This window comes from Neopsephotus bourkii, unplaced genomic scaffold, assembly GCF_033783945.1.
Source record: "Neopsephotus bourkii isolate Nb327-2 ecotype Australia unplaced genomic scaffold, CSIRO-AGI_Nbou_v1 NB_745, whole genome shotgun sequence".
Taxonomy (NCBI): domain Eukaryota; kingdom Metazoa; phylum Chordata; class Aves; order Psittaciformes; family Psittacidae; genus Neopsephotus; species Neopsephotus bourkii.
In genome coordinates this window covers 187,880-259,968 of record NW_026901243.1, presented here as the reverse complement: position 1 = coordinate 259,968, position 72,089 = coordinate 187,880, and the positions used below count along the sequence as shown (strand labels likewise).

General features: G+C 42.1%; 1 long non-coding RNA gene across 1 annotated transcript; it reads left to right on the top strand.

Moving 5' to 3' along the window:
* The first annotated feature begins 35,636 nt into the window (after positions 1-35,636).
* LOC133212895 (uncharacterized) lies at positions 35,637-37,977 on the top strand. The gene is made up of 3 exons (XR_009725639.1): positions 35,637-35,851; positions 36,165-36,263; positions 37,787-37,977. It is a non-coding gene; the product is annotated as an uncharacterized LOC133212895 (long non-coding RNA).
* The last annotated feature ends 34,112 nt before the right edge of the window (positions 37,978-72,089 follow it).

Below are 72,089 nucleotides of genomic sequence, written 5' to 3'. Positions count from 1 at the left end.
CACCTGGGATGGCATTTCCTTTTAAAGGGAGGTGGGAATAACTAACATGAAGGATTAGTATTTTTCTTTTTTGTTTGTTTGTTTGTTTCTTTTTTTTTTCTTTCCAATGTCTTATGGGAGCCTAAGTTATTTTTCTCTACCTCATATGTACAGCTTGTAGGTATAAATCTGATTCTGAGTGACTGTTGAGAATGTATTTAAGTTATTTAACATCTTTGTATAACAAAAAAGCCAGAACAAATGAAACAATAAATGTATTTTAAATTATACTTGACATGTGCTCTTCTTTCTTTGCATCTGGAAGAACTTCTACATTCAGTGGTTGTGGAAGTCCCTGTACTTCCCTCAGCACTAGTCTGGACCTCTGGTGCCAGAGCTAGCCTCTCTCTCCTCTGGGACTGGGGTGGGGGGAAGAAGAAGTGCAAGTGAGTGAGTGGCCAAGTGGTTCTGAGTTACCGGCTGGGCTTAAACCATGACACTAATGTAACCCCCAAAGACTTTTGAGCAGTATAATGTTAAACAGGCTCAGGAGGCTGATGGACTCCATCAGCTTTTCATGGGATTACATTAGTCATCATTCTTTGCTGGAGAAGTCATGATACATTGGCAGAATGTCACTCTCATGATGTGACTGCAAAGGTACTCCGATCAAATAACTGGCTGGAACTCAAAATAGGGAGGATGCAGCCAAATTTAGTCTGGCTGAATGACAACAATTAAAAAAACTGTCATTATCCTGGGGTATGTGTTGTCTTGCTTGATCAAATGTCTTTTTCTTCACAATGGCCCCCTGAAGATATTTGCTACCTAAAATTCATTTCAGCTGAGCTTTAAATAACCAGAGAGTGTTGCTGTTCATCTTACAATTTAATAATGACTCAAACATGGGTGATTGGGGTTTGCAAAGCCTCTGGGAAATAACACGGTGCCCCATATGTGGATGCACGCAATGAGGTGCTGCTTCTCAGGACCACAGTTGTGGGATGGTTCACAGATACTGCTCTTTGAGGAGAAAGTTTAGAGATTAGCCTGAGGTCCAACTGCTCAAGCCGTTCAAAACAAAGAAAGAAACAATCCCACTGAAACCCTAGCCCTGGGGCATACAAAACTTGTGGCAGAGAAGATCATACTGAGATAGCAGGTGGTGGACTATAAGTAAGGGGCTGTTTAGATTAGTAGGCTACTGTCTTTTGAGGCAGGCAAGCAGGCACAATCATCCTATCGTCTCCTCAGTGGTCACCATGTTAACATAAAACATCATCCTGGGGAGGGAGAAGAAAAATCACATGACCAAAATGGTAGTTCATCTGACAGAAAGTAACTTCCTACCCTGCACTTATTTACTGGCTGTCACTCATATGTCCAGGTTCTCCTTCTCAATAGTTTGGCACCCTGTCAAGGCAGCAGGTCCAAATGATTCAAACAATCTGCCAGCCAAGAAAAGCTGCTTGTCAGGCTGACTGGGCATGTGATAGAAGAACCAAACTTAGAATGAGCTTTAGCCACAGTTGTCCTTTCACTGTATACCTTTGGCAGACTTCTGTACATCCCACGTTAGACTATTAAACAAGGGTTACTGTGTTCTTGATGGTGTGCTGGAGGACTTTGAAAATTCTGGCATATATCTCCAAAGTGCTTCACAAAGTCAGAGGTGGCTATCCAATTCTCTCCTTCCCATGCATGTGAAACTCTTTCATTTATTTTACCTTCTGATCTCATTTTCTGTTATGGTGCATGAATTGCATCCAGGCATTTAACTAACCCCTTAAGAGGTGGCTCCTCTGTACTTTACACAGAATCAGCAGCGTTCATCTTCAAACAGATGTGCTGATACCTTTGTCCAGTATCATGCTAATGTTGGTATCATATCCCACTGTTGTACTCCTCACAGCTTATTATCTGTATCACCCACCCAAGGAAATTGTTACTAAATCAGTGAGAACCTTGCTCAACCAATGCACCTTCTGTTTTTGTTTTGCTTTGACCCTTCTGTGATAAGAAATTTCAGCACAAAGCTCTGAGGAGCCAGGCAGCTACTTTGGTGAATATTTGGTCTAGGTAGTTTAATGCAAGAATAGTGATGATTGGAGATGATGGGGTTGGAGATGGGGATCCAAGGAGCTACCTCTGCTCTACATCCTGTCAAACCCTGCTGCATACCTCCTCCTCTTCTTCAGTTTACCAACTGACCTTGGCCTACACTTCCTGGCAGTTGGGTAGTGATAAATCGCAGGCTTGAAACCTCACAGCCAGCCTCCGCCAGACCCTTAAAGAGCTGCTAATGTGAGTCGTAAAGCCGCAGTAGCCTAGGATGTAACAGCGTTTTGACAGCTGTTCCCACAGAGGAAGTGGGTGAAGCTAGAATGTGTATTGTAAGAATTTGGGATTAAAAAAAAAAAAAGTAAAATAGAGAGCATCAAATGAGAAACTTCATCTCCAGAAAAATAAAATAGGTTTCCTTCCCTCTTCTCTCCCATTGCTTTCCCCAGGGCTGCTGCTACGTCTCTTTTGCAAGAAGGTGGTTTCAACATCTGTGGGTGTGCTGAGCAGCAGTGGAGTGTGAGAACTAGGTAATGTCCAACAAAAAAATAGAGGTGCTTTTAGCTTAGAAAGAAGAAAGGACTTGCCTGCATATCTTACAAGCTTCTAAGTACATCTCTGAGAAATATTCTTTGTGTGAAACTGTCTGTGTAACGCATCTAGGAATGTAGAAGGGCATGCACATTTGTGAACAAAGAAACCCAGAATGAGGAGAGGAAAAATAACAAGGAGACAAATTTTACATAGAACTCTCTCTTAAATAAGCACTAAAGATGAAAATCTGACTGCTACTTGGACAAAAGTAAGTTAACTCCCAAGAGATGAGAAGGGAGAGTCAGGTCCCCCACAACTTCCTACTACTGATTCATCATTAACATAGTTCAAGCTCTGTAGGCACTTTTGGGCATCTCCTTGTATGGGTCCTGAGTTATTTAGGAGACATGCAATACCTATTCTCTTTCAGTCTAAATAGAAGTACAAACTCAGAATCAAAGAGAAAAGAGGGCTAGAAAGATGTGACTTACCCAAACTCATACCTTGGTCACTTTGAGACCTGGGCCTATAACCAGGTAGTGTTAAGTACCCTCAACACTATTTGAGATGTGAGGGTACCACAGGTGACCAGGAAAGAGACGCAAGTCTTGCTACATTTTGGTGTTCATACCCTGTGTTTCTGCAATGGGAAGCAGATGGGATAGCAGCATGATTTGTGTATTTCCCGATGGATTTGCTTCAAAGCTGGCTGGAGATGACTCTAAATATATGACTCCCTCACGTGCTGTTGGCTACAGCACTGGAGGGCTATAGCCAGGATAATAAAGGGTATAGCTGCTGTCAAATGAAAAACTGAACATTTCCTTCAGGACTTGGCATACAGAGATAGTGAGAGAAGATGCTGCCAGTTGCTTGGAAAACAGGAGGAGCCTTTTAACTTCCTACATCCTCTCCCAAGTCATCTCTGCTTCTGCTTGCAAGAGGCACAGTGTCAATATAGGGAGTGGATTAGACTTTGTGGCTACATCTCCAGTCGTTACTGGATCTCATGCTGGTGGCATTAAACAGCCCACACCCTACCTATTAAATACACTTGCCTTCCAGAACAAGGTGTCTCTATGCAAAAGATCTCCTGGGAACAGACCTTGGCCCATGCCAACTTTTGAACCATACCCAGAAATTGTTTGGGAGTATGCTTTTACCTGAGCCAAAAGCACAACAGGGATTTTCTAATATTTTAACAGTATATTTGACCAAGCCCCAGTTCCCAGGAATGTTGCTTGCCCCTCTTTAAATCTGATAAAATAGATGCAGAAGTTCAAGTGCTCTGCAAATAATCCTCACACACTAACCCTGAAGTATTTCTTCATCAGTTCTCTTGTTCTGCTGGTGGGGAAACCAAATCTCAGGGAAGGCTGGCTTTCCTGGTTGGCCAGCACTAAAGCAAGATACAAGTCCATTGCAGATGCTTCATCCCATCAGCCTCTAGGTACCCCTGAAGTGACTTCAGCAGTGGCAACTGTAACTAAAGCTCACAAACCTCACCACTTTATGAATAAGACATAGTCAGACCTTGAAAAAGACCTTATGACAAGACATTCCCAGTTGGGGTAATCTATTTGTGTGCTTATCATTGATTGTAGGCCCTGCATAGCATTCCACTGGTCCATTTAGCATGTTCAAGGACTGAATAGCCACAGCTTCCTTCAATTAACTGCAGTACCTATGTAAGGAATGCAGGTAATGTAACCTCCACCCATAGTTAATGGAGGGCTAATAAATCCTAGATGCTAACAGAGAGGGTAAGTGGTGCTTTTTATATGTCTCCTTCATTGTTCGTACTTTGGATTATCTATATGTATCAGTGCCTGCACTCATATATTTATATCCACATAGCCTATAAGTTTAACAGGCGGCCGCATTCGCTGCAAGAATGCCAAACCCAGTTACTGATACAAATTTTTCAGGAGTCAATAGAAAAACCCTAATGGTTCTGATCAGAGTATGAAATCCCATGTCCGCGTAACTAATATTAAAATATCAGTTATACATTTTAGAATTCAAGTCCATGGCCTGTTTTTCAGTCTATTTTTTGTCTCTTCTCCAGTGATGAACTACCCAAAGTCTCTGACAGTTACCTCAGTTTCCTAACTGCACTCTGTCCAGTGGCTCCTCCCCTGAAGAGCTTGATATTGAATCAGGTAAGACAAAGTGAGGGAAGAGTTTCAAAGCCCTGGTTTCTGAGGCCATGCCACCCATCCCTAAGCTATGCTATCCCTGTTTTCCACCAGCTTCTGCTGATTTTAACAAGAATTTAGACTTAACATCAGAATGACACTTCTGTCCTTGCTATGCTTTCATTTATAGCCTTCTCAGATTCCCCAGGCAGCACTACTTACCAAGGTGCTAATTGCAAGGGCACTTATCATAAATTACCACTCATTTCTCCCTCTAACTTGCACGGAAGAATCCCTCAAGGGATTAGCCTCTGCTGGATGTGGCTTTGAGCAACCTGGTGTAGCAGAAGGTGTCCCTGATTATACTGTTAAAGCAGGACCAGGCTCTCTGTGATGTCCCGGGAGAACTGGGCAGCCTGCTGGGAGGACTGAGGGAATAAAAAGAAAATGATGGTGGCTGGGCACTCAGGTGTAAAATAGAGGGACCTCTAGCCCTAGGGAGTCTCCCAACATCTGCTGGGAAAGTCTACCAGTTAACCCTGCTTGATGATTCACAGGAGCGAAGACTGTGTGCCTGAGATTTCACTGCTTTTTGCAAGGATTAAAGATGAGAAAATGGGGTTAGTTACTTCTATCAAGGTAACACTTAAATTGAAGTGTTAGACATAGATGAAAAAAAGAAAGGCATAAAGAAGACGTTTCAGGAACTAGTGACTGCCCTTTACTTGATTTGGTGTCTTGGTTAATTTTACACTGGCAAAACGTCCCAAGTATCAAGGTCCGTCTGTTATGTTTTCCGTGAGCGATCTCTCTTGTTCTTCTGTTCATTGTCTTCTGAGGCAAAGAAACCTCAACAAAACCAAAGTTTTCTTTTCCTCAGCTGTGAATGAGCTCACTTGTGCCTATGAGCCTTTTTTTATTCCCTGTGACAGGTCACTGGGATGTGTTTCCACCTCAGCAGCACAGCTTGGCTGTACAAGGACATGGTGAGAAAGAGGTATATTTATAACTGAGTTTTGTTTCTGGATTGCATTGGCTATTAACTTTGAATTTATGCTCTTTTATAAAATGCAATTCTACCAGCTGATATTTGGAACAAACATGAAGAAAACATTCTTAGCTTCTTTTTTTTTTTCTGAATGCACTGGGCAGTGCATCTCAAAGCCCGGGGCTGATTGTGATCTTGCTCAAACTATGCTTGGTTGAGTTCTGCATGATTCCCTCTCCCTGCTGGGCTGGCTCATCTCAGCTGCTACACTGCAATGGCAGTGAAATCTTGTTAAGTCATCTACCATCAAGAGAACTGACAGACAGACAAATCGTTTGTTTCCTAATTTTCAGGTCACAGCAAAGCATTCATGGTGGTTGCATACAACACATAACAGTGCACATGATGGGCTTGGCATAAAGATGCTTGTCCTACATTTTTTTCTTTCATGGGTCATTACATTAGAGGCAGTGAAAATCTTCAGTCAAGGAATCCCATGTACTCCAGTGGGTGTCTCGTGCTGTAGATTCCTTCAAGGATAGTGGGGCCTCTGAGTGAAATGAAAATGTTTGTAAATGCTGGGTAAGTGAAAGGAAAGATAGTAAATGTCTGTTTTGTGTGGATTTGATTGGTGTCACTAAGGGAAGTCAGCTGTTGTTTTATTGTGGCAGTAAATTTCATTGCAAATTGAAAGTGCTGCAGTGGAGGGATCTTCAGCATGAGAAGATGAAATTAGGAAAAAGATTATTTGACTGTCATTTCTCTTGATGGTAGATGGGAAGCTGGTGGTATCAAGCAAGCTTTGTGTTACCTATTGAAGGGAAGGTTTCCACTCTCAGTCATGGCTTGAAGCTATAAAGGTGGGGAGGAAAAGGCACACATGAATTTTTCTGAAGCTTCATCAAGGCTTGGTGACAGAAAATAGTCTAGAATGGGTTGTTTCTACAGCATAAATGGGCTACTGGTGGTAGTGACTAAAGCTGATGGGGTAATGCGTTGGTTTTTTTTTTTTTTTAATAACATTCAAAATGCCATTTTTTGTTGGAAAACTGAAAAAAAAATAAATTAGAAAATGAAGTTGTGATGCCTTATGAAAATCAAAGTTCAGTTGCTTCTACTCCCACTCTCCCTTGTAGTCTGGCCTCTTGGTCACACCAGACTCCCCCAGTGAATGCCCTGTTCCCTCTTCAGGCATTCTGGGAGACTAACTGGCCCTGGGAGCTTGGTCTGAATCTCAGAGCAGGGAGAAGAGGTAGCTAGCACAGGGGGAAAAATATATTTTCAGTGGACAGAAGTGCAAAGGAAAGATGGCAGGCAGGAAATTTGATGAAAATAGCAGTATTTTCCATAGAAATCAGAGCATATATTGTGAAAGAAGTAACTCAATTGAAACAAAAATTCTTCACTGAAAGCAAGTATTTAGGGAAATATTCTACCTATGGTTATCTGCAAAAAAAAGAGGATCCTCAGAGAAGATTATTAGCATAATACTGAAGTCTCTTGATTCCATCTCTTGATTCCATCTCTTGGCTCCTATTGCCATGATCCACACAAGGCTACCCTTGCCTACTCCACCTCAGTTTTACTTCTTGCTCACCTGGTGTTGCTTGATATGTGGGAAGTGCTAGAGCACTCTCAGAAGGTGAAGGCTGGTAATGTGTGAAACCATATTTCAGTTTTATTTTGGGTTTTTTTTTTTTATCATTTAATCCTGACAGAAATCTAGAGCCCATTCTATCAAGTTATACTCACTTAAAATGCAAAACAAACAGCTGTGTGGAAAGCCTTATAACTTAAGTGTCCAAGGGTTATAGAACTGAAGATATGTTCCATATTTCAGGAATTATTTATTTTTAACCAGATACCATCTTTGGTATTGTAACATTCTTGCTTTACACAGGGCTCTGAGTTCACTTTTAAAAAGTATCTGTCTGGTACATTTGTTGTAGGAATCAGTAATAGTAAGAAACAGATGCTGTGATATACAGTTAGTCCTAATCACTTCAAGGAAAAGAATCTGCCCTTGTAAAAAGCATCAAATCTCAGTAGAGATCAAAATGCAAACTTTTTCCTAAAACTCCCTCCCTCAATGCTGTATTAAGCCTGCCTTCCACTTGAGCTGTAGTTCAGCTAGAGCTTTGGAATTAATGAGCAATTATGGACTTCATCTTGGTTATTACCAAGAAACTTGTCTGATTCTGGAGTTGGAGGACACAGCTTGGTCTTATACTTCTTTCTTGGGTTGGAAATGCCCTCTATGCTGTCCTTTGCCCCAGGAGAGAGCCAAACACAGATTTCGTGTTACGTTCTTGGTGCTTTGCTGCTGCTCACTTCAGCAACGTGTCCTTCCCAACAGGATCTGCCCTTGTGGGTGGAGGACACCAAACAGCAGTGAACTGCCCTGTAGATCCTGATGGGCAGAGGTTAGATTGCGATATCTGCTTTGCTGGTCTCCATATGGCTTTAGCTTAATATATACTCAGGCCCTTTATGGAATAAGTGGGACTCCAGTGGAATGTAACATTTTTTGAAGTGTCAGCAGCATGGCTTTGTCTCCCCTTTCTTTATACTGTATTGTTTTTATACAGCTTCATCAGTGTTTCTGAATCTGGTGCCAGCTGTCTGTAGCTCCTGTAACTTCCTACACAGGCTTCACTTCTTACACCCTGATGTTTCTTATACCAGTGATCTCAGCTCTTGGCATGTATAAGCCAGTATTACTACTTGTAAGCTAGGGGAAGATCCCTAGAGAATATATACAGCCTTCCTGAGAGTAGTATTTGTAACCAGCTTTGTGTTAGAAGTTGAAGTGTTACATGGTTGGGTCTGTAGCATCTTAATCAGCTATGAGCCAGTCCCAGGACTTTTTGTCAGTTTATGATTTTTGATAATTTTTGGAGTTTAGAGATTAGCTGTTGAATATTTAGAGTAAACCATTGAGACTTTCTAATGATCTCCTCCCCCCCCCCCCCCGGAAAAGTATTCTGTAACATGTTTTAAAAAAACCAAATTTCTAGCATTCAAAACAAGAGCTGTAACTCATTCCTGCTTTTAGGGGAGGGATGCTCTGCATTTGGTCTAAAACTGATGGGATTTGCTTTGCTTTCTTCTCCCTTTCTTCTTAGTTTCTTTCTTTCTTTTTCTCTTTTTGGTTTGCTTTTTCTTTCCTTCCCTCAGAAGGAAACACAGCAAAACCCAGAAGGGTCAATGATGCTGTTGCTGTTCTGATTGTTGTAGCTGGAGACATTTGTGGTAAGGCCAGGCCTGAGCTGTATTTTGGACTCAGAGGTGACCAAATCCTGAGCCTGTCTTGATCAAGATTTTTTTTAACTGACTCATTTAAAAGATCAAGGCTTGTAAAAGTTCTGGACCAACATAGTGTCATCTGAGCACATCTAAAGCTATATCTTATCTTTTCACAACTTATCATTATGGTGCTGATGGAGCTGAAGGTATCTTCACCAGCATGAGTTAACAGTGCAACTTCCACTCCATCATGAGGAGCAAAGCAGGACAGGTGAGACACTCCAGGTCATTTCATGCCTATGTCTGTGCAATTGATTTCAGCCATGGACCTAAATGCCAAGCTAGAAGGTACCACTGCTCTTAACCACAATCCTAGGAGATCCCTGATGGTCTTCTGTGATCTTTGATGGTCAGGAGTGGTTCAGCTCCAAGGCAAATACTGCAGTCAACTGTCAGCTATGCCTGGCTGCCAGCACAAGGCTCCCTTTGCTTTCTTGCTAAGTTCCTTTCCCCAAGCTGTGATCTCCCCACTGTGCTGCACTTATGGTGCACACGTGTAGGGGACTGACTTTACTTACCTATGTAGCGAAGGGCTGTTCCCACCTCATGAGAGGAGGCAAGCCAATACCATGCAGAAGAGCGGGCACTCATGCAAAATGGCAGCAGCAGCAACTGAATCCCAGTCCCTTGGAGCCCAATGCAATGACCAGAGCAATAGCCCGAACATCCTTTTTGCCACCAGGTGGAGCTGGGAGAGAGCTCCTTGGAACGGGCCAGCTGACAGCACCCTGGGAGGATTGCACAACGCCTGTGGCTAACCAAAAAGAGGAATTTTTTGCTTGGTTGGTTGGTTGGTTGGTAGTTCCTCTCCTCCCCCAGCCCAGGAAATTCATGTCTGTCTCACTGAGAAATTCCCCCCCTGAAAATCAAATAAGGGAGAATTGCCTGTTGTTTTGTTTTCAAAGATTTAACTCCTGCCGAGATATAAACCTGCCATTGCAACCATTCCTTGGCATGGTTGTCCGTTGGCTGGGAGGAGCAGCTAATGCCATGCTGTCATTGCTGTTTATCTCATGCGTGACTGCTAGGTTGGCTCCTAACTTCTGCTTGCAGTCACCTTGCAGCTTGGGATTGCCCATCCAAACTTGCTGGGGACAAAGCTGGGTTCAAGCTAGTCTCATGGAGCTTCTACCCTCATTCCTCGGTAGCTGCTTGGGTGATGGCTGCAGCATTCCTGACTGCTTCTGTTATTTCAGCCCTGAGCCAAAGTGCATGGAAATGCTCTGCTGACGCAGTTCTCCCATATATAAGAGGCTCTTAACCACTGAGACAGCTTCTCCCACTTAACAGTTTATAGGAACCACTTGGAGTGCCCTACTGGTCCTCTCTTTCCTTAAGCTGTATATTTTGTTCTCCACCACCACCTACACCACAGTGCTTGTTTCCAGTATGATGGTTACACACATGCCCAATTTACATGAATAAAATCAGATGTGGCCATCTTCTGTTGGCCTCGTGAGCTGCTGCTTTGTGACTTTTACCCTGGTGTTGAGGAACCTTATTGAGACTTAATATTATTACGCAATATCAACAGCAGACATACATTGCACAAAGTTCATCAGGCCTCCACAGATGAAGCTATCTCATATCTGTCTATCCCAGCTGTGAGCTGAAAGGCATTTGAACAGGTAAACATAATGCTGTATATCTGTGCTAACATTTACTGCCTCTGAAAACAGAGCTCATCCCCACAAGATACATATCTGCTGTAGCATGACTATTTGAAGCCCAGAAAGGGCCAAATTCACTTGCAGCAGGTCAGACCATGGGTCCATGGCATTCAGGTAGCAGGTGACCTTAAAGATTATCCAGTTGCAACCCCCTGCCATGGCAGGGACACCTTCCACTAGACCAGGTTGCTCCAAGCCACATCCAACCTGGCCTTGAACACTGCCAGGGAAGGGGCAGCCACAGCTTCTGTGGACAGCCTCTGCCAGGGCCTCACCACCCTCACAGGGAGGAACTTCCTAACATCTAATCTAAATCTACCCTCTAAAAGGTAACACAAAGAAAAATCATTGTCTTGGGACAGACTAAAGGTCAGAAGGTCAGGATCAAATGCGGCTCAGGCAAGACCAGGTACTGAAGAGCTACTTTTCTCTTATCCATGTTCTGCCCAGGCAAGCCTCCATTCCCATCAGAGTAAAACATGGCAAGTTCATCAGCTGCTGGAGAAGTGGTGCACAGACTGTTGCATGGGTCTGGTCTGCAGAGGTCCTGGGTAATTTGATGCCCTTTTCTCAGGCAGGGGTGACCCCACTCTAGCCAAATGACACTTGTCTGACACACAGGGTTGCACAGCTCACTTGCTACTCAGCTGCATCTCCTGCTTTCACTTTGGGCTCAATAGGAAATAACAGTGTAGGTGATTTCTTACCTGAACTGACTCCTGTGTGATCTTTGTTCCAGGAGCAGGCAGACCTTCTATTCCTGCAATACCTGGAGTGAGGCAAGTCATCAGATGGCTTGCTTTTATTTTTTTAAACTGGACTGACTGTTTACTTCGCCTCATATAAGTCATCTTCCTCCATGCTTTCTAAAAAATGTTTTTATTGCAATGGGATTTTCTTTCATTTTGTTACATTTTTTAGTGCTGCTGAACTTTAATATTCAGTTCACAGGCTCTCATTTGCTTTCTTTCAGCTCACAGATGCTGTTAGTGCAAAGAGATGGAGACCTCTAAGGTGGAGCTGGGCTGTAGGAAACAGTTGTTAGGGCTTCTCTGGGCTTTGTTTTTGGGCTGCCAGACCACCAGTTTTCTGGTTTCGGGCATTATGGTCATATCTTGTGCCCATAGCCAAGGGTCCAAATTGTGCCATAATAAAACCACCTGACTTTTGGGGGACTCCTTTGGTTGCATCAAAGGATGGTACTTTGTTCATTAAAAATAACCAGCATATGTCAAGTGAGCAGAGGTGTTCTGTTTCACAATCACAGTGTATTGCAATGTCCTAACCCCCCCCCCCCCCCCCCGATTTTTCTATGCTCACACATCAAGAAGGGCTGATCACCTTCACCCATAAACTGTGCTGGCAGTGCCTGTCACGATTGGTCCAGGAGCAGCAATTGCGTTGCAGACAGAGGTTGATCCTCAGAGAAGCCTCTCTATAAGGGACATTCTCACCCTGCAGGCTGGTCCCACGTCCCTTCCATTAGACATAGATTTAACTAAGATATTAAGAAGTTCTTCCCTGTGAGAGTGGTGAGGCCCTGGCACAGGTTGCCCAGAGAAGCTGTGGCTGCCCCATCCCTGCCAGTGTTTAAGGCCAGGTTCGATGGGGCTTGGAGCAACCTGGTCTAGTGGAAGGTGTCTAGTGGAAGGAAGAAAGTGAAACTGGATGATGTTTAAGGTCCCTTTGAATCCAAACCAACCCGTGATTCTATGATTCTGTGAACCTAGTGGTGTGGTTATCCTGAATGAACCTACATGGTTTGGCAGTACTATCTGGGCACCATCCCATTCTCTTGAACTAACACTGCCTGCACCACAGGTTGTGAACCTGCTCAGATAGTGCCTTCCATGGCAGTGCCAGAAGAGGGTTTTTGCAGCCATACCAGGGCTAAGGGGAAAGTCTGTGGTGATGCTGAGTTACTGTTTGCCTACACCCAGGTAAGAGGGAAAGAAAAAGGGGTCTTAACACCTCCCAGCACCATCACTGTAAGATGAGATTGGTCCAGGAGCAGAAGTTGTGTTGCAGACAGAGGTTGATGCCTCAGAGGACCCTCCCTAGAAGGGATGATCTCACCCTGCAGCCTGGTCCCAGGTTCCTTCTGTTAGACCTAGATTTAGCCAAGATATTAGGAAGTTCTTCCCTGTGAGGAACACTGGCACAGGTTGTCCCATCCCTGGCAGTGTTCAAGGCCAGGCTGGAGGGGGCTTGGAGCAACCTGGCCTAGTGGGAGGTGTCCTTGCCCATGGCAGGGGGTTGGAACTGTATGATCATTAAGGTCCCTTCTAACCCAAATCATTCTATGATTCTATGATTAACACATCTCCTCCATCTGCTAATTGCCCAAGTCTGTGGTGCATGCATTGAGAGGGAGAAGTGAGACGTCTCTTCCCACTGCTGTCTACACCTCCACATCACCAGTTCAGATGACCCTCACTAGTAGGCTGACACTGGGCAGAGGAGAGAAACATTTTTTCTCCAGTGGGTTCACTTGCTCAGTTTTATTTACACCCAACCAGTGTGTTTCTAGCCTGTAATTTTTGCTTCACCCAGCTGTGCCATTCCTTCCTCGAGCTGGTTTATTTCTTTTCCATATGCTCGGCATCCTTCACAGGGCTGCTGGAAAGGCTTTGCAAGCTAGCATGGAGGTATCATAGGTAATAAAATACATGTTACCGAATGCTATGCAAACAACTGAGGTCATGGTGTTTAGTAAATCTGTTTTTCCCCCAACTGAGGCTAAAACCTTGTTCTCTCAGAATGCTGGAAAGTCTAATGCCTTCCTTTTTTTCCCTCTTTCTTCTTTTACTCATTTTTAATTCACTCCCTTGGTTCCCCTTGTGAGTATCCCACCTATTTATCCAATGCTTATTATTGTTGTTAGGTAACTGGCAAAGATCGACATCTTGGTGAGCAGTCTCCCAGCCCACAATACTGCCTTTTTCTCAGCCCCAGCAGAGAAGCTGAGGATCGCTAATACCAGCTTTATTTTCCTTGGCACTTTCCAGAGCTGGAGCCACCCAGTCTTTCCTTGCAGAGTGCTTCTTAATCAATACTAAATGGCTGACAGTGCAATCAACTTCCGTCTGCAAACAATTATGAATCAATGTTGGGGGGCTTTGGTGCCGAAGGTTATGCAATAAGCCTTGAAGATGGGAGTAAATGGGAGGTTGTATGAAAGGCAGAAGTTTTGGCAGAGGGCGTATGTGTTTATGTCAGGTATATGCTGACATGATCTCAACAGCAGAGATGAATGTTGCTCCATGTTGGTACCCAGGACCTGATGTCACTTATGCCGATGTTAAATGGAAAAGATTCCTTCTTCTTTGATTTTTCTGGTGTGCTTTTTGACTGGCAGGTTATTTAGTTGTTTTTATTTTTCCCATTTTTTTGCCTCTTCTGCAGTATTGAAGGCCAGACTTAATTTCAAATTTTGGAGTAGCTGAAGTTGTGTATTGACACTTTCTTTAATATAAGGAACATGTAGGTTCTTAACTGAATAAACATATTTTTAGAAAAGAAAAGTTACTAAAATTTTGAGGAACAAAAAAAGAATTGGCTCTATATAAGCACTGTTTGAATTTTGCCATATGTCCTGTACTTCTCAGTGCATTGATTAAAATATTTTAATTCCTTCAATTTAAAATTAATTCTTCAATTGCACTATAATAATTTTCTATGAAATGCATCATCTGGGAAAGGAATAGTTGGGCAGTTTAAATTCTTGGAGAGCAGAAACAAAAAAACCCACTCTTTCTGACCTTGATACTGCAAAAACCTGTCTGAGAGCCAATGGGAAATTTTCTGAAGGAATGTTTTCCCATTGGAAAAAGCCAATTTGATAAAACTGAAATGGTTTGCAAATGTTAATTCTGATGAACGTTCACTAAAAAAAAAGTTTTGGTTTGCAGTTTGAATGTGTCTTCGTTTCTATTCTTTATTTTATGTGTTGTAGCATATTGGTTGTATAGAACTAACAAACCTCCAACTCAGTGCAAAAATTTGTATTTATTAGCATGTTTATTAGGAAATTTTGAAAATACTTTGCTTTCTTTTGGATCCAGACTGGAAAGATATTTGAAAGCATAGGATTTACCACAGAACGGAAAATTTGACTCCTCTCCAGCTACGGTGTTTGCAGGTAACATGTGCTTTATGGTGTTTTTTAAAAAGAATATGAGAACAGATTGTGGAAAAGGCTTTCCAGGAACGTGGTAGAACCCCCTGTTGTTTGAGGAATGCTAAAGCTGATTTGACAAAGCCCTGGAGAATATGTTCTTGAGGGCAATTTGGAATTGGCAGGCAAGTGGATGGGTTGACTTATGGCATTCTTTATGCTTCCATGAAGGAAGGACAAAATGTTTATTTTGGTTTCAGGGTTTAATAGGTTTGGAGATTTTTCAAGCTACTGGAGGCTTCAAAATTAAAGTATTCAGCCCAGAGACTTCTCCATTTTTTTTTTTTTTTTTCCAGGAGGACCAGGAGTAATCTGGGCAGTAACAAAACTATAGTTACCTACACAATACCTTTCTCGTGTTACACTTAGGGCCACAAATCACTTTTCCACCTAAAGAATGAACTTTTAGAGGGGAATATTTTCTCCCCTCCTCAACCACACTATTGAGTCTCCTTCAATCTTCAGTCAAATTGACATGGGAAAAGTTTGATCAGGGAGAAATAAAATTCCTCAGCTGTTTTCTGCAGTAAGGATAGTGCCTTATGGTTTCCTCTTTCTTGTTTCTGTTAGCTGTTGGCATTTCTGTGGAGCTTTACAAGAAGATGTGTTTTCTTCAGAATGTGAAGACTTCCTTGCCTTTCAATTTTCCAACTGCATGTCAGGAAGCCAAAGTCCTTGGAAATGTCAACTCAAAGGGGAAACAGGTGATGTGAACTCGCCATGAGTAAGGATAGAGGGTAGCTGCAGAAATACGGTGTTCCAAGAGGTTTATATATAAACGCGGATCTGCTGGAGCATGAAATGACCCTGCTGGTACTTTCAATTTTTTTTTTCCCCTCTTTTTTTCCTTTCCCTTCCTTTCCTGCCTCTTTTAATTGTATGTGTCCTTTTCACTGCCTAGTGGGTTGTGTGTTTTGGACGAAGTGGCACCTTCTGCTCTCTCATGTGACAGGATTCAAGGACGGGTCCACCAAAAGCATTAAGAGAGCAGATAAAACCTCGGGAAATCTCTGAATCCAAGTGTGAGTCATCAGAAGAGTTGATTTGAAAGGACAGCTGTACTAACATTGACTAAGATGCCTATTAAAAATATTGGCAGCCAAAGAAGGATCACTCAGTATTTGAGCATCCATTATGGAAATTAGCAAAACAATCCACAGAGATTCAGAATAATATTTTCATGTCAAGATAAGGACATTTCATTTGTTGGGTGTTTTTTTACATTTTATGATTTCCTCCCAGTTTTACTCAGGAAATCATAGAAACACAAGATACTTCTCCTTTGGTGGGACTGATACGTGAAATAAAACCAGAAGCCTAGGTTATGTTTTGTAAGTCTAATTATGATTTTTCCCCCCATGATCAATTATTCTTTTTATTATCCTGTGACAAACTGCCTGAGGGTTCTGGGAAATGAGCAGTTAACTCCACATTCCCTGAGGCTCAGTTTGTGTGTGGTTTAGTGCCTGGGTAATGCTTTTGGACTTTTGGGACAAATTGTATCCTTTCTAGGAAAATTCTCAGTGAAGAAGACTTCTTTCCCATGGTACCTAATGTACACTGCAAGATAAACTCCATTCTGAAAAGCCCCATGTTCAGGTTTGGTTTTGGACCACTTTACAAGATTTGTGACTCTACACGTTGGTCCTAAGCCTGCATGTATTTTTCCCATCGGTAATGGCTTATTAAGTCCAGCAAGGTGCCCATTCATTCAGAGCATTTTTGCAGCTAAGGTGACGGGCAATGTTGAACCTCAAAAACTTGGGAACAGGAGGAACTGGCTGTTTCTCTGAGTTCATACTAGAGTGGGATAAGCCTGGTCCCTCCCATGCCCAAATATGGTTAGAAATGCAAGGCAGAGGATTAGGATGACTCTGGGAAGGAGCAAGGGGGAATGGCTTTAAACTGAAAGAGAGGAGATTTAGATAAGATCTGAGGAAGAAGTTCTTCCCTGTGAGTGTGGTGAGGCCCTGGCACAAGTTGCCCAGAGGAGCTGTGGCTTCCCCGTCTCTGGCAGCGTTCAAGGCCAGGCTGGACAGGGCTTGGAGCAACATGGTCAGGTGGAAGGTGTCCCTGCTCATGGCAGGGGGCTGGAACTGGATGAGCTTTAAGGTTCCTTCCAACCCAAACCAAAATGATTCATTCTATGAAAGCAGAGAATGTGAGCTTTCATGTATTTTTCAAATCAAAGCTGAGATTCCTGAGAACTTGTCACAAAATAACGGAGACATGTAGGCCCATGGCAGAACAGACAAAGACTTGATCCATTTGACAGTGTCCAAGGATATATTGAAATTTTAATTTAGAACCTCACATGTTCAAGATGAGGTGCAGCCCCACACATGACAGCTTGTGGAGGGAAGGTGGCAGTTTGATAGTGCTCCTGCAATGACAGATCAGCCTTAATTTCATCCACCAAGTTATATTCCAAACAGTCCCTCAGCATTTGTATATCAGTGCTATAACATAATGGTCCTGGTAGTGTCCTCCCTGTTTCAGAGGAGAGGAGCAAGGGACAGGAGACATCTGCATCCACTCGTTGCTCTTCCCTGTGCTAACCCTTAAGGAAAGTAATTCTTTCTCCAGAGATGCATTACATTGCTCTGTCTCAAGCCAGGCTTTCAAAACATCTCTCCATCCATGGATTGCAAAAAGCAGGGGATCTTTCTGGCTCTCCAGCCTTTGAGGAAAATGGGGAAAGCTGAATGACTGGTGAAGGAAACCATCAAGAGAAACAGAACTGAATCCTTCCCTAAGATACACCCTCTTACCGAAAGTCATTCTTCCTCTTGCCATCATGGTACCATACGACATTCAGATCTGTGCTACTCTTTTATGAAAATCCATTTTCCCATACTGCTTGTGTTGGCGATCTGCCAGCAAAGATTATTAGATACTATCCATAAAACCTGTGGCACATTGACCTGTCTGAGGGAGTCAAGTGAAAGCCTATCCCCTCCCCAGCCAGAGCCCACCCAGTGAGAAACAAGCTGGTGAGTTGACTAAAATCAGATTATTCTGTCCCAAAAACTACACTCTTAATGGATTAAACATCTCTGCGTTTTGTGGTTGCCGTCATAAGAAAGAAAATCATTATGAGAAGAAATTGTTGAACTGGCATGTATTTTCATCTTTTGATTCAGAGTAATTTTTCTTTCCTTCCTGCCTTCCTCTTTTTCTGCTTTTCTGCATATAGAGAAGTAAATATTGTCTCCGTGATATTTCTTTGGCTGAATATGATTCTGCACCACCAGTGCTCTAAATCAAGGTAATCAATCAAAACAATCATGTTCTTTTAATCCGTCCACCAGTTCCAACCCTGTGTACTACATATATATATATTTTTCCTGAGGTTTGATTCTGACATCACTGAAATACTTCAGAATAATATCAGGAATAATGTCAGGAATAAACCAGCATTGTTAGTTCCTCTTTTCATCCAAAGCCAAACACCTGCAGCTCTCCACAGGCCTCAAAGAAGACCTCGCTGCCTAGAAATGCCCAAATAGGACTCCTTTTCCAATGCTGTGCCATTCCAAGAAGTGGATTTATTAAGGGAAAAAGATCAAGTCACAGATTCCAGGAGAATTGGAAAAAGGAAAAAAATTCCCCCACAAACACAACAGAAATCAAAGAGGAGAAAAGGATCCTCAGTAGATGTCAATCAGGAGAGCTCTGTCAATGTCAGCAGCTGATTTACCCCAGCTGAAGATTGGGCCTGGGGTCTTCGATTTGAAGTTCCCAAAGTTGAAGACCATTGAGGCTATGCAAGGATGTGATGCAAAGATGTGATGCAAGGAGGTGCTTTTTTTTTTCTCATGAAGACCTAAAAATGATTTCTTGGCTTCATTTTCTCCATGTCCACTGAACTCTGCTGATGTGCACCAAGGTCTTCACAGCAGAAAGCAGTGCACTTGCTCTTCTTTCTGCCACCCCACCCAGGCAATGTGTACATTGCTTCCATGGATGGGGATGGTGGTGTTGCTATGGATTTGCCTCTTGAGAGATTGAGAGGCTGATAAGAACTATGGGAACTCTACCAGGAAGGTGGGTAATATCAGATATCTGAGACTTTGTTGAGGCCGAAGCAGAATTTTTGCTCTAAATGGGCTATTGGCCGTCTAAGTAGCTTTCTCCTATGGCTTCCTGGAAAGCAGAATTTTTCAGCTCATGTACAATATTTAGTGCCATATTCGTACACTATATTATTTAAAGGACTAAGATGCTATCTCTACATGGTGCCAGACCTGATTATATTAGCTGGAACTAAGTATCATTGCAAGACTCTGCACTGTACTCCATTGCTCAGCCGAAATGTTCCCTAGCTTTAGAGCCTTTTATGTAGAAAAGAAAAAACCTGCTGACCTCCACATGACCACTACAGGTGACTACCACTGCTAAGAATAGAGGCTTTGGTGCCTAAATATCAATATGCAGGAAATTATATACATATATATACATATATATGCATCTAAAAATACATGTAGCTTTTACAAATCTTGTGCATGCTCTTTCTGCATATGTGTACCTTGAGAATATGAGGTCTGGGAATCAGCATGAACAGTTAAATCTCACACCCAGTCTCTGTATGCTGATATCAGGGAGACTGCATCATTTCTTCATTTGAAATGTTGGCTTTGTGAAATCACTAGAAGTTCCTGGGAAGTAACCAACTTGAAATTTCAAGGAATCTCACTGAAAGGCTATGAGTAACAGAAAAAAACAAAGGCCAAAACTGCCGTTCTAGCTAACCATTTATTTTCCCAGAGAAGTTCCTTATTAATTTTTATGGTGTATAAATACCAGAAAGCCAGACACCATTAATTGGTTTTGGTCTTCATACTCAACTCAGCTCAATCCAAACCAAACTGGGATTTTTTAATCTTTTTTTTTTTTTTTTTCATTTTAAGTTTTAGAGAAAAGTACATCTGCAGATAGATTAATTTTGTTGCTTATTTTTCAGAGCCAGTCTGATCTTAATTTAAATAAATGCACTTTTTAAAAATATTATTATTCTAATCACTGGGGCCCTCTCTCTTGAGATGTTAGTCTTCACATCTACCCCTACCCAATGTTTTCTGTTGGCAGGTGACATATGCCACAATGCTTTATGAAAAGATAGAGGATCTTGAAGAATGATGCTCATTTGTTTTGGATCTTGACCAACAATCTATTGGCTCAACAGATGCTCTTGTACTAGCTTCAGTGGGCAACTTTATGGTGGCAAGGAAGAGCCTTTATGTGAAGTGCCTTTCTGGGACAGACACAGTGCTGGGTGTGCAGTCACTTTCAGCCAGCTCTTCTACTCCAAAAGTAGAAAAAGAAATACAAGAGACAACTGATCCACTGCAGATCTCTCCTCCATGTATGGACAAAGGGCTCCAGGAGGAGTAAGCATTTTGGTTGTTTGAGTGGCATCAACACCACATTCCTCCTCCTCCTCCCTGCTGTCAGTTGCTGACAAGTTTCTTCTTCATGTGGAGTTTGTTTTAAGGCTTACATTGTAAGCTCATCCTTTCAAAAAAGCAGATAAATGAACCTAGAATCTGATCTATGAAATTCTTGAACCTGAGAGGATTTGAGTGTGATGAATTATTGGTCATTGGGACTGGTAAAGGATGATATTTCTCTGTGTATTGCCTCTGCCAGTAAATCACATGGAAAATGGAAGTCCAACTTTTAATCTTTTTGAATGTAGAAAGCATGCCTTAGGTATTGTGTTAACCCTTTTGTTGTCAGGCTGTATTTCAGCATTGTCTGTGGGGCTTGTTTTAAAGCACAGCACTAAAGGCTAGAGCTTCCAGGGGTGCACAAGATGCGTAGAAAGAGCATTTATTGTGAGCTCAGTGCCTAAGTCAAGTTCCAAGGAAAAAAGTCAAGCCTAAATATCTAAGTCCAATTTGGTTTGAAAACCTTGGAGGTTGGACTTACTGGCAGGATCACACAATGGTGTATGGTTGTAAAAATAACACACTCAACCCAATGCACTGATATGCTCCTGTGGAGAGCAAGTCTTGGGTTTGTGTCTGGGTCTTTTGCAGGTCCAAACTTTCTGTTTCATTTTCCACAAAGTAAGGGAAAGAAATCCACCTTAAAAGGCATTTTTCTCTATCCTCTACTGTCAAATCTGATGATAGTTTAGATTGGTTACACCTAATGCTTGTTTCATGTGGAAAATTCATTAAAATATCTTCATTCATCAGGAACTGTTTGCTTTATTCATGGAGAAGGTATTGATGGTATGTGACTAGTTCCAGCTGAGAGAAGTTCCCATTAAGCTAGTCATCATGCATACGGTGACTAATGACTAACAAGAGCCAATTTACAAATTCACTTCCAAAATAATTAATTTGTCCTTTTTTTTGATAACTTGAATGTCCTCCTTGGTAGAGCCTCTCTACCTCTATTAGTTAGACACATGTATATGGTTAGGTTGAAGAGGTAGGTAAGGCTAGGGCTGAAAGTTGTGGCTTTTTCACCCACAAAAGGAGGAGATAGAAAAGGGGGAGAGAAACACATTTCCTGCTTTAGTGTGCTGTGGTTTCTTTTATCCCCTTTTCCATTCTCACTCCCAAATGTTGTATAGTAAAACCATCAACCAGTGTTGATCAATCCATCTAGGTAGGTTTAGTTGTTTGGTTTTTATTTTTTTTTTTCAACACTTTGCTTAATGAAATAGCTATTAAAAAGAAGAGCCAATTCCAGAAGCCAGTGTAAATCAGAACATAGAAATGCAGTGGACTGAAAGCATTTTGCCTACAGGCACTGCCAACTCTAGAATGGGACGACAAAGTGAAAATTGGAGATCTGTGTGTTTAGACCGCAGAGCTAGGAAAACGGAGTTGACTGAATGTATGTTGGTGAGAAATGGTGTGAAAATTACATGTCTTCCATACTCAAGCACAGCTGTAGAGCACCCAAGGGTATGCAGTGCTCTGGGTTTCTGCTATTCTTGGCTCTCTTAGTACCTCTGAAGTGGCAGATGACATCTTGAGAGTCTCCATATGTGACATGATCCATGTGCTCTGTAAAAACTCTGTGCAGGATTAGCGTGCTGTTTGCTTAGGAGAAAATCTCAAGGTCTTGGAGAGGCTGAAACTCAGTGTCATTCAGGGGAATTCACTGACAGAAGTTGCCCAATTGGAGCACGCTGGATTTCAGAGCCTTGGGAATGCCTTGTGCATGTTCAGCTTGACCTTATGTACATAGTATGTGTGATATTATACACAGCAGATGAGCAGATTGCTCAAGCAATGCTGTAGGCACTTTTAGTGGGTTGGTTATTACAGGGGGATAAGAGGAGTAAATGGTCTCTCTGGGACAGCCTGCCCTGCTTTTCTGTTACATGCCAGTGATGAATAGTACGTGTGTGGGCATGGAGATGTCTTAAAGAGGCTGGTTTATAGCCAGGTGACTTTACCAGTAATACTGCACTCTTTTTTCAATGTTTGCCTGAAGTCTCTGTTGACATTACGGTTTAACTGAAGACAGACTGGCTTGTGGCTTAGAAGATCTAAGTGCAAGTCCTGAGTGGGTTTCTGGACAAGCCACTTTAACCTCCCCATGCCTTGGCTTTCTTCTCAAAAGAGAAATGTTTTGGTTTTAAACAAAACTTTTGCTCTCCCCCCCCCCCCCCCCCCCCCCCCGAAGATTTTTTGTTCTAGATTCTGTATTTTAGATGGAAAATTTCTAAAATTTGGGAGTTTTTCTTCTTTTTTTTTTTTTTTAGTTCCTATAGGATTTTTTTCCTTTTTTTTTTTTTTTTTAGAAAACATGAGTTTTCCCATAAAGTGTTCTGAACACTGAAAGCGCAATATAAGGTCTATTATTCTTGTGGTACATTTGGGTCAGGATGCATTCATTGGTCACGTAGCTTTTACCCAGTGTGCTCTCCTGGAATGAGAGTGATAATGGGGAAAAACCCTCAAGAACATCGTTTTGGGTTTTGTTGGTCTACTTTTTTTTTTGTTGTTGTTGTTAACATTTCTAACCTCTTCATAAATGCAGGCTTCTGCTCCATTTTTTAAAACTGTTTCCAAAAGGATGAATCCCAAGTCCATTCCTCAAGACATTTTTTTAATATGTGGAAGTACCACACACAGCTCTTATTACCCTCCTTTACCTCTCCCCCTCCCCATGCTTCATCCTCTTCCCCGGATCCCTCCCAAACACTTTGGTTTGGCTCATTCCTGAAGCCCGTTTGGTTTCCCTTCAAGAAGCCTTTCTGCAGCTCTTGTTGCAAACCACACATTAGCAAGGCAATGAGCTTCTCCAACCCTCTTTGCTTTTGTGAATCCAGGAAAAAAAACCAATCTGTCCTCAAGAATAACAAACATGCTTCCACTGTCTGCAGACCTAAGTGAAAAAGATGTTCAGATCCTGAACCAGGAGTTCATCTGCTCAGCATCCCTGAAGTACGTAGTATGATGGTGATTTGCATGGAGCTTCACAACTGAGTGCCACAATGATGAATTCTTTTGCCTGCCCTTTCGTGGATTTGCTGTCTGGTCTGGAGCAGAACCCATGACCTGGGTGGGAACATTTAGTTTAAAAGGGAACCTGGAGTCTAATTGTCCTTTGGTTTTGGCTGTGCTGTAAGCAAAGCCCTGGTGTGTGTTTGGCAGAAAGGAAGCAAACCCAAAACTAGACAGGACTGATTTGCTTTGGTTTATTTTGTTTAATCTGCATGAATGTATACCAAAAGAACTGGTTTAAAAGTGGGGTGTCTGAGCAGAGGAACAAGAACATGATCAAGGAACATGAATAGAGAGTAATTTTACGGAAACTGGCAGTGATTGTTCAGTGTGTGTTTGTACCCAGCTCTCAGATCTCACGCCAGGACCTCTGTTTCCTCACTTGCCATCAGATATGATGGGAAGTCAGGACTCCAAGCAAGATGTGAGGAGCTTTCTTGAGACTGTAGTAATGAAATCTAATTATTAGTTAGATGTCTGGGTTTATAGACGAGTATGTATCAGAGCATTCATCTGCAGAGAGGCAGACTGGAAGGCACACAAAACATGTGGGATCTGAATTTGGCTTTAAAGAAGATTCTGTAATTTAAAAAACACCATAAACTTTACCAAGAAGCAAACCCCTTCCTTATCCTCTCTCCTCCAGATTGGTTGAAAATCATGAATCATTTGACCCTGTATATGTCAGAGAAGGAAATTTTCATCTTAAAGCACTATTTTTTTTCTCTCTTTTTTTTATCAAAATCAATTTATTCCCATGTGATATTTTCATCTATTTTCCTGAAAAATTATATTCCAGAGTAAAGCCTTCTAAAACCTCAGCAGCTATCTGGATCCTAACAAATATTTTGGCACTGTTCCTTGCTTTGTCACTGCTGCTTGTTAAAAAGCTTATATCGACCGAACCATTGTCAGAAGGTATTGTAGTGCCACATTCTGCACCACTGGAAAAGACAAGACTGTGCTGAAGACATTACTGACTCAAGCTCAGATTCTTTGTTTGGAACACACCAAAACCTTGAGATGTTCACAGCTATCAATGTTGACTTTCAAACACAGGTATTATCAAGTGCTGACTTTCTTTCTCTTTTAGTTTTTGTGGCTCATGTTTTACGTTTACTCAGGGTTGCATGTTTCTCCTTTCTCTACCAAAATTCCTTTCCTTCCCACTTTGTGCATGCATAGCAGTACCTTGAAGTAAGACTTACATTTTCTAATTACATTATGTCTCAGACATCTATGGTCTCATGAAATCAGACTATAAATTCCATGCACTATACAAAGAGTGAAATATTTGAGCAAGGAGATCATGAGAACAGAGCTGGCTTGTCCTAGACACTGTCACTCTTTGAGATAGACTGGTGGATTGAGCCTGCTGGCAAAGTAACATGGATAAAGGGAGAGCTTTACCTGTCTTACAGCATTATTAGTCATCCCAGCGGGTAAAAATAGTTCTGGTCACCCCACACCTCATTCAGACGGGAGGATTGTTGAAAGACATAGTGAAGCCCCATTGCTCTCTCCATGCTGTGGGACTTTCCCAACCCACAATACAAAAACATTGCAGTCTACCTCATTTCCAGCTCCAGCCTGGCTCTGGTGGGGACAGCTCTTGCCCTGACCCCACCACCTGGGTGACAAATGTGTGATAACAGTCATGAGCTGACAACTGCTGGGAGAGCATGGCAGGAGATGTGAGTCCAAGGAGAGGAAATGAAATTATCATTTCAGTAAATCACCCGAGAGCCCCTTGCTCTTTGGAAATTTCTGTACATCCCCAGAAAAAATTCACCCAAATCTATTTTGATTCCTCTTTTGTTCTGTCTCTTCACCTCCCCTGCAATGACCCCTGTTTCCTTTGGAATGAATACATTCTGCACAATAAGTGATATTTTCTCTTCTACCCAACCTTTCCTGATTTTTCAGCCTGCCCTGGAATGCAGGATTAGATGTTGTAATGCAGCATTAAGAGCTGTAAGGGTTAATATCCTCCCTTCCAAAGTCACTCTGAAGCTCAAAGGCTTTGCTAATGAAAGAACCTCATGCTCCTTCTCTGATTCCCCCTTCCCTTCCTCCCTCCCTCCCCCCTGAAAAAAAGAGGATTTAGGAAGTGGGTCAGGGTCTTGTCAAGGGTAAGAAAGGGGGAGGGAAATAATAATGATAAATAAATTAGAGACCAAGACCTGTCTTTCCATACACAGGAGTCAGAAGCCCTTTTGCATTTGAGACACCCAGCAATTACTAGCTAATCCATTTGGCAAATGCAAGATGGTGCATAGATCAATTCTTCCCAGCCCAGCTTTTTTGCATGGAGAATGTTTGCTGACTGAATTAAGGAACAAGCAAATACCCTCCTTGTTTCCCTCAAGACAGCAGAGTAGCTGGACAAAGCCACTGGCTCCTTGGGCTGTAGCCTTGGGAGATGGAGGCTGTAGAGCCTCTGGATGTCTGGGAAGGCTGGAGGAATAGTGCGCTTTTGGGTAAAGTCACTGTCTGCACCTTGGCACTGCATAGGCCCCCTCCCTGTAGAGGGAAACTAATCCTCTGTGATTTCATCTGCCACTGGCCACAGTTCAAGGTAGGCTTAAGCAGAAGGCTGGGGGGAGGAAGGAGATAGTGTCATAAAAGAGAAGGGTAGGAAAGCCTGAGATGCCACACTCTTGAAGCCACCTTGCACTGTAACTCAGGAATTTGATTCTGCAGTTCTCTGGACTGGCAGGGATAGGTGTTGACATGGGGAGGTGAGTCTAAGCTGGTGAGGTTTGTTTCCCTGATCCCTGGGTGTCCTGAGAAGGCTAAGTCTCTCCAGAACACCTAGGAGGAAATTGTGGTCTCATGCTTCCCTGTTGCTGCTGCTACAGATTATTGCACCCAGAGTTAGAACAGTTCCTGAGCCTTGCTCTGCTTATTCATCCTCACCTCTTGCCAAGGAGCCCTCTCTTTGGCCTGAGGACCTCAGTTGCATGTTCACTTTGGAAAGTAACCTGCTTCATACTTTTGTCTGAGCCACATGTTAAAATGAAGCAGGTTGAATCTAGAGTTGGCATGCTGGTCTGAACCATAGGAAATACAGGTCTGAGTTCAGTTTTTCCTTCAATAGATGTCAAACAGAAGCTTTCAGTGTTTTTTTGTTTCTTACCAACAAAATTGAGAAATTATATATTTCTTTGTCTAAGGGACTGGTAGCTGAATCTTGCAGGAAGCCAAATAGCTGCCAGGCCAGAAGGTAAGAAAGAGAGGTGGCTATAGAACAAAAATTCTGCTTCATGATAAATTTCACAAATTGATCACTGACTCTGGTTTCCTCATCCAATCTGTTTTCTGAAGCATCAACCTACAGCTAACTTCTTGGGAAGGTTGTCCAGAGTTTGATGGGGTATTTCATCTTGAACCTGACAGTCCTTTACAGCGTCTGTCTGGAAATCAGAGTTTTTCTGTAAAGAAGTGACATTATCCCATTAAAAACAAATAGTCAAGCAGCCCTTTGAAACCAAGAAGTGTCCCACCGGCAAATTCCCAAATAGCCCTGTCTGAGTGTCAGACAGGACAAAGCATTTACAGGTTAATTGAGCAGGATTGTCATGTTCTGTTAAGAAGTTTTAATTCTGCCATCTCTGATTTTTTTTTTTTTTTTTAAGGAGAAAACCTCCAACAAATTATAATATCTCCAAAGCATAATAGTATTGCTGTCTGCTCTGGTTATCTTAATTAGCAATTTCATAAATTAAGAACAGTCTTTACTCTTGCTCTGGACTAGGTAGCCTTTGTGCTTGTTTGATTATTTGAATTCCTATAATAGTCTCAGAAAGATAGGTCTAAATGATCTTTATGTGTTCAAGTATGTCCAATAAAGTGTGAGAATGAAGAATTGTAGGTGTTTGGGTAAAAACCGTACAGTATTTCAGGCTTGTTGCTTGCTCCTTTTCTTGGTTATGGTGTTTTAACATGGAAAATATTTTCTGGAATTATAATCAATACCATTAGCACTGATTTCTAGAGCTGTGTGATAGATAAATTAGCAAGTAAATAAAAATATTTAAACATGCCTGAGATGGTAGCACCGTGTCACACAGACTCTCATCTGTCACTGCCCTGGGTTTTTGTGGAATATGGATGTACATTTCTCCATAAGAATTGGTCCATAGTCACATTTAGTTACACGAGTCCTGCCCCAGCAGGCACTAAGAAGGTTTTACACTAAAGTTAGATTGCCTTGGAATGTTTGAAAGGGTTTTCTTCATTCTCAGATTTCCATAGCCCTCATCAGGCATCTGCTGAAGGCTCTGCTCTGGGCACTAAAAGTAAGTTAGCACCCAGCTCAGAAACTTCAGTAAGCTGCAGTGATCTGGTGGGAGTGACAGCATTTCTCCTACCCAGCCATGGGAAGTGCCATAAAAAGTAGGGAGCATTTGAAATGAAAATCCATGATTGATGGTGCTCCTGAGGGCCGTATACCTAGAATTACTCCAGTGTTCATAAACTTAGGACATTCCACTCAACAGCTCAGAGAAAAGGTGTCCCTTTGACACCTTGGCTGTCCTCCAGCTTAAACTCCAGAAAGACCTCACACAGGGGCACAAAGAAGCCAAATGAACATGAAATAACCTGAGGCTGAGGCCATGGCATGTCAAGACCCAAAGGAATGACGGAATAGTTATTAGTCTGGGAGAATTACTTGTTTCCACGAGTGTTGTGTACAGTGTACATTTGTGAGTTTGATGCTATTTGTGCTGTGAGATTATAGTCATGTATTGAAGGTTTGTAGACCTTAAACCCTTTGATTAGCAACAGGACTATTATACCATAAAAACAGCAAAGGATCTCTCCTCCATCCTCCCCCACTCTGGCTGAGTCCTGCTGCAGAGAGACCAGAATTGCAAGCAAAACCCTATGTTTTTCTTAGTTTGTTCTACTGTTGATTGTCTACATGCATTCCCTCTCAAGTGCACTTAGTCAAATCCTGTCAGGGTTACTAATTCGACTACTAGCAACTAAAAAGTTCCTATTTATCTACAGAGGGCAGTTTTCCCTATATACTTCATTTTTGTAGGCCCTAAGGTGAGCTACAAGAAATCTGGAGAGTGATTTTTTAGAAAGATATGTAGTGGTGGGACAAGGGGGTTTAAACTAACAGAGAGTAGATTTAGACTAGCTATTAGGAAGCAGTTCTTCACTGTGAGGGTGGTGAGGCACTGGCACAGGTTGCCCAGAGAAGCAGTGGCTTCCCCCTCCCTAGTAGTGTTGGACCCTTGGAGCAGCCTGATCTAGTGGAAGGTGTCCTTGCCTATGGCAGGAGGTTGGAACTGGATGATCTTTTAAGGTCCCTTCCAACCCAAACCATTCTGTGACTCTATGATTCATCTATCTAGTCCTGGATTTGATGTAAGACCTGGTGTGGGTCGTTGGGTGGTTTGCTCCTTGGAATTTTCTAGCTCATTTAGCAGGGTCTTCTGAGGACATGTACAAATATTTCCAGCTGTGATGGACCAAGGTGAGTCCTGAAAAGAAGAAAACAGAGTACAGCACGTTTTGTGTTTTCAGCATTTTTTGCAGTGGGTTTGTTTTTGGTTTTTTTTCTGAACATAGCTCATGTATTTTAAGGAGACATTTGTGAATCTGGAATTGATTCTCATAAAACTACAGTATATAGGAATTTTACAGGAGTGTAGAAAAACATAAGAGGTGAATGTGTTAAGGCATTACCAGCACCACGAGATCTTAGAAAATGATCACTTTATGCAGCACATCCTAGTGATGATGGATGTGCTTTGTCTGGGATGATTTTAGGAATGGAATGTTGTTTGACGAGAAATGGTGTGGAGAGATCCTGAATGGAGATGAAAAGGAGGGTCAAAAATTAAGTATGAAAGAATGTGAACAGAAACAACTTACCAGGCATGGCTTCCATCAGGGACCTCTTCTGCTTCTACATTCTCCAGATCAGTTCCAGACTCCATATATCTTTGCTATTACTGCAGTTCCCAAATACAACTGAGTACCTCAGCATACAGAACACAAAGCAATTGAATTAATTTATGATGTTCTCTGATCACTTTATGTGGAACTTGCCACAGGCTTAGCAACACCATTGTGGATAATGGAAAGAGTGAAGTTAAACCTTTGCTTTCATCCTGATTGGTCCCTTCCCATGAAACATGGAATTTAAAAACCAATTCTCAAGAACCAGCTCTAAGTCTATTCTGAACCTTTCGTTTGGATTTGGTATTTTGCTCCTTTGTTACATTTTTGTTACAGCCCACTAGACAATCAAAAAAGATCACCTCTGGGTTTTTTTGCACAGCTCCAGAGGACTGGACCTAGGAGAAATTGGTTTGATCACACACTCAGTAAGTCAGTGAGCCAGTGACCCAGCTGGGATTTCAAAGGTTGGATCTGGCCACCAGGTCAATTCTCTCTAACCTGCTGAATTTGCTTTGGATTGATGGCTGTAAAGGCAATGCATGGAGTCGAGTTTAAATATGTGCTATCACTTGTCTGCATTATAACTGGTCAGAAAGCAAAGGTCAATATTTGCTGTTATCCCATCTGTAGAGCTTCTGAGAAAAGGCCCCAGTGTTGACATGTAACCCATACTAACTAAGAAGCTGGATAGTTGGATTTACTTGTCTTATTGAAAATGTAAAACACCCCTCTCCTATTTCTTCTGGATGGCTAGTTTGAGATTAGTCTATTTTGTCTGTGGTGTTCAAAGGCTCCAGTGTGCTAGTGGTGGGTGATGTGAAATGAATTTGTGGTCTCAGCCCATTTCTTAGTACACTCAGCGGTTGTGTCATCCTTAACAGCTGGCACTAATTGTCAGGGTATTCATCAGAGAAGCCAAATCTTGCTCTGTGTAGCAAGTTAATGGTCTTTGCAAAGGAAGATGCAGTGGTTAGGAAGAGGGAAGAGGTACAACGCTCTGACTCTGATTAAATGTGGATTTGTGGATAAAGTGATCTCCACTTCTCAATCTCTAGGAAAACCAAAGCAAACTAAATAAAACAAAGGGAATCATAGAATCATTTAGGTTGGAAAAGAGTCCAGCTGCTAACCTAACTGTGCCAAGGCACCACTAAGGTCCTGAGGTGCTACATCTACACACACATCTTTTGAATACCTTCAGGGATAGTGACTCTACCATTGGCCTTGGCAGCTTGTTCTGATTCTGGAAAACCTTTTCAGTGAAGAAATATTTCCTAATATCTGGTCTAAACCTCACCTGTTGCAGCTTGAGGTTTTTTCCTCTTGTCTTATCTCTTGTTACTTGGGAGAAGAGATAGACCCCCACATCACTACAACCTCCTTTCAGGTAGTTGTAGAGAGTGATAAGGTCTCTCCTGTGTCTGCTTTTGTCCAGACTAAACAACCCCACTTCCCCTGTCTGCTCCTTGTCAGACTTGTGTTCCAGACCCTTCACCAGATTCACTGTTCTTCTCTGGATACCCTACAGCACCTCAGTGTCTCTCTTGTATTGAGGGGCCCAGAACTAAACACAGGATTTGAAGTGCTGCCTCGCCAGTGCTGAGTAGAGTGGGACAGTTACTTCCCTGGTCCTACTGGCCACGCTATTGTTGATATGGGCCAGGATGCTGTTGGCTTTCTTGGGCACCTGGGCACACCGACAGCTCATATTCAGCTGTTGACCAACATCTGTAAGTCCTTTTCTGCTGAGCAGCTTTCCAGCCTGTAGCTTTGCATGGGGCTGTTGTGGCCCAAATGCAAGACCTGGCACATTGCCTTGTTGACCCTCATACCACTGGCCTCCATCCATCAATCCGGCCTGTCCAGATCCCTCTGCAAAGCCTTCCTATCCTCAGATCAACACTCTCACCGACTTGGTATATTATGCAAACTTCCTGAGGGTGCACGTGATCCCCTTGTCCAGACCATTGATGAAGATATTAAACAGAATTGGCCCCAGTACTGAGCCCTGGGGAACACCATTTGTGACCTGACACCAATTGGGTTTAAAATCCATTCACCATTATTCTTTGAAGTCAGCCAGGTTTTTACTCAGAAAAGAGTATACCCATCCAAGCCATGAGCAGGATTAATCCATCATCCTTGTTTCGTAATATTGTCTGTGACTTCAAAAGATCTTTGCTTTATTGTCCTTAGCAGCTTGCATGGTGTGGCAGAGGGCACAAAGTGCTATAGCACATCAGTACTCCACACTTGATGGTGACAAACATATCTAGCAACTTGGGCAAGGGCACTTAATGACAGCAATTTAGCTGACTCTTGTTCCATCATTTCAGATTTCAGATTTACTAGTTTTATTTTATTATTTATTTATTTTATTTTATTATAAGCCTGCTCCACTGGGTGCCAGAGGCTTCCAGTCAGTCATTTCCAGTGGAAAGGAAGGAGACAGCTTGACTGAGAAGATCAAAAACAAACCTGGGACTCAGTCCAAAATAGAATCATATCTATTTTGAGGATTTGATTCCTAGATTTAATTAAGGAATTCTTTGGATTGTCAAACAGTCCTGTGGCTTTGCAGCAAGTACAGGAGGCTCTTGATTCACGTGTTGGAAATCTGGCCCCCTCCTCTGCGGCATGGTGGTGGGATGAGGATTCTTTCAGAGAGAAGTCATCTGCACATCCCTGGGGGAGCTGGTTTTATGGGCTGGCTCTGACTGCCAGTGGTTCACTTGGGGAAGAAGTGTTTCTTTCATGGTGTCGGGAGGGGGTGGTTGACAAGCCTGTTGTGTTTTGCATGGGGAGAAGAAAATGATTTGTCAGTACTTTAATAGAATGGATAGTTGATAGGAATCCTTTGTGCTGGTTAATACCAGCTGGGCTTTGCCTCAAAAGGGGAGATATTCCACTTGGGAACAGCATTAATAATGTTGTATGACAGTATACACAAATCATCTGCTTCTGGTATGAATGGTCCTGCAACCCTTGACAGCAAGTTACTGCTGTATTTGGAAACAGCCTTACTCATGACTCCGGGATGCAAATGATACAACTGCTGGCTACCCCATCACCCCGGCTCGTTATGCTGAATAGGGCCAGAGGCCAGAGCCATGCTGTGCCACTGCCATGTGATGTTCTAAGTGACAAGCAGAGTGTGAAACGACTGAGGATATGATGTGAGGGTAATAGCATGTGGAAGCAGTGCTGGTGGAGGGAGGCTGAAGCTCTGCAGCAGTGCTGCCGTACCTGTGCCAGCTGTGGCTGCAGTGGATGCACAGGGCAGCCAGCTGTTGCTCTGCTCATGAACCCACCCTCTTTTTCCTCCAGATGTTACTGCTCACCGTCACGGGCAAACCCAGCCTTTATCCTCCAAATGGATCAATATTCCCTAACTCCATTGCTCAGTTCCCAGGGCCCCTTTGCCAGGGTGGCAACTGGGAAATTAGCTGGATAGATGTTTGGTTTAATAATGAAGATATATATGTATAATAATATGATCAGATCTCAAATAATGAGCTCAGTTTTTTCCCCCTTATTCTTGCTTTCCAGGGAATGCTGGCAGGTTTGGCTCTGTGCATCATACCACAAAAATCTCACTCCTCCAGAAGAGGGCTAATACACGAAGGAGCTTTCTACCAGGCTGATGTATCACACATGCTCTATATATCAGCTTGGATTTCTTCAGTCCAGACAAAAGGATCAAAGACATAGGGAGGGGCAGGCGTATGGGGAAGCTTTAATTTTTGCAGGCGTGGAGAGCAGGGCAACATAGCATGGCTAGAAAAGCTAGACATAGCCAAATGTAAGAAACTGTGTGCTCAGAAATTGCCTCTGAAGCTTGCAGAGCAGCTGGTGTCACTTTCAGCTGACATTTGTACACCTGAAACGCATACAGTGCAGCCAAGAGCAGGAAATACAAGTTATGGACAAAGGTTTGTTGGATGCAGGACTAGGAAATAAAATGTTGTGTGGTCCAGGTTGCCTTTTTATGGATTTATATCATATTATCTACATGAAGCTAAGGCAGGTATTAATCCCAAGGCTGAAATATTGCTAGGGATGGGAGTAAATTTAAATGTATTCAGCTAAACTATTTTTCAAAAGGATGCTATTATAAGCTCTGACAGACATGTCCACCTTTCAACAGGCAGACATCTGAGATCCTGCCATTCTTCTCTAGCTCTGAGTGTGTTCTACAGTCACACCCTCAACTTGGAGAAGTTACCTGTGAAGAACAGCAATGGTAGGTATTTAACAGCAAAAGAAAGAAGGATGTCTGTAGGAGGAGCTACTCAATAGTAGTGATTCAAAATTTATTGCAAGTCCCAAATATTTAAGGTTTTTTTCCAAACATGATTTACGAGGTTTCCTGTGCTTACTAAATGCTTGTTAAGAAACTGCATGGTGCCTTGTCTTTGAGTTTTGACTAGGAATCAGTAACACCCACTCAGTAGGGTTTCAAATACAAAGTGCTGGATTTTAAGACAGTTTAATGTACAGGAAAGAACAGACCTTCAGCCTGCTGTCAGCTAATCTGGTGGCAAATGGACTCTATCTAGTGACACACAAGGGGGAATGGCTGTAAACTGACGGAGGGGAGATTTAGATGGGATTTGAGGAAGAAGTTCTTCCCCGTGAGGGTGGTGAGGCCCTGGCAGAGGCTGTCCACAGAAGCTATGGCTGCCCCACCTCTGGCAGTGTTCAAGGCCAGGTTGGATGGGGCAACCTGGTCTAGTGGAAGGTGTCCCTGCCTGTGGCAGGGGTCTTGGAACTAGATGATTTCTCAGGTCCCTTCCAACACAAATCATTCTATTATTCCCATAACTGTCCTCCAGTGAGGAAAATCTTCTGCCTAGCCTCTCAAAAAAACTGAAGAAACAGCTTTTTATGGTGAATTATTGTGTGAGGATGAAAGATTCATCAATGCACTGAGTTTTCCCCAAGCTTGCAATGATGTGACAATGCCAAGAAGGTTTGGAACAAGATGTAGTTCCTTTCAGTGTGGCTGATCAGTAGCATCCCTCTTACCCACAAAGTGGCCCATGGGCTGTTTGATATACGTTTGCATACCTTTGCATAGCAAAGACCTGTATTGCATGGATGCACTAGCTCACTCCTATGTTAGCTCAGGCCTCTCTGGAATGTTTTTTCCTGATTAATATAGGCACCTCTGTCTCCAAAACTGCTAACAAATTGATCATAATGGATGCTCCAAAGGTAAAAAATCTGAGCTGTCATGACCAGCCGTCAGTGGGACCTGTCCTGCTGTATACTGAAAAGTACTGATGCAGAAGGTCACAGGGCTGCTATGGCGGGGGGTGTATTGTGGCTTTCGCTCTCGGGATTTGTCCCTTAGAGCAGTAGTCTCTTTCCATGCCAAATGGTTGCATTCCCCTTTGCTGGGCCACCCTTGATCTAGACAGGATAAGAAATGACAGCGCACATCTGGAAAAATCCTGCAGATCTCTTGACCTTTGGCTGTAGGAATGGCTGCTGGCTCCTGCTGCAGAACTGCCTCCTCCTCCCCCGTCCCCTGACACAACATATATATACACATAGCTTTCGTCTGTGCCAGCTTTTACTGGGGACATGAGGCTCACTGGAACTCAAATGAGACTTGCCAAGTCCAAGAAGACAAAGTCAGACTTGTGTTAGTGTTGTGGAAAGAGGTGCGGGAGGTCCTGTTCCACCTCATCCCCACCAGCCCAACACAAGTTTTACTGTTCCTTGATGATATATTTTCATTGCAGGAATTGCTGGAGAGCACGGCACAAATTTTTGTTCACTCTGCCACTGCCTAGGTTGGCAGGAGGTGTTGCTAAGCAGTCATTGTGAGTGTTTGTATACACTCAGAACCAGGTTACTGTGAAAATTTGGGAAAGACCCACCCTGGAGGTGACATTCTCACCAGCATAAGCCGACTCCCTGAGCAGTTTTCCATGGGTGCAGGGAAATTGTCAGTCTTTGCAAACATTGATCTGATTTTCTGTTACAGAATGCCAGGGTTTTTTTCTGGTTTTACAGCCTCCTGTGTAGTGGCAACCTGATAGGATATCCGCAAGGACTGTGGCAGCCCTGATTGCAGTAAAAGAGGGAAGGAACTGTGCTATTGAATGCTGCAACATTATTACACAAATTCATTTACAGCATCACTCAGGGACAGGGAGTGTGCATGGAGTAACTTTATCCCTAACATTCCATTTGTTTGGAAATTGGTAGTGGATGCAAACATAGCACCTCTTTTGGGTGCTGTCAGGGTAGAAGAAACCAAGCACCCTCTACTCCTCCAAATCTGACTCAACTGTTGCTTTGCAGAGGTTTCTCATCAGATCATGAAAGTCATAATACCACTGCCTTTAGAAGCTTACTGAGGTCTCAACTGGGAGGTGGGAAGGGATGCTTAAAACAGAGGCTCCTGGATCCATGACAGGACTGAGTGTGAGAGCAGTTCAAGGGAAGTCTTAACCAGCGGGAGGCCAGAACAACAGTTCTGGTACTGTATCCTGATCTTGCTTCAGTGGATTTACAGCTGGTTCCTTTCCTGGAATGAAAAGATTAGAATCACTGGAGCTGCGTGTGCGTCTTCCAGCGAGGAGAACTAGGTATGCAGCAGCTGTAAAAATAAAGAGCCCTCTCAGGCCATCATAGTAAAAAGGTTTGGAAACTGTTGAAAGTGGGGTGGGGTGGGAAAATCCTCAAATTTCCTACTTTTTTTTTTTTTTTTTTGTATTATGAATTTCAGCATGTCAATTTTGAACTTGGTTTGAAAGAAAAGGATGAAAATTCCATGAAATTGGGGGGAAGAGTCCTAAGATAAAAAAAAAAAAGGTTTCAAAACTTTCTTGAAAACTCTAAAGAATTCTGTTTGGTTTTGCCTTCTTTGTTCTGTTGCTGCTTTTCCCAAAAGCAGTGCAGATATGGGACAGCCCGGCTGCAAGAAATCAAGGATACCAAACCTGACGAGAGGAACTTCAGAGCAGTTTGACAAGATTAGACTGTGTACTTCATTATGTGGTTAGTTCAGCTTATATTCATGCTTTGGGTATCCAGCCGAAAACCTACAGGAGTCAAGAAGGGAACATGCAGGTATATGCCTGCAGGTGATGAGAGATTTACCTGTGTGAAATTCAGAAATTTAAGTATCAATTTCTGAAGACAACACAGTAGAAGACAAATAAGAAAAATAGTGTATTAACCAAGTCTAGAAAAGACTGGGTTAGGAACTGGAAAGGTGAGTTTCATTTATATCTTCTGATAAAACTTTTTGTAAAATAAATAGAATAAGACATGGCCGTTTTGGTATTTAATGCGTGCTGCAGTGAAATCTCTTACCCACTTTAATAAACTTTTGATCTCATGAAAGCCAAAGTGCAACATAATGCTTCAGTGAAATTAGAATGGCAAAACTATCTTTTGCTCTCTGTTTTCTCTGACTTCACCTGAAGTGTGAGATCTGTTCAGAGGAGCCTTCATCTTACACTGATGGTGTTGGTGAGAGATGGCACTAGAAGCTGTAAGACCCCTTTTTCTTTCCCTCCTACCTGGGTGTAGGCAACCAGTAACTCAGCACCACCACAGATTTTCCTCCTAGCCCTGACATGGCCACAAAAACCCTCTTTTGGTATTGCCATGGGAGGCACTATCTGAGGAGGTTCACAACCCGTGGTGCAGGTAGTGTTAGTTTGAGGGAATGGGATGGTGCCCAGATAGTACTGCCAAGCCATGTAGGTTCATTCAGGATAACCACACCACTAGGTTCACAGAATCACAGAATCACAGGATAGTTTGGATTGGAAGGGACTTTAAACATCATCCAGTTTCACTTTCTTCCTTACTTCCACTAAACAACTTCCATTAGATCAGGTTGCTCCAAACCCCTTTCAACCTGACCTTGAACACTGTCAGGGATGGGGCAGTCACAGCATCTGTGGGCAACCTGTGCCAGGGCCTCACCACCCTCACAGGGAAAACTTCTTCAGATCTCATCTAAATCTCCCCTCTGTCAGTTTAAAGCCATTCCGCCTTGTCCTGTCCTTATCTGCCTTTGTCCAAAGCTCCTCTTCAGCTTTCATTTCTGCCCTTTATGTTCTCGAAGGCTGCTCTAAGGTCTCCCCGGACCCTTCCCTTTTCCAGGCTGAACAAGCCCAGCTCTCTCATCTTGTCTCTGTAAAAGAGGTGCTCCAGCCCGTTGTTCATCTCTGTGGCCTCCTCTGGACTTGCTCCAACTGCTTCACATCCTTCTTATACTGGGGCCTCAGAGCTGGATGCAGGACTGCAGAGAGGATCTCACAAGACTAAATGTTTTTGCTCACTAAACTGGGATTGTTAATTTCAAGCTCACTGGCTCATTTATTCAGTCTCATTTTGAGACCCTTGGACTTCACCTACCTCTTTATTTACCTCTAGGAATGCCCCTTAGTTCAAGTGGCCATGGTCTGTCCTTCCAGCATGGTGTTTTTCAGTTCCACACAGGCAGGAAAGCACTGCAGCATGTTACATATTTGGTTCCTCTCATCTTCATTCTATTTGTTTTCTAGACATGGAGACTGCTATCCTGGATCAAGCTACAGGTCCAGAATCTGTTCTGACTCTTGAGCAGTGGCAAGTGCCATCTGTAAAGAAAAAGCACAAAAGCCTCCTAATAAAAAATTATGGAAAGTTGCCCTTGGAAAGTTTCTTCTTGACATATATTGGCATGAAATCATTTTATTCTGAGAGTTTCCATGCCCTCCCCAGAAATCCTTATTAGTCTTCTTGCAAGGTCATTATTAAGATGTTTTAAGTACGTAAGACAACACTAGGATTTGCAGAAATACTTGTTGATGTTTTTACCTCCTTAATAACTTTTCACAGCCCCTCACAGAATTTGTTGAGCAAGACTGAGACTAGAGTCTGTTTTGGACTTGGTCCTAGAAAACAAGCCAAATGTGATAAATAAAATAAAACATCTGGAGGTCTACCCATCAGAATATCATCAGATATCTACTGATTCTGAGGGAATGTTATGTAGGGAAGGTAATAATCTGAAGTGGTGGGCTTTTCATAAAATACAACTCTGAAAGAATGTAGAACGAGACAAAAAATAATGTTGATCTGAGTTGATTGTCTAAAAAATTTACTATGGAAAATCATGAGGCCTGTAATGAATAGTTGGAACGCTTTAACAAATGTCTGTGCCAGTAAAATCTAAATATATATTTAAAAACCAAAGATAACAAAGTCAATCTTGCTAAGCAGAGATGCAAAGAACAATGCAAAGGATAAACACTGTTGAAAGGGGAAAAAAGCCAAATAAGGTTCTAATTAGTGGGAGGGACTGAACAGATTACACAAAGAAGATAAAAACAAGGAAATGTAATTGGAAACACAGCAATGTAGTATCAAACAATCCAAAGTATGTTATCTACTACAAATGGGTTTTCAGGTCTTTCCACAGCAAGTGGTGAGTAAAAAGGTTGATGCTCTTGAGGTTAGAAGACAGGATGCATGGAGAATAAAAAATATCAGTCATGATTAAAATGCCCAAATTGAGTAATAGGCACATGCAATCCTTCCCCCACGGTAAAGACTACTATTTCACTCTCAGCCCTCATGGAAATACATGAGCATACTGATCTTAAATACGTGTCCAATGTTACATATTCAAAGAGTTGAGTAAAATCCTGCTGGTTTTCCATTCCTTTCAGTGCTGCTGGAAATAGAATCCTAACCACTGCTACCATGTCATCCCTCTGTGGTGGCACATGTAGAAAGAGTATTTGTCTGAATTTGGGTGACCCATTGAAGATGTTAACTGTAGACTTTGTGGTGTAGAAGCAGGAAGCATTGGTGGGTCTTCTCACTCCCGAGCCAGAAAATGATGTGGTAAGTGCTCCTTACAGAGTTAAAATGGTTAGAGAAAGACCTCATGTTTGATTAGGCACAGTGTATATGAATAGACACTTAATCAAGGCCTTTGGTGCTCCTTTGGGGAGTCAAGTCTAAATCCCAATTCAGAGGAAGGATGGACAGCTAACCTTTAGCAGAAAATCACTCTCCTGAGTTTATGGTGTCTGTGTCTACCATATGCGGCTGCACCTGGGGGCTGGAATATGACCATTTGTTCTCCAAGTACAAGCATCCTTATAAAACACAAACAAACAAACAGCAATTCTCAGAGCTGTGTGGAATTACCCTTCTTGGTGTCCTTGTCATAAGCCACAGAATTAACTGCACAAGAAAAGTGGCCCTTTTTTCCTCCAAAACTTTTGTATTTAAAGACAAGGGAAGAGATTAAATCTAGGGAAACACTTCCTGGTTAATAACACATTGGCTGCCCTTCATTGCTTTCTGTCTCCATGGGTTATGATTTTCTCGAGTTGATGTCCCAGCTTTGACTCTCAATACACTGAGATTGAGCACTTCTTAGTGAAAGGTTCAGAAGTCCCTGGGAGTGATCTGCTTTGGTTGGGTACTCAAGTGCCACAGCAGTCGTTTCTGTTCATTGAAGTGACATGTACAGCTTTTGCAAGTTGCTTCATAAAAGGAAGATCACTTTTGCGAATGGCTTTCTTCAGCACTGGCTTGGGTGCTGGGCATTGCTTGACAAATTCACCCCTTGCAGAGAACACAGGCTTCCTTGCTGCAATTGTATAGATTTGGCTGCTCCCTTTCCAACCATCAGTTGGCAGTGCCAACTCCTCTAGAATTTAAAACACAGGCATATTTGTGGTCATTTCTACTTATTTTGTAGGGCTTTGCTCAGCAGTACTTGGAACACGTTGGCCTCAGATTTCTGGCAGAAGACTGCAGTGCTGCTATGCCTCTTATGAACACAGTGTTTGTCTATCTGTTTCTCTCTCTATATATCTGTCTATCCATCTATCAATCTATTCTATCTCTGCTCTAAGCAAGCTCACTTATGCCTGGAGTGGGAAATCTGCCTTTCTTGCTCAGGGATCAGTATGCAAAACCCCAACCCCTATCTTAGAAGCAGCTGTCCTCATTTTCCAGATTTTGCTGTTTATTTTCATAAATTAGACCATGGGACCATTGTTGCTGTTAGTCCCCTTCAACCTGCTGCTATAGATGGCAAAATAACTTCTAGATAGAAGCTGCCTTGCATTTTTGATCTTTAAATAATAAAATATATATAAAAAAATTTAATCAGGCCTTTTCCCTCTTTTGCGCTATTCCTAGCAAAAATGCCACGAATGCACTTTGCCCTTCCCTCCTTTTTTTTCCTAAATGCTGGTAAGTGAGCAGCTGTAAAGAGAAGACAGTTCTACTGTCTTTCCTACTAACTAGTGTTTTTTAAGGGTCAGTGAATAATTAAAACTTGCCAGCACTGGTCCCAACATCCCCCTTGGTGTCTCAAAGAGATTAATAATGTGCAAATGTTGTTTCACAGCCTTGACTGCTTACCCTATAAGCGTGGTGGCAATAAGTGACCCCACCTCCCAAGTACTGACCAAGAGAAAGCAACAGGGCAATGGTGAAATATCTCTCTAAATAAGGACAGGAAAGATGGCTTCAGAAAGTGAGTGCCATCTTGACTTAGCATGTGGTAAACTTTTGGAGTTATTGCCGGTGACCAAATGCAAAAAGGTCTGACATACGTTCTTTTGAGAAATTTTAAGCTGGGGAAGATGCTGTGGTTGAGGCTTGCATCTCAGATATGGAATGATAGAGTAGGAGAAAAATTTTGGCACAACAGCCAAAGGTCAAGAATGGCAGTGCAGACAAAAGTGGAAAATTTTGAGGCAGGACAAAGGTTATGAAGTTAGTGATGGGATCAGACTGCCACAATAGCAATACCGAAATGCAGCAATTGGAATGATTCATCCATGCAGAGTTGTTCCTCTCAGGAACCAGGATAGGGTTTGCTCCCTTGGGGTTCAGTCTCGCCAAGCTGAGCTTTGCTGTTTTACTGATGGGGGATTGCTTGGTTTATCAGACTCTGACAAATCACTGTATGTGTGACCCTCAGTTTCATGTGGTGATGGTCTCCCTTTTCTCCACACTTCCAAGACAGCCTTTCCTGTGAAATTCATACTGTACCATAGGCAAATTTGGTCAAAAGAGACTGCAGGTCACCTTGTCCAAGCTCTTGCTCAAAGGAGGGTCAGAGATGAGGACACATCACTCGTGGTTTAGCTTATATTTAGCTCATTAATTGGGAAAGGAAAATGAGCATTCTTTAGTGCTCATGTGAAGGACAGCCTTTCGTGAATCAAGCGAGATGACATTTTACTTTTCGTTCCCAACCCTGTGACAAATTTTGATGTCAATCAAGCAGCATTTCTATTCTGGCCAATAGACCCTTTCAACCACTTTAGAAGCCACTGATTTCAAAATGACCCAAAAGTTGTGAAGAAGAGCCTTTGTTTCTCTGGTTTCAGGGATTCATCTGAATTAGGTATAGTTCCTCACTTACAGTGAATGACATAAAAAGATGGACCTCTGCAAGCAGAATGGAAGATCTAGAGATAAACTGAAGAACAAAGACTTAGCACTGAAGACAACACTGCTTAAGCCTAGCTGCAAAAGAAAGTATTTTTGAGGCTTCTACTGCTACTACATTGGCTTTTATAGCTTGTAACCTTTCAGAACACCAGGTGAAGTGTGGCGCTGACAATATCCTCATTCTGCAAGTAGAAACTGGGGAAGGTATAAAGAAAGAGTAATGCTCATTTCAACATTAGCAATCTAAAATTTGATATCTTGTCTAAGTATCTTGTCTGGAGTATCTGAAGCTAGATATGCATATATAGAGGGCAAATTAACTGACTCACAGGAATCTGTCTTAAATGACTCTTTCTCAGAGGGTCAGTCTGATGATTATAAATGAAATGGAAGAGGGATGCTGAAAAGTGAGCTAAATACTTTGTTTCAAAGCATTGCTTCTGATTTGAAAGACCTGTTTTGTTTGGAATTCCTTTTTCAACATTAAAGACAAAATGCATTCTACATTCTAGAGTGTTTAGTCTAATAAACTAATAAACTCCCAATAAATCTATTATCTTATTATTTTAGACACTCCAGATTCTGATATAAGCCCATTTTCCGATAAATAACTTTGAAGACTGTGATTTCTGTTCATTGCTCTTGATTATATTGCTTCTTGCTGGAGGCAGATGAGGTTGCAGAACTGTCTACTAGGCTTAGCGATGGGTACCCTGGAAATCACCCTGCTAAGTGATTTCTCTGACTTTCTTAACTCCACTTGATGTCCTGACCTGGTTGCACTACATCTACAAAGCTGACACATCTTCAGAATGACTTTGCAGAAAGATCCACTAAGGGTTTCTCTAAGGGTGATTATCAGCTGGTTTTCATCTTAGCTAGTTTTTTATCATTATTAGTCTCTTTTTTTCTCTTTTTTTCATTTTTTTTCCCTTTCCTGTGCTTTTGTTTAGAAAAATCAATAAATCTCCCAGAAAAAAAAAAAAAATTCCTGAAAGGTTAAGGTGCATGAAGCCACATTAGCTATTAAAAGTGTCTGCAGGGCACAGTTCCCAGTCAGTGGATGTGGGGGTGGGATTTCTTTCATTTTAATATCAGATGCCTGCAAATTATTTAAGTCTGTGTTAGTCAGTCAATTCTGCCTGTATAGTGAAGGCAGCCTTCAGACACCCATTCACTCCTTGGCCTCCAGGTTCGATTTCATTATAGGTGTTTATCATCGTGTTTAAAAGAAAAACAAAAAAGCAAACCAACCAACCAATCCCTAAAATGGGTTCTCCTTTGCATCAGGACAGGTAGAATTTGAAGACTGTCAGACAGCACTGCCTCTGAGTATCTCATGGATTTTGTAAGTCTGTTTTACTTCCAGCTGCTCCCTCCTCTCATAGGACTTTCTCACCAGAGACTCTCTTAACCCCGATCCATTGCAGCTGACTTAAACCCTTGCAAATTAAATAAAGAACAGCTAAATTTTCAGCAAAGTAGGGTCAGTTCCGGTTTCATTCGAAATATAAATCCAGGTGATTTAAATGCACTTTGCAAGAGAGGGTTAAGTTACAATAATAAACTTACTTGCATTGGCACCAGCTCACGTAGAAGTAGAAAAAGAAAAATTATGCTCATCCAATTCTATACAGCTTGGCAGGAGATGGGAAAAGCAGAGCAGGGTTTCTAGGAAAGCGCAAGGAAAGTCACTGCTTAGAAAGCTGATCTGGTGAAATTTACTTTTTATTTTTTTTTTCCTGGATTCTCCCAAAACCACACAGGCCAGGAGGGATTTACTTCAGTGTCTGCCACAGTGTACAGTAATGAACAGTGGTCCAAAAAGAAGCCTTTTACAGATGATTTTATATGTGCTGAGCATTTCTGTGGCCCTCTTCAATTAGATGAAAAAGAAAGTCCTGAATTGCAAAGAACACTAACATGCTCTTATAAACATCAGCCATGAAGAAAGACAGACTACAGTTCACGCATATACCTAACTATATTTAAGTTATGACCTTAAGATGAGAGTTAAGCCTCTCCATATCCCTTGTAAAGTTAGTTGGACAGGAAGAGCTCTGATTTGGAGGTGTGGAAGCCATCCCATTACTGCCTTGTGGTATCTTCTCTTCCTGCAGTGTGCCTGAACCTTCTTCTTGTCCTGGTTATCCAGAAACACTTATGTTCAGCTCTGGGGCCCCTAACACAAGAGGGACATGGAGCAGGTGGACTGAGTCCAGAGGAGGCCACAAAGATGTTCCCAGGGCTGGAGCACCTCTCCTATGGAGACAGGCTGAGAGCTGGGCTTGTTCAGCCTGGAGAAGAGAAGGCTCCCAGGAGACCTTAGAGCAGCCTCCCGTGCCTAAAGGGGCTGACAGGAAAGCTGGAGAGGGGCTTTTGACAAGGGCAGGTAGGGACAGAAGAAGAATGGCTTTAAACTGGCAGAGGGGAGATTTAGATGAGATCTGAGGAAGAAGTTCTTCCCTGTGAGGGTGGTGCGGTCCTGGCACAGGCTGCCCAGGGAAGCTGTGGCTGCCCCATCCCTGGCAGTGTTCAAAGCCAGGTTGGATAGTGCAACCTGGTGTAGTGGAAGGTGTCCCTGCCTGTGGGTTGGAACAAGATGATGTTTAAGGTCCCTTCCAACCCAAATCACTCTAGGATTCTATGATCCAGTTCTCTGCTCCTGATTGTCAAAAGGCTTTTGTGCACACTGTTAAAGAAGGCTCAGATCCTGATGGGATTTTGCTTCATTCTTCTGAGTGCTGCTTGATCAGGCTGCAACTTTTGCACTGGTTCAGGCATCTACAGACTGTGGGTCCTCTGGATTACATGAAAGCAAAGGGAACAAGGATTTCTTAAGCTTTTTACCTCAATGACCTCATCAGCAAAATAGAAGCTCATTAATAGTCTATTTATGGATTTTGATATTTAGAAATAAGTACATGAATAAAAAAACACTTGTATCTCTGATACAAGCCAGGGTGCTGTTGGCCTTCTTGGCCATCGGGGCACACTGATAGTTTATATTCAGCTTGCTGTTGACCAACCCCCTCAGGTCCTTTTTTTTGCCAGGCAGCTTTCCATCCCTAAGTCTGTAGCATTGGATGGGGTTGTGACCCAAGTGCAGGATCTGGCACTTTGCCTTCTTGAACCTTATACAATTCGCCTTGACACATTAATCCAGCCTGTCCAGATCCCTCTGTACACCCTTCCAACCCTCAAGTAGGTTGACACACCTGTCCAATTTGTCTGCAGACTCATTGAGGTTATACTTCTTCCCCCTGTCCAGGTCATTAATAGCTTCCAGTCACCTGTGACCTCCCTGGTTAGCCTAGGACTGCTGATAAATAACGGAAAACGGCCAGCTTCCTCAGTACCATTGGGTGGATTCCATCTGGTCCCATAGACCTGTGTGTGTCTAAGTGGTGTAGCAGGTAACTGACCATTTCCCCTTGGATTTTGGGGGTTTCATTCTGCTCCCTGTCCCTGTCCTCCAGCTCAGGGGAGTGGGTATCCAGAGAACAACTGATCTTACTATTAAAAGACTGAGAGAAAGAAGTCATTAAGTTCTTCAGCCTTTTCCTCATCCTTTGTCACTGTTTCACCCTGCATCTAATAAAGGATGGAGATTCTCCTTAGGCCTCCTTTTCTTGCTAATGTATTTATAGAAACATTTTTTTAGTTGTCTGTTACAGTAATAGCCAGTTTAAGTTCTGGTTGAGCCCTGGACCTTCTTTTTTCTCTCTGCATTCTCTCACGGCATCCTTCTAGTCCTTTTGAGTAGCCTGCCCTTTCTTCCAAAGGTCATAAACTCATTTTTTTTCCTGAGTTCCAGCCAAAACTTTCTGTTCAGCCAGGCTGGTCTTCTTTCCTGCTGGCTCATCTTTCTGCACACAGGCACAGTCTGCTCCCAGGCCTTTAATGTGTCCCTGTCCATGGCAGGGGGGTTCAAACTAGATGATCTTTAGGTCCTTTCCAATCCTAACTATTCTACGATTCTATAATTCTAAGAAGCAAGTTGTCAGGCTGCTGGATGAACTGAAACTTTACCACAGATCCACTGCAACACAAAGTACTAATTTGCTTAGGCCATTCAGATCCCATTTAGTTGGATCTCCCTGTGCTGGAGAAAGGGCACACAGATTCCTAAAAATAGATGCCTAATATGATTCGAGGCTCTTGGGAGTCTCAAACATCCACATGGGCTTGTGGATACCAGACAGGTCTTACAGAAAACTCATGGTCCTCCAGATGTTGGAGACCAGCTGGAATACCCTACAGCATCCAAATAGCAATGAACACCTAAGTTTAGGCAAGTGAATAATAGCCTTTAATCACCATGATCAGCTTGGAGAAAGAGAGAATGGCTCTCCATTTAAAAAAGCTTTCAAATTGCTCTAGTACACATTTATGAGGGTCTGACCATGCCCTCAATCCAAGTGCCATCCAAGCTGGGAAAACAAAACAGTAATCACAGTATTTGCTTACTTACATATTCCACGTAATGAACAAAACTACCTAGGACCACATGGGTGCAACCAGAATGGGGAAATCCAAGGATTGTATGTGCTTTTGTCCCAGTCTTTGCCTGGAGAATTTTTATGCCTCCTTCACTCTGAAAGACAAGTAATTATGAGGAAATCTCAGGTTTCTATTAAACATAAGATACGGTAATAATCCTCAGAAGTGCAGAAGAACCCTTAAAAAGGCAAAATGGAAAAATTTTCAGTATGAGAAAGCAAATAAAAAGAGCCTACATTCATTATTATAATAAAAATCTGTTGAAGTTTAAGTTGATAATATGACTGGGATGGGAGGGGAGAAAGCAGAGAGGAGGCTGACTCATGTTTTTTGAATGTTTGGGGTTAGCACCAGTGTATCTGGCAAATTCTTGTGTGTACTTAATATGTGTGAAGGAAATTATAATTGGTCCATAGATGATTTGTTAACTAAAAATAGGGCTAAAGCTGTAAAAATATTTGTAACATGAAATTTCACCAACTCTTCATCATTCTTTAGCACTTTTCTCAAAACACATTGCTAACTATGGGGTCTCTAAACACCTCTCTGTGGTAATTTATTTGAGAGCTGATGGCAAAGCTGAGGATGCATTTCAGCACATTGGGTGAGATCTGCAAAGGCAGTTAAAGCAGATGAGGACCAGCCAAGCTAAGGGAGCAACTCATTCTCAATCACAACATTGAATCACCTCACTGACTTAAATGCCTTTACACTACCAGAACCTCCTGTCAGGTTAGAAACTTGCTCTGGTCCTATATTTGTAAGTGAAGGAGCAGCAGCTGAGGTTTGTCTGCCTGGCTGCCTGAGCAATCTGTCCTTGGTGGTTGAAAATGTCCCTGAAGCAAGGAAATCATTCCAGGATTTACTGATCACCATATTACCTTTCCAGACCTAATTTTGCATGTTGTATCCACATTTTGAACGTCTTCCTGCCCATGAGATTGTCTTGGTCACTTCTTCTGGACAGTAGTAAAAAATCTGCTGGGACACCCGTTTTCCATGTTCCCAGATGTCCTCAGCGAACTTGACATGAGAGAGGTAGCCCAAGTGAGTCACCCATGTGTGTTCCCATTCATTACATGGTACATCATCTCATTTTCTTGGGTATATGAAGAGAAAGTCTCAGTCTGAACCTGGAATTGATTGAAAGTCCAGTAGAAGGTGCTGGAAAAAAATCCTCTCTTGACCTTCATGAGCTTTGGCTGGTATCCAGACTCCTGACATTCACACCTCCTTAATGCAGCCTCCGGCACTTGAGTCATGTAAAGCTGGATTGGGGAAAATCTCAGGTAATGCAGCATAAGAAGCCACCCCAAAGGAGATGAGCTGGTCAGCTTTTCCCAGCTATGTCACAGTTGCGTGCAGAGTTTATGAAGTGCTCCTTATCCAAGTGCATCCAAACTGAGCAGTGGCTGTTGCTGTGTCTGCAACAGAAGACCTCAGAACATGAGCTGCCACCAGCACCTTGCCATTGACCTCAGCCTTTCTCACCTCTCTCTCCTCTCCACAAGCTCTGCCCCCTCCCAGTCACCCCCCTCTTCTTCCTCTTCCCAGCCTCATGACAGCACTGTGGCTGTGTCCAAAAATCTGTCATCTGGAGTTTCTACTCCCTGAAATTATAGTCTATGGTTTATGAAATGGTGAAGGCCTGCTCAGCGTTACCTCCCTGTCATTCCTCATTTGCCCTTTATTAATAGGTGGATGAACTTGAACAAATACAGCAAATTCCTCTGCTTTCCTCTTTTTGCCTTTCTATCTCATCTGTCTTTTGCTGCTCTGCACAATTCACCTCTCAATCTACCCCTTTCTCCCTATTCCAGCCCAAGTCACAAAGCAAGAGTAAAAACAATGTCCTTTCCCTGGGCTGTTAACCAGTCATATAATCTTAAGCCTTGTCCACAGTTTGCAACTAGAAATGAGAAAATGTATGTGCCCACTCACATGTGCAAATGCATGTGTGTATGTGTGAAAACACTGCATTTACATCAAGGTCTGCAAGAAAGGGTGGAGACCTTCCTAAGAAATCTGTCTGGGAATTGGAGCAAACTGCAAGTTTTCAGTTAATTTAAATTTTTATTTCAATTTCCACCCCAGCTTTCTGCATTCATGATGTATTTTTTTTCCCTTAAGGAGAAGAGTTCTGCTGCTTTCAGGCACTAGATTGAATTACAGGTTACATCTCTTCTTGGTGTGAAATCAGCAGTTACATGGGTCCATATGAGCTGACAAGCCAGCTTTCACTTACTTGGGTAATTACATGTCCATTCCCTCCTTCTATTACCAGGGCATGGTCTGGTTTGAATAGACCTACACGACTGATGTCAAAAAAAAAGGATGCATAATTTAGAGGAGAGAAGTTGGGATTGTGGTTAAACCAAAAGCAGGTTGCCCTGTGGAAGGCTTATAGTAGCAGTATGGGAAGCCAGCAGCTGGCAGTGCTGAAGTCATTGCTTTCTTGAAGTTGGATGTCACAGAAAGCAGCAAAGCCTGTTTTAGAGGAATCCAATAGTTTGTTATTACCCTCAGGTTACATTTATGTTCATACTCTAGCACAGGGACAAGTTGTGAAGGAGCAAATTCTGCACATACTCATAACACTCTTACCCTTCAGAACTGCTTGGCTGCATGGAAACCGGCTTTGGAAATGTTTCCTTTCTACCTCCTAAACAATACCCAAGATTTACTTGCAAGTTTGCTAGTTCATCTGGGCTACTATGGTCAGTATTAACAAATGAGTAACATGAACAACAGAGTCCCAGCAACCAGAAATAGCCCTATAACTCTTTCTTTCTCTGCTAGTGGAAGTCTGAGATACTTGTAAGTAAAGGTAAACCATTGTGTAAATAATAGCTCCCTCAGTTAAAATTACAGCTTCTTAATAATCAGTGCTAATTGAGCAGACTGGGAGATACAGACTTTAGACTAAGAATTAATGGAGAGTTTATGAGACAGAAAATGTCAGCTGTGGGTTTCTCACATTAGGGTCTTATGTTTAGGCTATGCTTTTAAAGAAATAATGTCACCATTAACTATCCTTCATGCATTTGACTTACACAAAATAAGATTTTGTCTTTTTCTTTTTGAAACAATCATCACCCAGCCATCAGCATCGACATCAACACCACTGGGAGGCATGGCCCCATCAGATCTCCTTTCTATAATGGCTAGGCAAAGCTGGACTTCTTTTGACATATCCCTGATTAGAGCTGAAAAGATACGTTTCACTGGAGGTGACCAGAGTTGTTGCCCACCTTTCTTGCTGGAAGAACTTTGTTTCCCAGTCTGATTACCTGATTCACCCACATCTTGGCTATCAGGAATTTTCTAGGTTGCTGGGCTGGTGGCACAGTCCGGTCAACTTTAAAATGCACTTTGCACTTGCTCTTTGGAGATTGTGCTCTCCACAGAGACCCTAATGTTTCTAGTTGTAGACCACACTGAATGAAGGACTCTCGCCTATCTGAGGATTATAGGAAACAAGCTACTGTCAGCTGTGCTAGTGGAATGCAGGAGCCATGTTTTTCTCTGGAAAGAAAACATATAACAAACAGCCTGGATATTTTTTTCTATTTCTTTCCAAATTTGTGGGTGTGTGAGTACTGGATTTGTGCCAATTCAGGCCACCACACACAGCACAGCAGAAAAAAACAAAACAAAATCTTAAGGAACTCAGCAGAGAAGGCCAGGCTTCAGTAGCTGCCACAGCAGGTGGGCAATGCTAACTGGGCTTGGGTGTCTTCAGCTGTTTTGAACATTTGCTGATAGAAGGAGATGATCAGAGGTCATGTCTGCATTACAAGGGAGCACTGTTTCCGGTTTGGGATATTAGTCATTAATTAAGAGCAGGTGTTGGATGTCTAGACAACTATGTGGGCTAGCCAGGAAAAAAAAGTGGATTTTCAGGTGCTTTTGGGAAAAGGTTGGGAATTAACCACTTAATAAACTTAATTTTATTTTTAGTTTACAATGTTTAACCATGGAATACTACTTTTTTTCCCAGTGAGAAAATAGATAATTTTCATAGAATCATAGAATGGTTTGGGTTGAAAGGGACCTTAAAAGTTCATCCAGCTCCAACCCCCTGCCACAGAGAGAGACACCTTCCACTAGACCAGGTTGCTCCAAGCCCTGTCCAACCTGGCCTTGAACTCTGACAGGGATGAGGCAGCTGCAGCTTCTTTGGGCAACCTGTGCCAAGGCCTCACCACCCTCACATGGAAGAACCTTTCCATAGTGTCTAATGTAAATCTTGTCTCTGTCAGTTTAAAGGCATTCCCCCTTGTGTATCACTACATGCTCTTGCAAAATGTCCTGTAAAACCTTGCAGAATGATGTTGGGGAAAACAGGTATGTGAGCTGGGCAGGTAAAGCTGTCCCTTAGCCATTTTGCTACTTCTTTTTTTTCTACTACACTTTATGTTAATAGCATGTAAGTGTATACAATTTTCCCTGCATATCTGGACATCTCTCAGCCACATGGAATCCAACAAAACAAATAAATGAATTGCTTTCTTAATCAAAACCAACAATTATTTCAGTTCTTTTGGAATAAATGTGAAGTTTTCTTCTATAATTAAAGATCACACACTTTTCTAGAAGCACTTAAGCATATGCTTAACATGCAGCACATTTTCAGTTTCTTTGCTGAATGACGGCTTTGATCTCAATTATGTTTTTGATTTCCTCTCATCATTTCTCATCCCTTTTCTCATCTGTTACTTCCAATCTAAGCTTGCCTTGTATAAATAAATCCTAAATTGACGTCATTGTCTGTGGTATGGAACACTGTTTATATTGAATCAGAATTGCTGTTTTGTCAGTGCGGAAAGCAACCTGAATGATCCAGGTGCAGAAGCCTGAAGCTTAGTGGCTTGAAATGAACATGTGCATTGATCCAGTTAAATTCTTACATTAATTAACTGTACTTCTTAACTGTTCTCCTTTTTTGTACCTCCACCCAACACTCCTTTGTTAGATGAAAACATTATCTTGATTCATGCAGTATAGATTTGCTTTTGGTCTGACACAGAACTGAAGTGAATTTTGCTCGGGAGTAGGTATTGCTAAGGTTGTTGGAAACAGTGTGTGATCTCTATGTGATTTTTTTCTTCTCTTTTGTATCTTGCTATTGGAGGTGAAATCAAAATAGGTCTATAAATGAGGTGTGTCTAATTTAAACTACTGACTACTTTTTTGGTGATGAATTTGCTGTAGCTATTTCCTGAAGGTATTTCTTTTCCCCACTTGTGCTGAGAGTTGAGACATTATTTTTCTGTAGAAAGGCTATTTAAAAAGTGCACTTCCAGCTGAAACAGCTCTAGTCTTTGCTAAAATATATATTTGTTTAAATTATTTCTTCTACCAAAAAAAAAAAATAAAAACAACCCCTGAAAAGTACAGGTCCTTCATCAGAAATTGGTTGTTCTGGCTTCACTAACAGCTTTGCTACAGATTTCTTCTAACTGGGGCATGTTATGGTGCCTCTTTACATTATTTATGAATTGGTCAAAAATATGTAATATGCTCCCTTTGTCTTATCTCTTGACGCTGGCTATTCTGCACAGCAGATTTAGTATATACTTTATAATAACAACTATCAGTTACCAAGTGTCATTTATGGGTCCTTTTACAGTGCCAGTGTAGTGAATATATTTGTAGATACACGCATAAGAATCAAGCCTTTAATCTCTTGATGCCTTGATCTGTAATGACCATGATAATACTGGCTTTGTCTCTAAACTCTTTGATGCAGGGTGGTTTCTAGCTCCATTGTTTTTGGGAGTCCCTTGCTGAGTGAGGACCTTGTTCTTTGTCGGACCTATTACAACATTCACTATTTCCTAAAACACAGCATATGTCTAAACTCTAACTGGTATTGCAAAACCACGTATTGCCTCCAAGGTAGGGCTAGAACAGCTCCTGGCCCATTCAGTGTCCAAAATTGAATGGGTCCCTCTCAGAAACGGCTATTTCATGTTATACGTTACTGACACAGTTTGGGGTTTTGCCCCTGGCTAGTCTTCTGAAAGCTGCTCAAGCCCTGATCAGAGAACAGAGCGATCACTTTCCTTTTTGACTTCTCTGTGACACTCATATTTCACAACAGCAGCTCAGCTGCTTTCAACCTTTTTGCACATGTGGTCATATGGAAATTTTCCAAAGCTGGATCATGCCTTGAGCAGAAAATCTAGCTCTGTTAACTTGGATCATTTTTGTGAGTGTGAACCAGGAGCAGAAACCACATTTGAATTTTTTGTAGAATTTACATGCATATTTGGAAAAAAGGATGAAGGGTTCTCAGGAGAAGAAACCGATTCTTTGTGGGTGTCATTACAGACCATTATTGCTAAATAATAGTGAAAATATGATAACTAAGATTCTTGACTCATCTTCTGTAGATTAAACTAGCAGGGTGAGATTATTTTTTTCTCACTTTATATATCTATAGGGTAGACTACTTCAGCTGAGCTACTCTTTCTCAGCTCCAAAATCATACTTCAGGCTTCATCAGCTCCTGCCTGTGCTCAAATCCCTAGGTTTTCAGACTAAGCGCCCTGGTGAAGGTCTGTCTCTCTTGCAGTGACCAGAGTAGGCTGTGAGACTCCATAAGTAATTCCCACAGAAACTGGGATGCTGGAAAAATTCCTGCTAAGGTATTGACAGAGAGGATATGGCAGAGAGCAAATATCTGACTAAAAGGTGGCCAAATCTGTTCCACATTATGAAGGTGCTAATCACTTTTTGAAGACAACAATGAAGTGGGTGGGTGGGTGGCTTAGAAAGGATCTGGCCTCTTCTTGGTGCCTTCCACATTCAGTGAGGCTGGTGGGAATGGGTCAGTGCAATGCGTATTGTAACAACCTCTCTCTATATATTTTGGACATTCATAATAATAGGTGAATTAAATCCTTCTCTGATGTATCATTCCCCGTGCTGCTTTTCTGCATAGTGACCTGTCCTACAAATCAGCTGGGTGCTAATGGTGATAATGACAGTGCTATGAGGCTGCTGAAGTGAATGTGAACTGGCCAACTGAAGATGGAAAAAACACAAGTTTGCTTTTAAGCTGCTTTCTCTATTTTTCCCCTTCACCAAGATATCAAAATATGTATTCTTTTCCCTTCACTTAGATATCAGAATATGGAAAAATAATCAAAATATAACAAAACAAGGAAAAGAAAAGCAGCTATCTAGAATTATATTTTTGCTTCCTATGTTTCTTGCTGCTGAAATTAGGATGTCTGTGGAGAGAAGGGAAGGAAGGAGATAATTTTTTCTATGAGTTTTCTCAAACTTAAACTAATATTTTTTTTTAGTGGTTGGGACCATGTGACACAGATGAAAGTTACTGCAGTGGGGAAGATGTTAAACACCACTTTGCTATGAAGGTAAGGATTTGGTTTGTGGACTAGTGTGGATTGGTTAAATCCCAGTAGCCTAATGCAAACCCCAAACAATTACGTGCTAGAGCATACCTAGAAACTGTTTGGCCACAGACAAATTCAAATCTCCTTGGCTTGGTGACACAAGGTAACACAGTCCTGCCTACTGCCCCAGATTTCTACCTCCTTGTGATATACCTTCCCCAAGGGATGCTATCAAGCCAGCTCTAACTCCTCCCACATTTCTGCTGGTGATGGTCCCTTTTCTTCTGGTGCTTGGTAGTTTTCACGGGGAGTGTCTTGTTGGGATTGTGTCTGTGCTGTAAGCTGACCCAGCCATCAGTCAGGAGGTTTTAGCCTGCCTGAAAAGTTTGAGGAAGAGTTTCTAAGCTTCACAAAGCATAAGCCAGGAGAGCATATGACCATAAATCCTGTAAGCTTGGACACTTAGTGGTGATACAATAGTACTTGATGGACTCCTCTGGATAATGCTTCTGTAATGTAAGGTGGATGCAGTGGGGAGCTGATCCTGGAGCTGACCCTGGAGCCTCAGGGTCAGCTCTTTGGGCTTTGCTGTCTTAGGCAATGTGGCAGATGTCCACTGTAAGCAAAGAGAGATACAGCACAAAGCAACGCATCTGGGCAGCTAACCGCTTATTGAACTTCCCAACATAAAGATGTTACACTGCATCATCTGCTGGGAAAAGTTTTCGGGAGAGGAGACTTGATGTCCTCTCAGTGCATCTGAGAGCTTCACCTTTGCCTCCTGCTCTTATCCCCCAGCTGAGGAAGCCTCAGTGTTTGACCTGTGTTTAGCCTTCTCTTCCCTTCTCTGCTCCCCTGAAGTACAGTTCATATTAGGGCACTGTGTTTTTTTTTTTTTTGGTGGGTACCATGAGCATCAGGGCCCTGAAATGCCAGCCCTTGTGCCAACAACAAGATATTTTAAAGGATTTTTCTGATATGTTTCTATCCGATTACAAGCCGATTGCAATGTTTCCTACTGGGGCTTGCTGAGTAGCGCCACCCCCTTCCTCCCCTCTCATATGTCCTGGGGATGAAGGGGCTAATCCTTTACATTAACCAGCCCATTAACTATTGTGCCTGTAAAAACACTCAGCCTGTCACAATTACTTCTGGCTCTGTTCCCTCCTGCCCATCAACTTGATCGAAGATAATGTGTAACAGGATAGCACAGCACTACATGCTGTTGACACTAGGAAGAAAGATCCCAGGGCTGAAGTGCCACTCAGGTTACAGATGAGCTGGAAAATCCACCCACTCTTGAGAGTGGTGACAGCTTTGTATACAAACTCTTGCTGCCTGCGATACCGAGATTGCAGAGGCTGAAAGTCTGCAAGTGCTTGACAGACAGGACTTTGACAAGAGCCAACAGGGAGAGGGGCTGGGTGGATGTTGCTGGAGGTCAGTTGGGTCATCTCTTTTTAAACCTTGATGCTGTAGTATAAGTGGAATAAGTTATCGGCTTAAGATAAATCAAACGAAGATATCTGCTTACCATGCAGCTCATCCTTTTTGCCTGGTGACACAAAGGGCAGATCAAGGAGCTGAGCACACAGCTGTGTTCTTGTGTCCGTAGGTTGTTCTTGTACCCTTGTGTACATCAGGCTGTGGCTGGATGAAATCCTTCAAATCATGATTGAGACACGTGGAAGTCTGCTGCAGTATCTATGGCATCGAAACCATGGCATCGTGCATCAGCAGTCACACCCAGAAGCCCTGCCTTGTCCTCTTGGTTATGACACAGGCATTATACACTCCACTGCTTTGTCTCATATCAGCAGTTTTGTTTTACTGATTCGAATATTGACTTTTTTTTTTTTTTTTTACTTTGCCACCCAAAAGGAGGTTTTATTTATTTATTTATCTGGATTTTTTTCTGTGTATGTGTTTTTTTATTGCTGCTAGTTTTGCTTTGTTTCTGTTCCTTTCATCGAAAAAGGTTAAAATGTCAGCTTGTAACCTGGGGTGGCTCAGCCCAAAGCAGAACATTTCAGTTTTATCAGCTGGCACAACAAAATCTGTTTCAGATCATTTTTGACAGCATATTAAGCTGCATTTCTATCTCAGCTTGAAATTAGCCTGCCCATTGGGGCATTCCCTTTCTCTAGAAAGCAACATGCTTTTCTCCATCTGAAACCCAGGTAAAATTGGTGAGAGGGGGGAATCACTGGGACATGAACTTTGCTCAGAGGAGAAGAAGGGGGACTAGAATATAGCACCAACAAAGGAGCAGTTTGATTTTTACTTGGTCTGAAAATAGCCATTGCAGCCAGGTTTGATAAACCAAAATGCAGTACTGCAGAAATCCTGTAGTTCACCTATCTGTAACATTTATTTACCAGCTGGCATAGCAATACTTCATTATTGGATGTGACTTTACATGAAAATATAGTAGTGATATAAAATAAAGGTTTCTGAATGACTCTGGGCTGAGCTTGATTTCCCACAATGGTTGCAATATGCTGGGATTAGATGCAGGTTTTAGAATAGAATAGAATTGCAGAATCATGGAATGGTTAGGGCTGGGAAGGACTCTAAGATCACCTAGTTCCAACTCCCCTCCCATGGGCAGGGACACTTCACACTAAACCATGTCACCCAAGGCCCTGTTCAACCTGGCCTTGAACACCGCCAGGGTTGGAGCATTCACAGCTTCCCTTGGCGACCCATTCTAGTGCCTCACCACTCTTACTGTAAAGAACTTCTCCTTATATCCAATCTAAACTTTCCCTGTGTAAGTTTTAACCCATTACCCCTTGTCCTATCACTACAGTCCCTAATGAAGAGTCCCTCCCCAAGGGGAACAGAAGCTCACATACAAAGATTCTCTGTATAGGGATGGGAGAATTTGACCAAAACCATTTTTATATTTTTTCATACATAGCCCTTCACAGCTGATACTGCAGAAGGTAACTCCTCCTATTAAGAGAATGGAGTAACAGAAAATTGTTAGTGGGCTTCTGGGGACTCTACAAGAGACATGAAGGTTTAATTCCATGATATGGACATTTCTATTGTCCTTGAGTGTCCCCAAAACCTTTGAGGCATCTTTCTTCATGTAGCAGTCCTCTTGAACTCTAAGTATTCTGAGATTGAAGAAAATTCTGCAAACTACTAATCATAAAACCAACACGGATTATGTCAATGGTTTCATTATGAATTAATAAGAATAATAGTTGGCATAATGGTTGTCGGAATGAGGCAGGATGAAAGGTAGGGTTCATCAGGGCAAAGAGAGATTATGATTTCATGAATGACCTCAGAGGGATTGTTCTGTCAGAATCTCCCATTTTGTGGGTCAACTTAGGAAGAAAGTAAAACCCACAGCATGTTTTCAAAAGAACAGCTCATCACTTACATCTCATGGTCAGTAATTTTTCACTCAACAAAAGCAGGTTCAAATGTCTCAGACACTGGAGTCTAAACCAGACTCATTCTGTCCTCTATGCCTAAACAAGATGAATACCCAACAGATTTCAGCTGCTATCTTTTCTGCACAGCTCTCTGTTCACAGTAGCAGGCATATTCTAGATGGAAATCCTCAGGAGCATTTGAAAACAAGGTAACAAAAGCAATGAAAAACCCTAATAACCCAACAGAGGCTAGCAACTCTGTGGATAAGAAGAATATGTAGGAAAAATAAAATCATATATCCTCTACTTATTTTAAGAACCTTTGGATGCCCCTAGGAAATGACACTGGGTTACCATCTATTCAGTTAGCACGTCTAGACTTGACTTGAAGACTGCTGTGGCTCTAAAATGTGGGAATTTGGGGTAGAATTTGTGTTAAGATCTAAGCTTCTCCAAAGTTCAGAAATGGCTTTGTATAATGTATACCCACATTGATACTTACGTTAAATACTTTTTTTAAATGATGCATATACTAATAAAAGGGAATGACAGTAGATGTATGATTACCTAAATGAAGATGTCTCTGTTGAGTTACTCCTAAGTTTCTGTCAAGAGCAGGAACAATGTTTTCTTGTTCCTTCCCCATCACCTGCAAACAGCTAATGGTTCATGACATAATTCCAAACACTAGCTTATACAGCCAGATCCCCCTTTGCTGCCTATTCTTCAAGTCCCATGAATGTTTCAAGATTGGTGAAACATTATCAGCAGGGAAAATATACATTCATTTCCAGACTATTGCTTAAATTTTAGGGTGCTTTTCTAGCTTGTGTAGATATTAGTCCACAACTTTGACATTAGTCATGGAAGCTTTTTGATTACTACAGTGGTCTTTGAAAACAGTTTGATCCAAGTAAGAAAGCTGCTACCTGGGGAGGTACCTTGGGGAGATAAATTCTGATATGTGTCTTTTCCTGCCTTAAGGAGAAAAATGGGTGTTGATCGTCTGTTAATATTTGCTGTTATCAGATGCAATGTATAATTCAGTGAAATAAGGACACTGGGCAGTACATGCATAAGTAATAATGCCAATTTAACTTCAGAGACCTCAGCGTGCAAAGTTAGGAGAAAGGAGTGTGTGAGTGTGAGATTGGGAGATGGGTTTGGAAAAACGAAATAACACAGAAAACATCAGCATTTCATTATAAACCCTTTAGCTTGGAGTCATGAAGCCTTTTGCTTTTTAGCTGCTGGAATTTTACTTTCTTGTCATTTCCATTCCTTTAATAAGGAATCCTGAGTTGAACTCCTTGCATGCTTACTGCACTCTGCCTTTGGCTGGCTTACCCAGGCTTTCTGTTGCAAACCCTGGACTGAATCGTTTAATCCCCTGGGCCGGAGTTAGAGAAACTCTGGAGCAGTTCTTTCATTCACTGGTGAGGCTGTACTTCTATGCTGTGGTGGCTGGGACAGCCTACGCGTGTTCCTGGACTCCGTAAGCTATCCATTTCACCGTCTGGTTCGAGCCGCGTGCTCCCTGCATTCCTTTGGTCACAGGGGCGTAGGAAACAATCTTACTGCTCAACTTATATAATGAAATGCCCTGGCAAAGCTAGTCATGATTTTGTCATTAAACTTCGATGCCTCCACTCTTGGTGCTCTCCTCCTCCCCTTTTCTGCATTGAGTATACACTTGTAAAACCAGCAACAGAAATCATTAATCCAGAGAGGTAGAGAGCTCTGCATATGTATGATGCTGACATGGGCTTTCATCAGTGTCTTTGAATGGCTTTGCTAGCCTGGGCTTTTCCCTCAAGGGCTTGGGACTGAGTGCTGGTGGATGCAGGCAAGGACTTGGCCCGATAAAATATAGGGCTTGGTGGTTCCAGTAACCACTGGCTCCAAGCAAAGACAGAAAGCTGGGGGGGAGGCATCAGAGTAAGGAAGGAATTTCCACCACAGCATAATGTTGGCTTTGTGATTCAATACAATCAACATGTGGGATTTATTTTTCTTTCTTCTTATTTTTTCTGTCTTAGCAAAAAAAAAAAAAAAAAAAAGGAGATGGTTACCCTACAATGGCGAGCAAGATCTGCAGATCCACAGGAAAACTGTGATGAAGCGCCAACCTGTAACAACAGGAAAAGCAGCAGATCAGAGACTTAGCACAGGACTACAGCTGAGCTCAAGATTGCTCAAAACATGCATCCCACTTGTACAGTAGAGCCATCAAAAGTGATAGGCTTAAGGAACAGGTAGACTCCCTTTTATCTAAATACAAGGTGCTGGTGGTGGATGCATATGGAAAAGACACAGAGAAGCTGTAACCTCACACATTACTTTAATCTTAATTTAACAAAGATGATCAGAGGGCTGGAGAACCTTTCCTACAGAGACAGGCTTAGAGAGCTGGAGTTGTTCAGCCTGCAGAAGAAAAGGTTCCTGAGAGACCTTTGAGAAGCTCCCAGTGCCTGAAGGGTCCAACAAAAAAGCTGCAGAGGGGCTTTTGAAAAGGGTCCTTAGGGACAGGAGGAGGGGGAATGGCTTTAAACTGACAGAAGGGAGATTTAGATGAGATCTGAGGAAGAAGTTCTTCCCTGTGATCAAGCCCAGACTGTATGGGGCTTGGAGCAATCTGGTCTAGTAGAAGGTGTCCCGGCCTGTGGCAGGTGGTTAATAATAGATGATGTTTAAGGTCCCTTCCAACCCTAACTGTTCTTGAGTTCTGAGGCAGTTTACACCATCCAGAACATTTCCTTATAGTATGGTGGCTTTACAGAACAATAGAGTTTACTTTTCTACCAGCGTGAAATTTCAACCACTTGCGGCTGGAAGCTTTTTGAAGAGATTGTTTCTGTGTAGAAAATAGGATTTTTAGTTTAAAATATTTTTTTCACATATAAAACTTTCAGAAAAAGATGTATCTTCTAGCAGGCTGCATCTTGCAAGCATATGTCTGTGTCTGTGCATATGCAAATGTAGCATTTTGTAGGATGGAAACATTCTGTCATAGTCTCATCAGAAAAGAGAATTACCAATTTTAATGTCATCATGACTTTTCATTTTGAAGATTGTTTAATATGCTATAACAAGCATTCTAGTTTCTTAAATAATTATAATTGTGAAAATGTGAAAATTTTTTATTCTGATCTAAATAGTTGTGTCCTCTTCCATCAAAAAGTATTTTTTAGATTATTTTTGCATTGTTGACAGTGATTTTTTTTTTTAATATTTTGAGTTATTTCAGGAAAGAAAAGTTCATATTTTTATGTAGAATTAGAAACATCTTTGATGCAAACAAGGTATATGATGCTTTTCTGCTTATGGTGATCATCAAAACCTCATTAACTGCTGAGTGGAACTGACTCTACATGGTCTAAGAATGTGTACTTTTACCATGTACGCACAATAAAAACCTTACGTGGATACTGCTGATACCAAACCTATGAGCTATGAGGTCTTTCTAGCTCTCAGCAACAGGAAGTAGTAGAGTTAGTGGCCAGCTGTTTTTCCATTCTATATGGAGAAATATCTAATAGGAAACAAGCTTTTACATAAAGGTAGAAATTACCAGAGCTGTAGGATCTACAGAATAATGTCATAGAATCGCAGAATCATGGAATGGCTAGGGTTGGAAAGGACCTTAAGGTCATCTAGTTCAAACGCCTCTGCCATGGACAGGGACACCTCCCAGTAAACCATGTCACCTAAGGCTCTGTCCAACCTGGCCTTGAACACTGCCAGGGATGGAGCATTCACAACTTCCTGGGTAAACCTCACAGTAAAGGACTTCTTCCTTATATCTAACCTGAACTTCCCCTGTTTTAGTTTAAACCCATTACCCCTTGTCCTATCACTACAGTCCCTGATGAAAAGCCTCTCTCTGACATCCTTATAGTCCCTCTTCAGATACTGGAAGGCTACTATTAGGTCTCCAAGCAGCCTTTTCTTCTCCAGGCTGAACAGCCCCAACTTTCTCAGCCTATCTTCATATGGGAGGTGCTCCAGCACCCTGATTATCCTCCTGGCCCTCCTCTGGACTTGTTCCAACAATTCCATGTCCTTTTTATGCTGAGGACACCAGTACTGCACCCAGTACTCCAAGTGAGGTCTCACGAGAGCAGAGTAGAGGGGAAGGAACACCTCCTTTGACCTGCTGGTCATGCTCCTTTTGATGCAGCCCAGGATGCTGTTGGCTTTCTGGGCCGTGAGAGAACATTGAAGCCAGCTCATGTTCATTTTCTCATCGACCAACAACCCCAAGTCCTTCTCTTCAGGGCTGCTCTGAATCTCTTCTCTGCACAGCCTGTAGCTGTGCCTGGGATTGCCCTGACCCATGCGCAGGACCTTGCACTTCTCTTTGTTGCACTTCATGAGGTGTGTCACAAGTGTGTCAAGGTCCTTCTGGATGACACCCATTCCCTCTAGCATATCAACGAAACCACATAACTTAGTGTCATCAGCATATTTGCTGAGGGTGCACTCAATCCTACTGTTCATGTCACTGACAAAGATGTTGAGGAACAGAGTCACGCAAGGTTGTGGCATATGGAAAACCTCATCTAGTTAAGGGACCAGAAGCAAGACGGTTATCTTAACATGGCTGTGTTGTGTAGATATCTCCCAGTTTCCATCATAAATAACACCATCATAAATAAACACCATCAGGGTCGATGAGGGAACTGTGAAGGTGCAGGAACTGAAAAACTAAATTTGACTTGATCGATCATGTATGAGTAATGTTTTGTACCTTCTGGGACATGCCATATTGTGGAAAAAAGGTCCAGTGTCAGATGATTCTGCAATGCTGTATTGTGTATCTTAAGGAAGATAAATTACCATAGATGTCAAGTGTGGCACTGCAATAGGAGATGTCTGGTGGACAAAGCTGAATGGTAGAAAGGGCATAAAGAACATGGTGGTAAGGGAACAAAGAACTTCTCAGTGCACAAGGATGCTTGAAGGGAGATGAAGATCATTTGTTATGTAGATGTGCATGTCTTAGAAAGACACACTGAGGTCTTTTATAACGAACAGAGAACTAGTGCATACAACAGGTAGCATCTAGAGTGTAAGTCATCCCTAAAAATTGATCAGCTAAATCATACTCTGAAAACACATTTTTCTCTCCAATTCTATAAAAACAGTTGAGGGAGAATAACTCAGATGGAACACTGTAAGCACTGAAAGTGAAGGGAGGAAAGCTCTTATTCTCTTACTTCTCCTGTGAAGAAAAGAAAGAAAATTAAGTAACAGACAGGCACAGGAATAAGTAATGTGGAATAAGTCAGAGCAGAGGTGACTTTTGGGAGAGATGGAAAGGCAAGGGAGATGAGAAATCAGGACACATGAACAGTGATGTTGATAGACCTCTAGGTGGAATAGAATTGAAAGAGTCATGTGCATTCCAGCTTCAGCAATTACTGAAATGTAATTTTAGTGAAAATGCAATTTTAGCCAAAATGCTGGAAATTCACAGAGCTCCTTACAGTACGGATAAAGCCCAGAGAGGACAGAAAATCTGAGGCTTAGCCTGTCATGCATTTGAAACCATCTCACTGTTATGATTCAAGTCATTATCTATAACATCTCTGATGTGAGGCTGAATTCACTCTCCTTACAGTTCTCTGAGGAAAGGTTACACATCACTTATGATCTTCTGAAACACTGCAGAAAATAAAACCTTTATCTTGGATGGTAGTTGCAGGAAAATAGCTGTTAATAAGATCTCTGATGAACGATGGTTACTTGTTTCACTGACAATTTCTGTCTGAAACACAAATAGAGGGTTTTTACAACAAATAAAATCCCATCCAGCATCTTGTATTACTGCTCATGGTATATTATTACTCATGAGAAGACAGTTTGACCATGAAAGCTCCCATAAAAAGTGACATTATGGGTCAGTTTAGTGGCTGGTATAAATTAAAATCTCCAGAGAGATGCTGATTCACTCAAAACCTAAGGATATATCCTTCTATTTTCTGCTTGGAAAATCAGACAAACAATGATGTATGTGAAGGCCCAGCCCTGTCTGGAAATGCCATCTGCTAAAGGTACAGGAGTGCACATGGCCATAGTTCAGTGGGTAATCACAACCAAACAGTGATTACCAAAGGGAAAAAGATGGCCTTCACTTTGCAAGGATCTTCTGTTGAGTTTTGAAACTGCTGCTCTCTTGTGTGTCTCTGGAGGAAAATGACTGTGAAAGAAAACATTCATGGGTATTTCTGTTTGCTGTTTTTTCAGGTAAACAAGGATCTCACGACTTTTCATGGTATTTCCAAGTAATATAACAGCAGTCAAGCCTGCTTGTGGAAACTGTGCTTTATTTCTACTTTTTCTCCCCAGAAGCACCCACAAATCCTGATTTACCAACCTGCCACTGCCATGATCCCGGATTGAAGCATTGCTAAGCCTCCTGTTCATACCAGCACCTGACTGGGAGTCCAGGCAACAATAAAGCTTTCCTTGAGTTCAGATCTAAGAATTTGACGGGTACAGGCTCAGCAGTGACAAGGTCCTCCTAGCATCCCCTTTCCTACATTCTGATCACCACTGGTACAGGATTTGCCCCTTTTCCTCATAACAGCAATGCACAGGGTTGCACTGTCCTGCTGTAAGCTATCTCGTAAACAACAACAAAATGAGCTTATAACTTTAAGCCTCCAAATGAAATAAGAAGCTAATTTGCCCCATCACAGTGCTTGCCATCTGAAAGAATTAGTCCCGGGGGAAATGAATAGAGCCATTATTCCTACTGTGCTCTTGGCTGTGTAATTCCTACAGTGGTGAAACAGTAGACAGCAAGAGGAAAAACATAATACTTGTGTGACCAGCCTGCCATTGGCTAAATGAGGTTGTGTGTATCTTGTTCGTGAAATGAAGAGTTGGGCAGACAGCTTAAGGGGTGACAGACTTCAATGTCCAAAAATGCTTCTTAGGCACCAAGTAATTAAGGCACTGTGTGGAACGGATAACAGACCTAGGAGGCAAGTTAAAGGTTCATTTATTGATGTCTGAGTCTTGTGAATGACTCTGCTGCAAACCATGGAAAATATTGGCCTCTGACTGCAATTATATTTATGCTCCCTCAGAAAATATCTTGCTCCTTTTCTGTCTTCTGTGTTCTCCTTTTGTTAGAGATGATGTTAAAAGTGAAGCATGACGGCCTGTTAACCCTCGCTGCTTGATGTGAGCAACGTTGTTCTTTCCAGGGGAGGCTGGATTCTCCCCTGGTGGAAACTGGCCTGATTCCCATTTAATACTACGTGAGGATGTGGCCTCTAATTTTTCAACTGAGCCAAGCCCAAGCCATGAAGTAAAAGGTTCATAAAGTAAGATTTTCCAGTCTTAAGTAAATGTTACTTTATCTGAGAGGAATGAACAAGAATGAGCGCAAGCACAAGAGGCAGGAGAGAAATGTGTGAGACTCCTCTTCAGGGTGAAGAATAGTCCCAGGAAAAAAACGGATTCCATCACTGAGACAGTCAATAAAATGCTGCCTCCTGGAAAGGTAAAATTTGTATCCAGGAGAGCACCTAGGAACTGAACTTCAAACAAAGCTTGCTATCCAAACAAATAGAAATGCCTTATGTCTAACCCAAAAAGCAAGGCACAGTTAAGGGTAACTCATTACATATGTTAAATACTTGCCCAATATCACACAAGAAGTCCCAGCTAATGGACATTACACCCATATCATGCGGTTTTCTTTGTCCCATTTACTTTGATACTTTTCAGACTTTGCCAATGAAGAAATGAGTGAGTCTATTTATGAGAGGACCTTCCATGACAGGATTTGGATTCAGTACACCAGTTCTTCATTCAGAACAGAAAACCCTTGAGTCCGGAGGAAATAAAAAAAACCAACAAACCATCATGGGAATGCCACCCTTTCAGATGAGAGAAATGCTGCTACGGTAGGAGTGAGAGAGTCAAATTTGAGGACCAAATGATTCTAGTTATTCTGTACGATAAGCAGCTTTTCTTGTGCAGCTCAGCACCACCCAGTGCAGGCACTGGTTCCTGCCAAGTTTTTGTTGCTGACATGACTTTCATAGTTTAAAATTTTGTTTTCTGTTTAGAACAACCTGTTGCTATTCAAAGACAATAGCATCTCCATCTATGCTTCTCATTCACCTCCCTTTCTCTTATCTACTTGCATTGTCTTGAGAAACACCTCACCTTGGAGACTTTGTTTTATTAGGGTTTGGGGTTTATTTTGTTTGCTTGTTTTGTTTTGTTTTTTCCAAATGGGGTTTCATTTACACAGGGCCTCTCAGTACTTCTGTAATACAAATTGCAATATACCTGAGGGTTTGAAAAAGATAGGAAAAGTATGTCTGAATGTGGGCATGCCAGCTATCAAGCCCACAATGGCTTTCTGGTGGAGACAACAGGATAGTCATCGGTATGTCCTGAATCTACAGTGGAGCTTGAATATCGTTTTGACACTGAACACCTTAGACTCTGAAATAAAGAGAAGCAAACATTTGCACTAAGCATGTGGAATAGAAACAGTGGGTAGGAAATCAGCAACACCTGTTGTGTTTTACTGAGTCATAGCACATTTTGACACTTTCATTTTTACCTGTGATGGGAAATACAATTTAAATCACAGTAGGAATGGATCTTCAGTGTTATGGCTCTGTAGAAAATGGCCTTGGAGGGTAGTGTCCAAATCACCTGCCTACCCAACTCTTTTCCTGCTCAAGAGATCAGTAGAAGAAATACCATCGAGGCAGATAAGGCTTCTCAGGCATGGTAGCAGTTTCAAGATCAGCAGCTGCTCTCACATCACTTGTATCTTAGTGTCCAAGAGGGGAGGTGGTGGTGTTCCGTATGAATGGTCTGGTAGGGAGGAGAGCAGATTTAACATCTCTTCCAAGACCAGCAACCCTAACAGCTTTAGCTCTGAAGAAAGGAAGCTGTAAGCAAATTAATTGCTTATCACCTTGGGAGCTGGTAAGGGGTGTTTGGGGGGTGCAAATATATACTGGATGTCTGGAGAAAGAAAAAGTATTGTCTTACTGACTGAAGAAAAGTACTTTGCAGCCAATTTGCACAGTTTGAGCTTGTTGCCATGGCGTTCTTGCATGAGTGGGAGTAGATAGGAACTTGTTGTGGGATTTGCAAGTTCTGAAGCCCTTTCTCCATCCACCCCACAAAATATTAATTGTACAGGAGAAGCTCACCAGATCCACTAATGGTGAGCCAGTATTTTACTGGGAAGGGACCAAGACAAAGCATGAATTTTACAAAAGATAATGCCAGTCATACTGATTGTGTGCTTGCAGGCAAAACCACATGTATGTGAATATTCACATGCAGTGGAAAAATGAAGGCTGGATTGCTCTGAGCTGCCTTTGCGTTAACAAGATGGCTACCCGCAAACCTGTGACCCAAAGTCATATGTTCCTACTGGGAATATCACAGCACAGAACATTACGTCAGCCTCACACAGTTCTCTAAAGAACAGCACTGCCTTTCCGCTCAGCGCTATATATTCCTCCCTTTCATCTCTTGGAGAATTACCAGAACCGCTAGTTCTAGGCATAGAACTTTGCCTTCAGATCCTAAAGCCAGCTAACACATCCCACAGAACACTTGTGTTCAGATGGGTGGACAACATCATAGGTCAAGGAAATCTGTCTTGCATTGCCTTCTCTGTGCCAACCTGGTGTGGTGATGGTGACTTTCTCAGGTCCCTATAAGGTCACCATTACCGCAGTAATGAGGTGAAAATGAGGCTGAGGCAAATTAAATCTAGGTGTGGAGAAAGCTTCCTAAAAGAGAGAAGTTCAGTTAAAATGGCAGAAATGTCCCCAGAGATGTGATGTAGACAGGGCTGTGTTGCCTGTGTTATTTAAAAATAGATTGGTCACAGCATGTAGAATCATAAGGTTGATAGTGTCAGAAAATGGGAAACTTGTACCAGCCCTTTGGAGAGATGAGATATATATTGAAGAGGCCTTACCCTTATCTACACAATGTTCCCAGGTGGATGGTGTGGGTGCATCCAGCCTGTGTGTGTCATAGGATCAGTCTCCTGGGCTACATTGCTGTAGAGCATATTTTTTGACAAGCCACTGCCAAACGCTTGCTTATGACCCAGCAACCACAGCCAGATTCAAAATGTGTGATAAAACACTTTGCTGAATCAGGACCTGGATCATTTTAATCAACATCCACATGCTGTTTGCAGTTGCCATTATGTCTAGATGTAGACATTATAACCCCCTGTTTATAACTGATGCTTGTGACAACACCAAGACTACTTCTCCTTATGGCTGAAGCCAGGGGACAATGGAAAAGATGTCAATTTTCACCCCTCAGAGGAAGTTTTCCTTTCCACAGAAGACCTCTGTGTCCCACGCATGAAGAGTAGATTATATTCAGACCACCTATTGAGGGGTGTGAAATGGAGGAAGATGCCCAAGATGGCATTTCATTATGTAATAGTGATGAATAATTTAGACCACTCGTTCCAAGGCTCCTAGATGCTGCCCATGGGTCTATGTAATGAAGCAGGCTTGACAAAAGATTTCAACTCCATGAGTAGCTGGTCAAAAGACAGTGCCACCTTCTTTTCTTTGAGAATGGGTCCACTCTCTGGTAGCCCTGGCTGCTGGGTAGTCTGGATTCTCATCACACTTTTCATTGCCAGGTTAAGTGCCTGTATCTACAAAGGGAACAAGTTTGCTGGAAGAGCATTGCCTTGGGGGAAGCTTCTCTGCCACCTCTGAGCTTCTCCCTCAGACTGATGAGGGTAGTGGAGCTTGTCAGCCAGCACAGATAGAAAAACAACCACTAGACACCCTGTGATTAAGGCCCTTTTCATTATTTTGATTTGGGTTTTGCAGTGAGACAAGCTGGCAGCCTTGTACTGTGCTTGGCAGTGCAGAAGAGTTTAATAATCACCTAATAAAACTTTTCATTTGGGCTTCTCACATCTCCTCCCTTTCCCAGATCCCATCCCTCCTCTGTGCTATCAAGGATATAGGTTCTGGCATAACACACATCACTGCTATAGCAACCTTCTCACTTGCTGCTGCTACAGGTATTCAGGTATTTGCAGATATCATCATAATTTCATTGTCTTTAATCCAGTTGCAGCCAAATTTGTAGTCTATATTCATGACTTTTCTCATGCCTATTTCATGGGGTTCTTGGTTGTGTCCGAAGGTCTTGATTTTGTTTGTTTGGTCTACAACATGGAAGAGTAGTTCTGTATGAATGGTTCTTATACTGAGGTGGCTTAAGCTGTCTTTATAATCTTGATTGGCTGTGATGGTGATTCTCCAATGAAACTTTGAATTTCACAACCTATATTCTTCCAAGGAAGTCATGAGAAGTTTTCGAGCATTAAACATTAAAGAGTGCCTAGCAAAATAGCCCACCCTCCAGTAGCATCCTGGATCTTTTCTGTAAACATTTTTAAAATAGTAGGGTTCTAACTGAAATTATTGTACTGTCTGAAATAGAACAAAATGATGGATTTGTGGGTTGGAATGCAGAACAACAGCATGGGTTGACCCAAGGTGACTGCAATCATGTCTTTAACAAACTAGAGGTTCCTTTCTCTTGCACGTTAAAGTCAGATAGCAACCTAAGGATAATCTATTCAAAGAAACAGGCTAGCTGAAAAATTAGCATTTTTTTAAAAAAGGGGGAAAATTGAACTACAGATGTGCTATAACTGTCAGTCCTTTACAAAACATGCAGCTGAGCAGCAGGAGATGAGACTGCTTGTTTGTCTTGTATCGGATGCTACCTTTTGGGCCAAATAGAGGAAATAGAAATTATAAACCTTCTGAAAGCAGCAAGGCCTCCCTAGGAAAAAGGTGTTTATGGAGGGCAGGAAGAGGGTCAGACACAGATGTGGACAGAATGGAGCCCACAGAAAGAGCAGAGACCTGGCGGAGAAGACTGATGAACAAAGGAGTGCAGGTTTCCAGAGTGATGAAGAAAAATTCCTTTGGGCCCCAAAGGGAACGCCATGGACTGCTTTGCAATCCAGGATGCTGCTGACAGTTGCTGGACTAAAAGTAAGCCTGTGCGTAGACACTCATCAAGCAAGTAGGACCAGAAAGAGCAGGTGGAAAGTCTTCTTTACAACCATTTTTATTTCTAATCTTGCTAAGTTTGAGTTTTCCCTGCTAAACCCAAAATGAGTAGCTAATTCTTTTTTATTTTCTAAGCTTTTAGGATGGAAAGTCCTATTGGTGACTTTGGAGAGAATGAATGGCACAGGGCAGTGGTAAATGGGACTGATTCTTTTATGGACAGTGATGGTTCAAAGTGTTCATCAACCCACAGCCTGATGTCATTGCTTGACAACATGCTAAAACTGACTTCAAGGCTCCTAGTGCTGAACAAGAAATACTGCAGTTTATTGACTCCCAAAACTAAAATCAAGGAATTAATTCAGATACTTTTCCACATTTTACTCATCCTAAAGTGGGTGCATTCACTAGATTATATGGCTTACATCCTAAGATCTTTTTTCTTTTACTCTGAGGATAGTTGAGAGTTACAAGCTCAGGTAGTTTTCTACAATGTAGACACTTAAGTTTCTACTACTTGAATCCCACTGAACACAATCGAAGTCCTGAAAAATCTGTGTGGATGTTGCTTGGTTTAAATTCTACAACTGAGTTTGACAGCATTACTCATGTGCTCAATGCAGAACAAGTATACAAGTGTTTTTCTGGCCAGGGAGCTCTCTTGGTGCTGTACCTCCTCCATGGCAAAAGGAAGTCAGTAAGACCGATACCGTGTGTGCTGTGCTATCTATAAAAGGCATTGTAGAGTGGTGGGAGGTAAGTTAAAAGTAACATTGATGAGACCAGTTAGGCTGAATATTCCCAGCGTTGCACAAAGTGTAACAGCACTTTGTCAACAGACAGGCAGTCAGAAGGACATGGATTTGACCCATTGCTCAAAAGAACATCTCCAGCTGTTCTCAGCTCTGGAATGAACCTTGAACAAAAAAGTTCATTGCCTGTTGATAGAATAGCACCATTTTTGATAGACAGTGGGGGTTTCACTAAAAGAATATTATCCAACCTCTGCCCTGGGTTGACCTTGCTTGATTTCTGAAATCGGAGAGGATCCCAGACCGAGGTGGCCCAGCATGTGTTCAAGTGCACTTGAGGTGTGCCAGCAGGCAGATAAGCTGGATAAATGTCTAATAAGGCAAAGTTTCATGCTTTGTTATTGTTAAAAACACATCTATAGGATCCTTTTTTTTTTTTTTTTTTTAAGAGGTCTTTGTGATTTGTTTCCCATGTGCTTTTTAAAAAGTCAGGGTTTGGCATCTGATACCTTGTGCAATGTATAATCCCCATGGTCCAAAGAGCTTTAGAGTGCCAGGAAATCCAAAATCTTGGCATGAATATGAGGCCAGCTCCCATAACACATGGCTGCATGACTTTTCTCTGTTTGTGGTATCTTTGTGACACCATGGTATGTGGTGCACTCAGAAATCAGCTGTGAGGTTTGCCTCAGAGACCCTGTGAGAGAATCCCCCCACCCCTCCTCTCTACTGCAACTTGTAGGAGCTCCAAACAAAGCAAGCTTGCTCTTTCAAAAGAAATAAATGATGGCTGGAAAGAATAAAGCACGGAACATTGCCCCTGAGGGGAGGAGAAGAGAGGTGGTGGCCAAAGGAGTGAATGATTAGCCACAACCCTTTGACACCTAAATGCATTCTCTGCAGCAGTATGTGTGTGTGTTGATGCACTGTTCAGAGAGACAGGCAGCCCTGGAGGGTCAGCCTCATGCAGGTTGTGGGTCCAGGGGTAAATTACGTTTATTATACAACTTCACTTACATGAACTCACTAATCCATCTTCTCTAGACTAACAAGCTCTCTTACATGTCAGCATCTGAGCAGCACGTTGGCTGGGGAAATATAGGAGATACTACTCTCAGCTTTCCCAGCTAAAACCTTCTCCACCTTTTCCTCCTCAGAGTGACATGAAGCTCAGGATAGGGTCCATAGTCTTTGCAAAAATTATATCCATGTGTGAGTAATAGCTGCACCACACAGGTAGCACTTATCAAGATTGGTTTTGTTTTTTAGGGATACAGACATAGTGCTCACATTTAAATTCATTCTCACCGTTTCGGGTGAGGATAAAATATTGCAATTAGTCAAGCAAATTCTATCTCCTGTTCTAAAGTAGTAATAAATTCAGCTGCCAGTATTGAGTGACCTGGTAGAACCAGGCAGTGGAAAATGGGATTTAGACAGATAGTAGAACTTCTGGTTCCCTTCAGCTGATGATCTGATCCTTGGAAGTTTCTACTGAGTACTAACTGTGAAGGAATCTACCCCAGCACAGTCTGCTGTGAATATCCCTGGGAATCTCCACATATATTCCTTGATGGACCTAGAACGCTTCCAAATACTGAAGGGTATTATACTGCAGTCCATTTGAATACACATACCAGAATTTCACCAAAAAAAAACACAAAAAGAAAAACCAAACAAGAAACCAACACAAACCCATAATCAGCTTCCATCTGTGTTTGATATTTTTTTTCCTTACTCTAAAAAAAATAGACATAATTAACTTCTACATGTTCTCCTCCACCCCTTCTTCCTTCATGAGCCTTAGAGAACTGATATACCACACTGAAGAGACTTTAATGGAATAATAGCAATTCAAAAAGAATATCAAATTATTAATTACATCCCTCTAGAAATCTTCAACTGCATATGAAGAACAAAGTCAAAGGATCAATGCACTTGAAAAAGTTAAATATTGGTGTACATGGAGAACACTCAGTTTAATGGTTCTATGAGTAATATGCTCGTCAGAAAATCTCACACATAAATTTGGTCACTCTTTATATGTCTCTAACTAGAATTAGAGAGAGGTAGCTTTCACGGAACAGACTAGGTGTTAAATGAATGTGAGGTTGGTAGCTGCCAATCCTCTGAAGAAACTGGTAAGCAATAAGGAATCAAATCAGCGAATAAGAAACAATTATTCCTCATTAGCCAGGTAAAACTGGGAATTTAGGATGAAAGAATAATTTAAAAACTTTCATATTTTGGGAGAGTTAAGAAGTTATTATAGAAAGATGAAAACCACTTTTGCTTAAGCTAGAAAATGCTCAAA